This window comes from Gobius niger, assembly GCF_951799975.1.
Source record: "Gobius niger genome assembly, chromosome: 1".
Taxonomy (NCBI): domain Eukaryota; kingdom Metazoa; phylum Chordata; class Actinopteri; order Gobiiformes; family Gobiidae; genus Gobius; species Gobius niger.
This window is the reverse complement of record NC_136852.1, coordinates 9,405,350-9,458,220: the sequence shown is the minus strand read 5'-3', so window position 1 is coordinate 9,458,220 and position 52,871 is coordinate 9,405,350. Positions and strand designations below refer to the sequence as shown.

General features: G+C 41.4%; 2 protein-coding genes across 2 annotated transcripts; both read left to right on the top strand.

Moving 5' to 3' along the window:
• Positions 1–275: 275 nt before the first annotated feature.
• serpini1 (serpin peptidase inhibitor, clade I (neuroserpin), member 1) lies at positions 276–30,892 on the top strand. Its single transcript, XM_079574638.1, has 9 exons — positions 276–369; positions 14,786–15,078; positions 16,177–16,407; positions 18,289–18,483; positions 24,875–25,079; positions 25,918–26,015; positions 28,760–28,846; positions 28,927–29,016; positions 30,448–30,892. The coding sequence occupies exons 2-9, from the start codon at positions 14,799–14,801 to the stop codon at positions 30,519–30,521; spliced, it is 1,260 nt and encodes a 419-aa protein (XP_079430764.1). The 5' UTR covers positions 276–369; positions 14,786–14,798; the 3' UTR covers positions 30,522–30,892.
• Positions 30,893–39,277: 8,385 nt separating this feature from the next.
• LOC306969631 (acidic leucine-rich nuclear phosphoprotein 32 family member B) lies at positions 39,278–45,849 on the top strand (the record flags this gene model as incomplete). The annotated part of the gene is made up of 5 exons (XM_079565312.1): positions 39,278–39,284; positions 40,228–40,358; positions 41,948–42,090; positions 43,867–44,064; positions 45,692–45,849. The coding sequence occupies 5 exons, from the start codon at positions 39,278–39,280 to the stop codon at positions 45,807–45,809; spliced, it is 597 nt and encodes a 198-aa protein (XP_079421438.1). The 3' UTR covers positions 45,810–45,849.
• Between the last annotated feature and the right edge of the window lie 7,022 nt (positions 45,850–52,871).

The window sequence follows — 52,871 nt, the reverse complement described above, 5'->3', positions numbered from 1 at the left end:
GAGGGAATTGTACAGTATATATAATGCATTTTGATTCACAGAGGTTTTAATTTTACATAGTATGGCAATAATTTTAGAAATTTTAGTCTTTAATGTATTTATGTGCGCTTTCCAATTTAACTTATCATCAATATTGATTCCCAAAAAGTCAGTAATATAAGAATTCTTCGCTGACACCCCCACGGAACAAAGGCGGAAACACGAAGACCTCACATTTTCGTCGCGCGGACACTCTTTGGCAGGTGTATTGGACCAATGGCGCGGGGGTGGGCGGGGTCTGCGGCAAACGAGCTGCGGCGGTGGAGGAGAACGGCAGACACCGCACGCATCTCCTCCATCCATCTGTCCACACCTGACCTGCGATTATCGGTAAGACACGCTTCCATCTCACCCCCTTTTCCCCTCCCCACCTTGTAGCACCTCTGCTTCACCGCAAACGACGCTTTTCCCCTCTCACTTTAATGCTTAGTAAAAGACACACCTGGGTTAATTTATCCCATGCAATTTAAAGAAGCATGAACGTGTAGGCGCGGGAGGGAGGATGGAAACGCCAGGGCGCAATCAACATGTGTAGGATTGTTACAAGGAGAAGAGGGCGCGTGAGACGAAGAAGCACATTGCAACCACAACCAAAAAAAAAACAAACAAACACCCATTTCCCTAAAGCTGATCAGCGTCTGCACACCACCTCGGGCTATTTGGGATTTGTCTCGCTTTTTTTTCCCCCCTCCACGCGCTTGCTTGTCTTTTGCATTGAGAAGCGGCTTGGCCATTGCAGTGTATGGGTTTTGTCCTTGAAATGCACAGGCAAAGGCGCTGCGAGTGTGTGTGGATGAGAGCGTAAATGAACAAATACTGGAGTAGTAGCAGCCCCTGTGGTTCTACCCCCCACCCCCCCATCCACACCCCATTTGTACACACTCATTACTTATCCTTCACAGGTCTGCGTAATCTTTTTGAAGTAAGAAAATAGTTGCTGTAGGGTGTTTGAGTAAAGGGCTGTGTCTGTCATTGGAACCACACCAGCAATATAGTAAAGGCTTAAGATGAAATATGCTACTTTGAAATGCTCAATATATCGCAAAATTATTGTTATTGCAAATATTCTGTGATGCGATATCCTTATCAGTCCCCGTGGTCTTCCATCTGACTGCGATTTCCACTTTTTGTCTGCAAACAGAGCCTTAAATATGAACTTAAAAATACTCAGAAGTTCAGTTTGAGCCATAATTTTACAGATTTACCTCCATTTTAGCCATGTTGTTGCCGATCTTGAATTTTAGTCATAATACCATTTAAGTTTAAATGTAATTGTATGTACTCATTATCTCACGGCCCTATACTTCGAAAGGCAGGAGTCGTTCATGACCTTTTGACTCGCTATATGCATGTTATAGTAGGCTGCACATGACGTGAATGGCCATAATCTCAATATATTAATCCCAAAGCATTTGTTTGAGGTTAATCCCAGGGGTTATGGAACCAGCTGTTTTCTCACAGCGCTGTACAATGGCCAATTGCATTCATTGTTTTTGATTTTTATTATTCTTCATGCATAGGCAGAACATGTATATAGCTTAGACTTACCTTCAATAAGGTGGAAGCTGGTTTCTCTCAATAGACGTCCATTTTTGCTAGGGCTGCAACTAACGATTATTTTGGTAATTGATTAATCGACTGATTATTTTTACGATTAATCGATTAATCGCTTGGCTGTGAAAGGTGCATGGAAATTGTATTTTTTTTTCTATTTTTTTATCACATAAAGCTAAAGTGGCGCCGCTTGAGGACACGTGGATGGAACTTAAAGTAAACGTTTGTAGGAGGCTCTTTGTGCTAATTCTGCTTTGATTGGACGAGACAAAGACAGATATTTATGAAATTTACGATGTACAAAACACTGCACACCCTAACTTTAAAAAACAAAGTAGGTTTTCATCCAAAATACATAATTGTCATGTCTTTTTTTGCTCAATTTTAGTCTGTGTTTACTAGAAAACGATTAATCGATTACTGGAATAGTTGACAACTATTTTAGTCATCGATTAGTTGTCGATTAATCGATTAGTTGTTTCAGCCCGACCGTCCTGCTATATATTAACTTTCCATCTCACCACAGAATTACACAAGTTAAGTTCTAATTGAAATTGTCAAACGATATCTTAGTTTAAAGCCCCATTTTGTCCATAGTGGTACAGCAAAAACGCCAGGGATTGTGTGTGTGTGACCTTTTTGTGTTGCCAACTTTGTATTTTTACCTGGCAGTGTAGTACTGTATATAGTTTGTGTGATGAGTGATACTATGTAGTGACTAGTTAGTATCCGGATAGAAAGGATTGTCCTTGTGGTGAAGATACTGCCCGTTCCAGAGCAAACCTCTCAGTCGGACACAAGGGACATGACGCTGTCGTGTGAAATGTCAGCTCACGGAGAGAACAGATGTTTACTCGTTCATACATTTTTATGGATTTTTATCACATTGTGCACAGTTTTACTTGTACTTCAGCACTGTTTAATGACCAGTATGGTATCGGGAAATAAAGGTTTAGGCACTACTGGTATCGAAACATGAAAAGTATTGAAAGCAGGTACCAAAAAAAAGGGACAGCATTAAAGGAAGTGACTTGGTTGTTTCAGCTATAATTATTTTTTTCCCCCTATTTTAATTTTGTTTGCCCAATTTTTCCCCAAATATATTTTTTACGCATTTATTCCTTATTTTTTACCCAATTCTTTCAATATTTTTCCCATTTTTTAATTACTAATATATTAATTTTGTCTATATCTTCTCCCCATTTTCCCCCAATTTCTCTTCTATTTTTCGGAATTTGTGCCCAATGTTTTCCAGTTTCTTTTCTTTTTTTACACACATTTTTTGCTAATTTCTTTGCCACAATTTCTCCCAATTTTCCCCAAATTATTCAAAATTTTTCACTAATTTCTTGACATTGGACATGAACCCAATATTGTGAATTTTCTTTTTTTCTGCCACACATTATTATTGTTCTGTTTTCTGGTTCTGGTATCAAAAAAGTATCGTTCAGGTATCAGTATCATAAACCAAGTATCGTTAAAGTACCGGTATCGGGGAAAAAATGCAACCGTAACCAGTCCTATACACAGGCAACAAGGCCTGTTGCGATCGTAAATTTTAAGGCAGGACAGTATCGTGCTAAATAATGTTAATTGATTCTAAAGATATTAGATACCTTCAACACTAAAGCATCACTGTAAACCTTTGTTCTAAAAGTGCCTAAATATGTCCTAAAATACCATAGAAGCTGCAATAAATATGAAATACTTAAAAATACAGGGGGAAAATGCTAATAAATGCACAGGTGATAAAATTTTATTGTTTATCTGTTATTTCTCAAACAATGAGTTGATATAGTAATTATCATGACAGCCCTACAGGCAGCCTCAGCTTAACTTTATAATAAGGCTGTGAATAGGCATTTTCTACACGGCCAAGGCATTATTATGATACACATCGGACTATTCAATGCAATCCAAATGCTGCTCCAGTTCCAAGTGCTTAATGTCCCCCCGTTGTGGATTCCAGCTCTTGGCCACCGCAGTAAAGAGCGATATTTAGCATCTTTACTACTCTCCTCATACATCGCCTCATAGCGGGTCTCATCCGATCACCTGCTCCTCCCTCTGGCAGCGCCGGTTCATGCCCTTTTTGTGCCCCATTGTCCCTTCTCTCTTTATTCTTGTTTGGAGAAAGCCTCGGGCCCATTCACTTTTACCACTGACCCAAAACACGGGCCGATCCAATTATCGCTCGCAGCTCCCACTGCGCCGCCAGAGCTGTTAGCGATCCGTGTGTGTATGCGCGTCTTGAAATCTCCGAAAAGGAGATGGGATGCGCGAGGCCTGGCAAAGCGTTTGGCGGATTCAACCAGCGTGCCAAGGCGAGCAGGGGGGTCCCGAGATATGACTGGATTTCAGCCAAAAGCTTATACTAACCCCCCGGCTGTTTTCACATTCTCTCTTGAATGGTAATGGTACGGCCACACAATGTAATCGCCAAACTGTTGTTGTTATTTGGTGACACAATAGTCATATTGCGAGAAGCCACCATATAGGACCAGCTGATTGAGTTTTTTGCATGGAAACTTAAAAATGTGAAAAAGCGCAGTATTTGTCTTGATTTTTCTAATTCACTTCCATACTATAGCATTGTCTCGTTGCCCAAGCTCTTAAAGCAGTACTAACTAACTTGTTTACCTTTAATAAATCCTTTTCATAGTCCCTCGGCGGGTTAATACAAGTGTTAATAGGATGATCGGGGGGTCTTTCATGTCCCCTTGGTGTCTCTGGCCAGAAAACCACAATTGCAACTTTCCTGCCTTCAGGTCGGAGCCACCAATACACACTAATGGAATCGCGAAGAAGAAGCTAACAGGCTAACGAGCAAAGCTAACTGCGGGCTAGCGCCACTTAAACAGTATTTACAGCCAAGTTTGAGTGTAAAAAAATATCTCCATTGTTTAATTGGGTGTACAATATCCCTCTCTCCCTTCGTCTTTTCTGTCTGGCGTAGTATTTACTTAGCATTTAAATGGCATCACAAAGCATTAAATTGTTTTCTCAGTATGTTTGTGGTTGCTCGCTCTATGCGGGTGTCTGTTTGTGCTCGTCCCAGGGAAGGTCTCTCCGTTTGCATGGATTAATAAAGGCGGTTAACCTCTGCTTGCCCTCTGCACAGTGCACAATGAGCGTCCTGGGACTTAAGGTTTGAGTGCACACGATGTTGCTTTCATAACGGGGAGGGGAAGGATGGGAAAGCTGGGAATGGGGTGTTACCGGATGAGATATTATTATGTTGCTCTTAACGTGTTTCGAAGGTTGAAGGTAGAGCATATTGGATCAGGATTTCTGTGCTTTTTTCCTGATATTTGTGATTCGCTACAGCCTCAGAGATGGACAATTTCATAAATCAATCTTATTAAACCAAGATGGTGATGGCTAGGTGATTCTAAAACCATAAAAATAAAGTTCTATAAAGTCGTCTTCTGCCAGTTTTTCAAATAAACCGATACAAGACTTTTAGAATAAATGGGTCCATCTGAATTGCCTATAGGACAAGCCATATTTCCAAATGAAAAATCAAATCCAGATACGTTTTTTTTTTAACCATTGTTGTATAAACCATATAGTAAGAGTGACGTCCTTAACTTGGTTTTGGAGCAATTTCAAAGAAAAGACTTTAAGACTTACGGTATTGTTGTTGTTTAGCTGTTTGAATCCCGGAAACAGGTCTCTCAGTTTATATTTAGAGAATACTTTTCACCCCCTCTGTGTATTTTTGTTATGTGTGTAATGATGTTATGTGATATTGTGTGGCGAGCCTCTCTGTAGTCACTCTTTCTTTTTCCATTCATAGTGGTGAGCTATGAATGTAGCCACAGCTGCCTTCAACTAGACTGACAGACGCATGGCTGCCAATCTGCGACATTGCACTGGGAAAAGATTAATCGTTTTAAGGAAGAAATTACATAAATATTTGAATTAACCTCTTGACCCACGCCTTAACCGAGCGCATATTCTCTAGTTCAGCTTTACCCAAATCTGAAAGCTTCTCGACTGGAGCTTTCAGCCTATAGGACAGAGTGACGCCTCATTTGAAAGCTACGAAATTGATCATCACTTTTTTGTCACATTTTTGTTGCTTTCTTGTCACTCTTTTGTCACTTTACTGTTGTGTTTTTGTCACTTTTTCATTGCGGTTTTTGTTGGGTTTGCATCACGTTTTTGTCTCGTTTTTGTCTTTTCAAGAAGCTTTTAGATTTATGTCATGCTAAACTTCAGGTGGGAGTCTGGTCTTAGATAATATAAAACCTCTTTTCGTCGATGGAACAAGTACATTCTTTCTTAATTCAGATTTATTTTGGATCAGATCAAGTGAAAACTAAATCTTTGTGTAAGTGAATTTGTCAGATTTCTGCTTTTTCTGATATTAAATTAGTTCAAACCGACTCAACTTCAACATAAAGAACCTTTTATTCAAGCGATTTTAAGTCCTACGAGAGCCACTCAATAACACCACATTCATACTTATAGAGACTAGATGCAAGTTGGTCATTTTATACTCACTACTGCCACCTCAGGTCATAGGTGTAAGTGCATAACGGCACTTTGGACCTGAAGTAACAACTTTTTGAGTTTATAGGATTATAGAGGCAGTTGTGGTGAACAGGTCTGAGCCCATTCTACACATTTGGACATGGCTGGAACATGAAGGGGGAAGAAAATGCTTACTAAAACTCCGTATTGCTGGGTTGCAGGTTCTAGAATGTGATGATGTCATCGGACCCAGCGGGGGGCAAGAGCCAGTTTTTCCTATTAATAACATTACACTTTCACAAGTCTTAGCTAAAAAGAAAATATATGAATTTAAAAAATGATCTTTAATATCAGTCACTGGGTCCAAGATCTCTCTGTACAAGACCAAAAATTTCCTCAAAAACAAAATAATTTTTCCTCTATATAATAGTATAGGCCTTTAGAACGCTGTGATGTCACCTGCAACCCAGCAATAGGTGGGTAAAGTGCTTTGGCCATGGACACAACAGCAGCATGACCTATTCAGAGCAGGGAACCACCAAAATAGACACTAAGCTAAACATAAAATCAGATTCAATTTCCTATAATAATTGTTGGTAGTTGTTAGGGATGGGCCAAGATCAAATGCCACAAGATTTTTCATCCGTGAGTTAATAAATTATGTCATATTCTTGTCTTGTTTTCATGGAATTTGTGTCTCGTCCCACTCCCGGTCTTTGGATTGAAGAGACATTTACACTTTTACAACTTGTTCCAGTTGGATTTCTAAAATATGCCGACGTTACCTTGAAGTTTACAGAAGCAGTGAGGTTAGCAGAAATGTAGCGCAGTGGTGATTCACTTCTCCACAGCTTTATTTATATATTTTGCTACAGGTCAAGATCTATGCAGTTTGCCCCGAGCAGCTTTTACAGTAAAATCTTGTTAAGACGACCATACGAGACCGTCCCAGGCCTTTACAAATAGACGTGCAGGGGTGCGATCTGTCGCCAAATCGCCCCCAGGGCCAGTCATAATCACAGACATCACTTGTTCTAATATTTTCCCAGAGAGATGAGCCTGGCCTTGGTTAAAAAGCACGACGGCGCTTCTGCACAATTGATCAAAGAGCGCGCGGCCCTCAGCAGTTTGGGAGCGTGGAGGCTAAGTGAAATGGCTGCGATTTAGCTCGTGCAGAGCCGGAGACCCGGGTCGAGCGGAGCCGTAAGTGACTTTGGCCGCTCACAAGGCGTCACAGAGCAGAGAAATGATGACGTATGACTTTGCAGAGGCTGACATAGCATTGCCGGGCGAGCAGAAATGACTTGGGGGAAGAAAAAAACATTTGGTTATTTTTGGAGGTAGAATGTTTATACGGTTTTTCTCAACTATTTCAACACAATAGACCCATTTCATGTGACGCATGCATACTAAATTAGGTGCATGTGTGTGATCGACATGCTTTTGTTTGTGGAGAAAAACACCTGACACACAAAAAGACCATAGTAAACTTTGTTGGGAGGGACGTGAGGAGCAGCCAATGGCCGCTGGCTGCCCTGCTTTTTGACCACAAACGTGGGGGCCGCCATTGCTCCGCCGTTGCTGCAGTACCTCCATATCGCCGCTAGGCCCCCATTGAAAAGCATTGGACTTTAGACACGTTAAAAACTACTTTAAAGCCTGGTTTCAATTGTTTCAACACTAGACTAGGCTAGATATTCCTCCTGAGATAACGCTGGGTTAATAACAATATATGAAACCAGGCTGGTTTTCGTAATATGAATTTTTGAAATCTCGTACTTAATGAGGCTCGGACTGTTAGCATTGGAGCAGCGCGAGCTACACGTCACGCAAGGGCCGAGTCTACGGTGAAAATCCCGCCCGTATGTCCTTTTTAGGAACATGCTTCGTCAGAGCTGGGGAGGGGGAGCCTGTAAATCCGCCATGAATTGCCCCACGGCCGTGGTCAATCTGGTAAACGGGGAGGAGTGAGCATAAGACGTCCATTTTTTTTTACAGTCTATGGGAGCAGCTGATAAAAAGAAACTTCAGGATCCTGCTTCAGTCTGAGCAGGGAAACTCCGGTCTGTCGCCAACACACTAATATTAACATGCAATAAATGAGCCACATTTTCCCTCTCTCTTGCAACAATGACCTACGTGGATTTATGATTAATGGATAAATCACATGTTTAAAGCACGGATTCAGACCTGAACTTAAGCAGCCACCTCAAAGTAATAACATCAGCAGATTTTTACCATCTGAAATACATCACTAAGATCAGAGGAATAGTGACGAAAACAGACTTAGAGAGACTTTTCTATGCATTTGTCTCCAGCAAGTTAGACTATTGTAACGGCTGCTCACTGTTAGAGCGGCAGTACATCCAGAACGCTGCTGCTCGAGTCCTAACAAGAACCAGGAAATACGACCATATTAGTCCAGTGCTTCGGTCTCTGCACTGGCTAGAATTTAAGTCTTTTCATGATTTAGCACCAAAGTACATCTCTGACATGTTACAGCCGTATGAACCATCTCGGGCCCTGAGAACTTCTGGGAGGGGTCTCCTGGTGGTTCCCAGAGTCAATAATGAACACGGTGAGGCTGCGTTTCAGTTTCATGCAGCTAAATTCAGTCTTCATGAGGATGTGAGACAGGCCTCAACTCTGACAATGTTCAAATCCAGGCTGAAAATAGGTCTTTTTACCTGTGCATATGACAACTGAAAGTATTTCATCTGCACTCTTGCCTTTTACTGCAATTCACACATTTTTATGTTGATATTTTATTGATTTGATCTGCTTTCCTGTAATTTTATGCAACTGTGAAGCACTTTGAATTGCCTTGTGTATGAATTAGGGCTGAAAGATATATTGTTATCGTATCAATATCGAGATATGAACATTCAAAACATTGAAATAAAAAAGAGCAAGATGTACACGATGGAGATTATCATCAATGAAACTGCACTCTTTATTGATATGTTTTTATTTTTCTGAGAAATACTTCTTTTCACCTAACCCTTTGTTCATATCGCTCAGCTCTAGTATGAATTGTGCTCTCCAAATAAACTTGCCACATGGACGCACGCCAAATAATGTGCACTGGCCTTTAGATTTATCTTGTAAAGTAGTGGTGAAGGTCCTACATGACTCTGCACCCCTCGAAACTCACATTAATTCCAGTAGTTAAGAAGTACTTTTACACAGCTAACGTTGGCCTGTCTCGAGTCTCATGTTTGTCAGCTTTGAAATCCATCAATACTTCCCATTCAACTTAAAGAAATATCATTCCCAGCAAATTGAGTCAGTTGTAAAGTAAATCAGGAGAATAATGACTAAAACTGAATACTTTAAAGATTCTACAGCTCTTTGTGGCTTCTTGTGATATATGGATGTTGCAATAGTTTGGCGTAGATGTGCAACGCTATATGAGACCCAAGGAGATACAGCAGCTTTTATAGTGAAAACCATCATAGCAACATTTCATCAGAGCAACGTCCCAAGCAAAAGCCCCGCAGATTCACTCGCCGTGTGACGCAGTGAAACCGCCCTTGCGCCCGTGTTCATTTTGGGGGCTTCACAACTATAACTTTTTCCACATGAATGAAGATGCCGCAGCCCTGCTCTCCGGAGCGCGTCGTCCGGAGGTGTCGGGTTAAAATGGCATGCCCGGATTAAGGCGCGTGACGTCACTTTTCCATTGTGTAAATGTCAATGGGCCCTAAATTCTGTATGAGAATTGGGATTACACGCAGAGATTAGAGGCCGCTTTTAAAGGCCAGTCAGTTTAATTGCATGGAATTAATCAAGTTGCCGTGGATTATCCCCGAGCGTATCAGGTTAGTCACGAGAGGGCATTTCTATCTGGGTTTCCCCTCTTGACTGGGAACACCAAGAGTTAATATTAGCCTCCATAGTCAACTTGAAACTTGATGAAACCTACACGGGGAAAGGGGGCGCGCCGCACACAATGATGCTGCACACACCCGCCTGTCTGGGTCTTTTTCCTCGACACAATCCCGCGGCTGTGCGAGCGGGAAAAGATCAGCTCCCACAGCGCAGAAGGTCAGGAACATTAGCGCGCTTTACCAGACCCGCCGCTCAGCCCGATCCACCGAGACCTCTGCACTGTCTGTCCACCTCCGCACACCTCACGCTGACTCACTGACATGAGAGGGAGAGCAGAGACATCGGAGAGGACGGGCAGCTTTTGTGCACGGATAAAGGAGAGGAGTGGGAAACGATATTATCGAGCGATTGGTTATGTAGGCAGTCACTGTACATGCATGCTCCCTTTATTGGTTTAACTATTGGAGGCCTGAATTAGTTTGAACTAGAGCAAAGATTCTCAAGTTATCTGGCTTTGGGATCCACCATTAACACAGGATGACAAGCCACGACCCATGTTAACGCCCACTTTAACCTAAATCTTAAGTGTAACTTCTCATTCGAACGCTAAGACCTACAAAACTCAGCTTTCCATCACTCTTTTGTGGCTTTTTCGTCACGTCACGTTTTGGTCACTCCTTTGTAGGGATTGGACGATAAACAATGATATCATTAATCGCGATAAAAAATGTGGTAATTAAATTGATCGCCACATTTTTTTGATTATCGGGATTAGAAGATGGACGCTAAATCCATCGGACAACCAGAGCCGGTGACTATACCGGGAGTGGGTGCGTCTCCATGGAGATGTGACTAAAGTCAGCAGTACCCTATGGTCATGAGATTTGGGTAATGACCGAAAGGACAAGATCGCGAATACAAGCGGCTGAAACGAGTTTCCTTCGCAGGGTGGCTGTGCGCACCCTTCGAGATCGGGTGAGGAGCTCAGTTACTCGGGAGGAGCTCAGAGCAGAGTCGCTGCTCCTTCACATCGAAAGGAGCCAGCTGAGGTGGCTTGGGCATCTGTTTCGGATGCCTCCTGGTCGCCTCCCGCGGGAGGTGCTCCAGGCATGTCCTAGTGGGACGAGGCCTCGTGGAAGACCCAGGACACGCTGGTGGGACTGTGTCTCCGAGCTGGCCTGGTGTCGCCTCGGGGTCCCCCCAGAACAGCTGGAGGAGGTGTGTGTGGATCAGGAAGTTTGGGCATCTCTGTTGAGACTGCTGCCCCCGCGACCCGGCCCCGGATAAAGCAGAAGAAAATGGATGGATGGATGGAGAAATGGCATTTTCTGTGTCGAGCTGCTCATTAGCTGCATGTTTTGTATTGATGACAACAGTATAGTCCAAAATGTTACACAGTGCGCCTTTAAATACTTCATGTCTCACTCAATATGACATTTACAGCAGACAATGAAGAGGAATATTTAATAATTGCCCAATCCACATAATTTCTGCACCTGTCAACATGGTAATAAATTCATTAATAAGTTCATTAATCAAAACAATATACAAAACTTCAATGACATATGCCATTATTTCTTCTCGGGACGGACAGTGTACTTCTAATGACTTTTCCGTTGATGAAATGACTGACATACAGTATATTCCACAGTGGTTGTTGTCAAATACAGACCTTTTAAAGCTCCGACCGCAGCAGCGCGTCACGTCTAAAGATGTGGCGGCACGTATCCGATTGTACAGGCGCCACACGTTTGCCTGAATGCTAAGCGGCTCGGTAGGTCACTGGTGTGCTGACTCAAGAAGATGTCGACACTCGGCTGAATGGGGGAGCAGACCACTTGAGATCGCGGCTGTCAGATCACATCGGCAGGCGGCAGTAACGCGTGCTTCTGATGTGGCTTTCAAAGAGTTGAAGGCACTAGGCAGCGGGCTTCAAAGACCAAGGACGCGCCGTGCCCTATGGAGTGTGTGCCGCATAGGCTGTCTTCAGTATTAACACGCATTGACATTGACGTCCATTTTTTAAAAGTTTGGTTTTGACCCGTGAAGGTGGAGAAAGTTTGGGAAGCCTGTGCAGTTTACGAAAGGGATGCATAAAATCAGCATTTAGTACAACATCCTGCCTCTGCTCTGTAGTTTAGATCGTTAACAACACATTCTGAAATGGATAAAGGGGAAGAAAATGGATGGATAGATGGTAAGTTTGCTGGGAGCAGGACAAAAAATGCAGCCTTATTGCAGCAGGAGAAGTGACAGACTTGACCTATTGTGCATGATAAGTCTGGCAGAAAGGCATCACTCAGAAAGGTTTCATTTATTGTATGCTATTCCTGATGCATTTTCTCTGCCAGAACAAACAGGTCCACACTGTGAGTCTGACGCCTTCAAATGAGTTGATCGGGAGTCATGATTATTTCTGCAATGCTGACTGCAATATAAACTTCTAAACAACATCTGTTCTGGCGACTTCTCGTGCTGGAGCTGTGTATGAACTTGGCCAGAAAGTCGGGGGTGGACTGGCTGACCATTTGAGCTGTGATTGTGTGAGTGGCACATGCCAGAGCGGAGCGTCACGTACAGTTCTCTGGCTGCTGCTCTTTGTTGTTAATGTTGTTGTTGGGACATTGTCATCAGTGTCACTGGCTCTGATGACAATGTTGCTGCCTGCCTGTACACAGCAGCCAGCAGGTTCTAGCGCCGCCTGATTCTGCAGCTTTAAAATCACGGGAAAGAAATCGCAGAGCACAGGGACATGGAAATGAATGTGTGATTAACGGGCACAAGGGACGCGCTGTGGAGCTATATCACTCAGTCTGTTCACTTCAGAACGGGAACAATGTTGCTTGGCAACCACCGTATCAGCGCCGTGGTGAGGTGTGTACATTTTATGATCTTTAAATAGACAGGTTTATTATGATACTGTGAGAACAGTAATGTGGTGGCACTGGGGGGAGAAGTGGCAACCCAACAGGAATCTAGAGAAGTGAGTGGTGTTATTTTGAAGGCAAATACACTGACAAAAAAAAGAGTCACCTCCTGGATTTAACTCATTGTTCTGATCTGGGGTTGCTGCAGTTGGTCAGGTCAAGGTTTAGCAAGTCTGCAGTATGAGCCAGAAGGATGGCATCAACTGAACTAGCTGAACATCTTAAAGGGACTAGATGCAAGTTGATCATTTTTATACTCACTACTGCCACCTCAGGTCTTAATGCACATTCTATATTAAGCTTGTGCATGACAGCAGCAGTGGTTCTCAACCTGGGGGTCCCGAGACAAATTTGGGGGGTCACCAGATCATTTAGATAAAATAAACATATTTCATTAGCATATAATCTAATGTTTGATTGTAGCATGTGTGTGCTATTTTACCAGAGTGCCATTATTTGTTTGTAGTTTGATGATTTTTTTTCAGCCATTTGTTTTTTTTCTTTGTTTTTTAAGAATTATGTAGACTAATGTTCCCATTTCTCACGGTGTGACCCGGGCGGGGGGTTTACGAACACCTTTACCTGTTATATTGGGGGTCGCGGCTCCAAAAGGTTGAGAACCACTGCGTTAGGACATGGCTGGAACATGTAGGGGGAAAATACTCAAATTTTGACATTTTTAAAGTCTAAAGTTTAGTCCCTTTAAATGACCAGTTTATTCAATCAATGATGGCACGGGCTTATTCCAAGATGGAAACCCCAGGATTCATCAGGCTCACATTGTGAAAGAGGATTGTCCAGAGTCCAGATCTTAACCAGCTGTGAACCTGTTCATAACAATAGCAATAAAACCTATTCTGATTCTGATTCTGAACCCCATTCGAGATTCTTTGGGATGTGCTGGAGAAGGCTTTGCGCGGTGGTCACACTCTCCCAGCTAGAGCTAAACGCGATCCAAACAAGTATTAGAGTGTGAGACTTTTTTTTTCTTTTTGGGTAAGGTATTTTCTGGTCTATGAGTCACACTTTTTTTCATAGTTTGGCTGGGTGTGCGACTTGTATCAAAATATATAATTTCACGTGTTATTTTCACACTGCCAGCCGCTAGAGGGCGCTCTAGGCTTGTGTACCAGTATCTGCTACTCCTGTACCACTAAAAATGTAGAAAGAAAGTTTGACGAAAAGCAGAGGCTACTCTCACTGCAATGTAGGAAACATAAAAAGCTAGATGGCCACAATTAAAGGAACAAGTTTGCAAATGAGCTGCCGGGAGAGGCTTGTCAACAGTGCAGTTACACCTCCATGCAGGAGTTTTCCAAGGCTGGTGTGACTTATACTCCAGAGTGACTTATCATCCGGAAAATACAGTATTTGTTGCAGAGCTAATACTCTTTCACATCTGAGGCAAATATGATTCAGCTAATATCAACTGGAAACAACATTTCCAGCAACCTTGATGTTGGCTTATCAAGAGAGAAAGTCATTTTGAATTTCCTTCCATAAATATTTGACTGTTTCGGTTTTCAATTATAAGTGTAGTTTTTCTTCCTGATTTTATTGTGGTCACTCTATATTGAAGGACGGATGGCATGTCCACTCTGAAATAGCGAAACAACCCTCCTCGCTCTGCAGTGGATTGCTTGACAGAACAATCTATTCTTCATTCACTAGTTTTTGGTCCAGTGCTCAACAATTAACTCGTGTTTTCTCTCCTCCACTCCCCATCCTTTTTATCCATCTGCCCATCTGTCTCTGTCCCTTTTGCGAAATCCTCTTGCCCTTCATCTCTTCTCTCTCTCTTTCCCTCCCTCCCGTAATAATCTTGCGTTGTGTGCGCCTTATCGCTCCATCCCGGTCCGCCCTCCCCTCCTCTGTCGCTGCCACTCCCAAATCTCTCTCTCCCTCCCGTCTGCGCCCCTGATTAATGTCCGTCTCCCTCCTCTGTTTCTCCTCAGTCAGCTCGGCGCGATGTCGATCATGGTGCCCCCGCCGCTGCTGCTCCTCCTCCCTCCGCTCCTCGCCGTCTTGTTGCCGGGCGACAGTTGCCGGGCGGCGGACATTCCCGAGGACATCACGGCGGAGTTCTCGGTCCGACTGTACCAGCGGCTCCAGGCCAGGGGGGGCCAGGACAACATCGTGTTCTCGCCCCTGAGCGTGGCGCTGGCCCTGGGCATGGTGGAGCTGGGGGCCCGGGGCGACTCGCGGGACCAGATCAGACGGGCTGTGGGCTTCAGTCAGCTGCTGCCGGGTGAGACTCGCTTCTTTTATATACTAAGCACGTTTTTAAGACGAGACACGGCAGGTGAAAACATAACATTTTCATGAAGCTTTTACACTTTTTAGATTTAAAAGATTTTACTCTAGGGCTGGGTGATATGGCCAAAAAATTCAATCTCGATGTATTTATTTTTTACTCAGTTTGGACAATTACGATTTCAATCGATTTTATTTGAAATAAACTTTAAAAAGTCTCCTGATCTTTTATATGAAGAAAACTGCACAGAGTCCTGCTCATTCATATTTCATAATGTAGCTACAATTAGGCCTATTTCAGAAAACATAACCCTTTATTTAAAAAGTGTTATTTCAGTTTTAGATATTCCCTCTCTGCTCTCAAAAGTAAAACCTCTTTATAAGCCATAGAGTTTTCACGTGTTTTAGTTTTATCGTCTTCATGCCTCTGCCGTGATTGACAACCGTCTCCATGATGACTCAAGGGAAAGGGGCGGAGTTAAATGGTCCGCTCAGAGCAGAGTGAGAGAAAGGCACAGGAGCAGACCGGAGGAAAGTGGGAAAGTTTTAGCGGAAGAAAACTCCACTGTATACTCGTACCTTTGTGAAGCAGCAGAGATTGTCAGAAAGTCACTGCTTCTCCGCTGGTGTCATTTTGCTACAGAGCGTCTAAAACGCTGATAAAATGGCCGCACGGGGGGACATGGAGCGGCGGACTTGATTTTACGATTTAGCCATTTTCCAAATTGTCTGTTTTTAAAAGCATGAATTAATCTGATATATTGCCCAGCCCTACTTTACTCTATTTATTGTATAATTCATGCCATGCAGAAGTCATATTATTCGAAAAGTTTTCATTTCTGTTGCCAGCTTTTGGTTGTGGTTTTCACACAAAAACAATGTAAAGAGCTGCCAAAATACAGTACAATGTCAAAAAGAATTCCCCCCTTAAACAAAGGAAAATGTGTTTTTAAAAAAGTATTAATGTTTTGCTGAATCTTAAAGGAACAGGCCACAGTTTTCCATACTGAGATATCTCTAAATTTGACTTGTAAACTTTGTATTAAAAATGGCATTACTGTTTTCATCTTTGGTCTCTCGTGTTCTTTCCCAGGCACAGAGTTCTCCCTGCTGCAGAACCTCACCTCAGCCCTCTCCGAAGACGAGGCTCGTTACGTGGTGAGGTTCGCCAACGGCCTGTACCTGCAGGAGGGCGTGTCCTTCAGCCCGGAGTTTGTGCACCTCATGAGGAAGTTCTTCAGAGCTCAGGTGGAGACGGTGGACTTCAACAAATCAGCCGCTGTCGCCGAACAGATCAACCACTGGGTCGAGAACCACACGGAGAGTAAGGAGGCATTTGTGTTCTGAGCTGTGTGAATGAGCTGGCTGATTATGATGATTAACATTCCTGGATGTGTCTTTGTTTCTGTGTTTCTCTACGGTGACTTTTTATACACTGCCCAACAAAAATAATGTCACACGCTCTAATATTTTCAAGGACCGCCTTAAGCTTTGATTACAGCACACATTCGCTGTGGCTTTTGCAATGTCAAAAGATCCAGTGTATTCAATTTTCACCAAGGTCTTGTATTGTCTCCTTGAACCACTCTTTCACAACGTGAGGCAGATAAACCCTGGCATTGTTACCCTTATATTTAAGCACATTTAACCTGTTATTTGCTGTCCCCCCGATCAGGAGGTTTGGGTCTGGGGTTAGGGACGGAAATTGCGAAGTAAGTTGTGTTTCACTTACACTGATCTAACACATATCTTTAGAAACTAGAAGGTCTTGGCTTTCAAATGATGCATCACACTGGCATATAGGCTGTAAGCTCAAATGACAACACGCTTTGAGATTTGCATGGTTGGAGAAAATAACTATAACCCTATGGCAGAAAACGGGGTCTCTCTGAATGTTACTTTTAAACATTTACTTGTAACTTCATCCAAATGTTAAATTATTGATTGAATATAGAATTTTTCGTTTTAAAAGAAAAGAATAAAATCTAAGGGAAACGATTATTTCTTTAGACCAGGGGTGTCCAAACTTTTTTTCACTGAGGGCCACATACAGAAAAATATAGAAACAACTGAGCCGCACTCAGTAGAGGTCAGATATAACTTTACCTCTATTGTATAAAGTTGGCAAATTCAATAAAATGTTAGCTATGCTTTTTAATTGAATATGCTTTCTATTAATAGATTTTAATTTATTATTTATATATATATATTCAATTAATGGCAAAAAAATAATAATAATAATAATTTGCAGCGGGTCAATTAAAAGTGGGCCGCAGTTGGCTCGTGGGCCGCAGTTTGGACACCCCTACTTTAGACCCATCCGTTAATGCCTTTGTGGCAACCTTTCAGGAGCAGTGAGTGACCACAGTGCAGAGTCCAGGGACCAATTTTAAGATATTGAGTTAGGTTTGGTTAGGACGACCTCGCTGGAGGATTGTTCCGGTTGATGAGGGAAGCCCAAGGACCCGATGGAAACACAGGGATGGACACAGGGGGCGCGATCTTGTATTTCTAAACGCAGGCTTTAGACGTTTGTGCTGACGTAACCCTCAGTTTCATACCTGAAGTGGGCGATGGCAAAGTTATGAACAACAGTGGCCCCTCCCCGAGCTTTTTCACGGCGTGTAAAGCCCAGAGCCCCGCGTGACACTCTTCAATACCAGAACCAGCTCTCTTCGCAGCTTTGTCTTCTTTCTCCTAGGACATGGCCGATGTTGAACTCGCAGTGGAATAACGTTTGTAGTATGTCCTGTGGGAGCTTGAAATGCTGAATGAAGTACAATGTAAAGATGAGGGGAGAGAAGGAAGCGCTCGTTGCAGTCAGCTCTACACCTCAGTCGAAATCCATCTTTCTAAGCCACACCCCCACGCTCTGACCTCGCATTCAGTTGCCACAATAGTCTGCGCTATTGCTGTTGTTGCGGCAGGTGGAAAATCTGGAAAAGAAATGAATGACCACATGATTTGTTAATCACTATACCACAGCACTGGCTACTTTGCAGATCAGTTCATTTGTCCAATACACTGCTGCAATGCAAACGATCCACCACCTTTCAAATGAGGCTTTCCAGTTAAGAAGTTTATAGATTTGAGTAATGCCGAACTGGAGAAAATTAACCCTAAGGTGGAGGAGAAGAGGTTAAAAAACACCAACCCCAAAGTTGTTTTGCTTAATTTTAATCTTTTAATCCCTTTCCCGCTCCAGGTAAGATCCACGACCTGCTCTCTGCCGACGACTTCAACAGCTTGACCCGGCTCACTCTGGTCAATGCCGTCTACTTCAGGGGCTCCTGGAAAAACCAGTTCCGACCAGAGAACACGCGCACCTTCTCCTTCAGCCGGGACGACGGCTCCGAAGTGCAGACGCTCATGATGTACCAGCAGGCGGACTTCTACTACGGTACAACAACACACGGGGCAGAAGTGGGACATCATTGAAATAAGGTGGTCACCCTAAAAACGAATCGCCCATTTCGTTTTGCTGCAATTTTCTCTTCAAATAATGTCTTTGAGTTCAGCCTCGAGCCCCTGGTGGTTTGTAGGGCCTTGTACATTTGCTTAGTTTGCTTATATTAAAAACAGCTCTGCCTCTTTAGTTTAGTGCGACTGTGTAGAAAGCATTTCCCAAGGCCCTTTTTATCTGAACTCCTTGAAATTTTCTGCCCATATTTCCCGAGGTTATTTAAAATCCTAATCCAAGATCTAAAATATTCATGCACTGAGGGAGGGCTCCTCGCTGTTCCAAAAATCCCCCCTCTTACACAAACTACTTTGCTATGCCTTTTTGAATTCACTGGTAAGCTTTGAAAGCCACTTTGTTAATGTCATACAATATTAGTGGAGCTGAGAGTGACTTTTTTTCCCCACTTGACGGCGAGATTCGATATTGGCAAACGTTTTGTGACTTTAGAAGAAGCAACAAACAGGGTAAATTTCCCCTGAGATGGTATTTAAATCTGGATTTATTTATTTATTGTCAGTTGTTTTCCGGAAACAGTGATTGGGTATATAAAACATTTTCTTTAGGACTGAAGGACTTTGCATTTTTCTTTGGATTGATTCTTTTTTTCTTTCAAAGAGTTTAAACTAAAGCTAGAATGGTATTTCAGAGCCAGTATCCAAACTAACATCATAAAGCCACGTTTTTAATGTTTTGCACCTTCAATTATTTTAATGCTAATTATATTTTACAGAAGTGGGTCCCGAGTTGTTTGTTGAGTGATTTTAGGGGTACTAGATTAATAATCTGTTTAATTAATTGATTGCATACTTTGCATTTATTTTAGAGTCAGTACCAGTGGGAGACTTGTGTAGCAATTTTCAGACTTACTTGGTCATTGCTCCACAAACTTGACTTTGACTTTGACTTTGACTTTGACTTTGACTTGCCTATTTGTGACTTGAGTCTTACTTTAAAGGGGCTAGATGCAAGTTGGCCATTTTATACTCACTACTGCCACCTCAGGTCACATGTGTAGCTGCAGCTTCTATATTAAGCTCATGCATGACGGCACTTCGAACCCGAAATAAAGCTTTTTGAGTGACAGTGCAGGATTTTAGAGGCAGTTGTGGTGAACAGGTCTGGGCTCATTCTACACATTAGGACATGTTTAAACTCTGTATAGTCCCTGTAACTTGCACTTAAGCATTTTAAAAAGAAGAATTATTAGTCCAAAAGAGACAATTACGCTTAACGTTTGTGACTTGAGGTGATTTGCCAGTTTGATGTGTAATGGCAAATACTGTAAAGCCATGGCCAAACTGCCTTTGCTCTGCCTGATCCCGTCAGACCTTGGAAGCTAAGCAGGGAAGGACCTGGTTTGTACTTGGATGGGAGACCGTTTGGGAACACCAGGAAGTGAGTTGGTTGCCAGACTGACTGGTTGCCTCGCTTCCGTCAGTCTACCCCAGGGCAGCTGTGGCTACAACAGTAGCTTGCCACCACTGAGTATGGAGTGAACGAATAATTCATTCATTCATTCATCTTTTTTATTTGAGCATCTGAGCTCCACAAAGTTCTTCATAGGAACAGAGTTCAGCAGAGTAATTCAGCAAAAGAAAGATACATGCATAGGTGAATCGCCAAATAGATAAATAAATAACGTGGATATGATGCTCAAAAGGATAATGACGACAGTGTGGCGCTTTGAGAGACTTGGTAATACAGGGTTGTAAAGCGCAATACAAGTGCAAGGCATTATTATTATTATTATTATTATATAAAGCACCTTTACCTTTAGTTAAAGAGGGGGTATTATGCTTTTTTCAGCCACATAGCACCAGTCTATAGCACACTACAATGATGACGAAACCTTCTGTTGGTCTGTCAATGCAGTAAATTAGAATAACTGCCTTGTATAAAATTGCTCTTTCAAAATGGCGGTTGCAAATGACTTGAAATAGGCCTCTGTCTCTTTAAGAACCTCTGACCCTTTCCGACACGCCCCCTCCACACGCTGTCTGTGGCATCACAACAACACTGCGCTCGTCTCAACAGTATTGAAACTACGATCGGTGCATTTTAATTTTTATTGTTGGAAAGGAGCTACTGTTTATCACTTTGGGAACAATGGCCACACAGGATATTATTTGGAAACGAACCTTCCACACCGGACGCTTGGAAGGGGCTCTTGCATGAAAAATAACTGCTGTTTGGAGGCTTCTCTTTGCATCTGCCATGCCCTATGGATCTCTAACTATACCCCCATGGACGACACCAGGATCTGCAGGAGCCCATACGATTCAAAGACGGACATTATCTGTGCAGGTGGACAATGGTTTTTCGAGGTTACCCGTTAGCTTGTTATAATCGACTACAGCTCATTGTTGATGAAAAGTCTGCAATAAACCACAAATGTGTAAAGCCAGGCTCATTGTGTGATCATCGTAAAGGCTGCTTCGAGTAGTTGCTGCTTTATTGACGTTATTTGTGCATAATATGCTGCCTGTTTTCAATGAATGTTGTGAAGGTGAAGGTTGTTAGCTTGTCGCGGCTAATAGTGCCTTAGCTCCGGAAGAAAACCTCTCGGCTACGACTCACTGTAGATGAACTACGAAATCAAAAAGCCAGGCTCCGTGTGTCATCATCATAAAGGCGGCTTCAAGCAGTTGCCTGTTTTAGTGACGTTTTCAATGCATAATATGCTGCTTGTATTCAGTGAATTTTCCCGTTAGCTTATCGCGTCTAGCTTGTTAGCTCCGGGAGAAAACCACTCGGCTACGACTCACTGTAGATAAAATGTGAGCAATAAACTACGAAATCAACAAGCCCGGCTCAGTGTGTGATCATCATAAAGGCTGCTTCAAGCAGTTGCCTGTTTTAGTGACGTTTTCAATGCATAATATGCTTGTTTTCAGTGAATTTTCCCGTTAGCTTGTCGCGGCTAGCTTGTTAGCTCCGGGAGAAAGCCACTCGGCTATGACCCATTGTAGATGAAATGTGAGCAATAAACTTCCAAATCAACAAGCCAGGCTCCGTGTGTGATCATTGTTAAACGGTTCTTTATGTGTGTGGTGGTTTTATTGACTTTATGTGTGCATATTTCTCGTTTTCACGTGATGACTCGAGGTTTAGCTTAGCATTAGCTTTCTCCGGAGGCTCTGTGCATCATCAAGGCCCAGCGCAGAACCAGACACTGAAATAAGTGTTCTTGTCACCGGTTTTAATCCTGGGTGTTTCGGTAACAGAAACACTGATGTGTGTCTTTGTAAAAGTCTGCTGTGGCTCCGGTTCACAACACATGAAGCTAATCCTCCATGATGACTCTGTTTACATCTTAGGGCTAGACACTGCGGGGAGGGGGTTCTGCTGAGGGGCAGTGGTTGGTTACTCGGCTGGTGACGAAAGGTCGGAGGCGTATCCTGGAGGTCGAGGGCGTTTCCTGAAGGAATCAGGCGTTTTATCCCTAAAATGGCCGCCATCAGAGTTTTTACAGATTACTCGAAAATACGTGAATGTGCCAAGGCAACACTTCAGGCATGGTTTTAATGAGGGAATGACTTAATAACATGATGTAAAGCTTGAAAAAGTCGATTTTGCATAATAGGCCCCCTTTAAAGCTTGAGTTGACTTGACAAAAGCTACTGTGACTTGACCCCATGACCAATTGACTTGGACTTGGGACTTCACAACATAGACCACCTCTGGATTAGATTGGGTGTGGGCACATTGATTTCCTCATTGTCATAGGTTCTAGTCCTAGCTCTGACAATTGCTTTCCCTGATAGATTTCTCTTGATTTTGATTAGGTTTATGCTCATCTTGAAAATAAGCCAATGGAGCAAGGCATTACTTCACTTAAAGGCACTATACCTGTTTTTTCTAGTATAGACATTTGCTTTGTAAACTGAGACATTTGTGGAAGAAACACTGTACCTGTAAGCATTTGGAACAATTGTATGAACTCTCAGGCTAGTTTTTTAGCATTTCTGTGAAAAGTGACCCTTATGAAATGTGCTGATAAACCTGTTCTTATGAAGACTTGGGACCACAACTAACATTTTAATACTGATGCAAAGTATCAGTATCAAAATCAGGTAAAATCTTCATCAATTCAATTACAAATAAGCTGCTGATTTCATGGGCAATCTCAGTTCAAGAGAAGTTCGAACCTACTCAAATTCAAGAAAAATTCAAGCAATGTAAACCTATTTTACTCAGGTATTGTGCAAGATCTATATGTTCAAATCAAATATTGTTTTTGCTAATAACAATTATATAGATTTATTCACACAAGTCATACAGAGGCTCTAATCTAATGTGGCTCTACTTCCACATTAGATTAGCTAATTAAGAGTAGTTTGGCTTGTGATTAATGACAACAAGTGACATATCTTGAATGATTCAGTTTCACTCAAACGACTTCCCCCGCGTGCCCGAAAAACCCAAAGCAACAGCAGCCATAATGATCTCCCGCCGCTTCGTGTTTAGATATGAAGTTATTTTTGTATTTGTTGCACGCCTCCACCTCCCCGCTCTCCGCAGCCTGACGTGAGTGGTGCTGCGAGCTTCAGTGAGCGCGGCAGAACAGGGACAGCTCCTCCGGGATCGGCCTGCGCGTTAGCATTCGTCTTTTGAAGCAGAAACTCATCGGGTTCAGTCAAATGTTTGGAGGAGCTGCGGCTGTTCTCCCCCGGTTACCCACAGCGCATAATAATGTAATGACTTGCAAAGAGAATTTAGCCTTTTCTGATGTTTTGGTGAGTTTTTTTGTTGTGCTGAGGGAGTTCTCATTAATTTTAAAAGACCGCTGCTTTGTTGGCTATTAATCACAGACAAAAATACCAAGGCGTCTTTTATTTGGGGGGATGTCGTCAGGATTCGGTGATTTTTATTTTTAGTTAACGTCTATGCAAAAATACAGACACTTTCCCCACTTACTGCTCCTGAGGCTCGGTCTCATCAAGCCCTGAGTGTGTGGTGGGGATTTAGGCTATAATAGTGACTTTCAGACCAAGTATTACAGGGTATCTACAGCCTCATGTGAAAGCTAAGGCCGACAAAACTAATCCACGCTTCTTCCTCGTTATGGTTGTCACGGTTTCGTGCTTTTTGGTTTGTGCTTTCATCAGGTTTTTGTTGCTTTTTTTCCACATGTTTTGGTCACATTTTCGAGGCTTGATCACAGCTACATCACACACAAAACAAATGAAATGTGGCCAAGACACAGCAAAAAAAATGTGACAAAAAAGCAACGAAAATGTGATTAAAAACAAGGAGGAAGCTTTACTCAGTTTTGTAGGTCTTAGCTTTCAAATGAGGCGTTACACTGGCCTATAGGGTGTGAGCTAGAGTCGAGAAGCTTTTACATTTGGGTCAAATTGAGGAAAATGTGTCAGTTTAAGGTGGGTTCTTGCCATATAACCCACCCCTACTAAAATGTTGATTTCTAGTGGTGGTACCGTTGGTTGCGTTCAGGAATCAGCATTGAAAGTGCTTTACTACACAATGTTGTGAACGCACCCTGATGGCCTTGAGGTGAATCCATTTTTCCTCCAATTGACACACAATTGAAATTTGAGAGCTTTTCACCTAAGAAAGAACATTTCGATTAATTAAAGCAGTACTAAGTAACTTGTTTACCTTAATAAATCCTTTCCGTAGTCCCTCTGGGGGTAGTACAAGTGTTGATGGGATGATTGGGGGGTCTTTCATGTCCCCTTGGAGTCTCTGGCCAGAAAACCACACTTAAAGCTTTTCTGCACCGGGTCGGAGGCCCCAATACACAATAATGGACCTAAACAGAATTTACAGCCAAGTTTGAGTGAAAAAAATTATCTCCATTGTAATTGCATGTGTGCAATATCCCTCTCTAACTTTGTATTTTCTGTCAGCGTAGTATTTATTCTCACGGACAATTAATGATTAAAAAAAACTTAACATGCTACGACACCTGCAGTGGCGCTTATGGCCTCTAGGGGCATGAGTTACTTAGTTCTGCTTTAAGAGAACATGACTTTGAATAGGATTTTTGCTTTTGTTTTGTTTTTAGTCTTCATAATCCAATAATTCTGTAACCCACTGGTGCTGAGCAGGGGAGACCCCCATATGCCAATTAAACTGTTAAAAATCAACAGGTGTTGATTGATCCAAAACTGGAACCGATCAATCAAAAAAAAACATTTGTATTTCAGTATTTTCAATAAAAAATAGACAATCTTTACTCAGACCCTGCTAAATCTCTATTATTGACAAGTGCTGAAATCCCCCATCATTCATTGCCTTTATGTGTCTATGAGTTGTTTGTATATTTTTAATGAGCTGCTTTAATGTGGCCCTTTCTGTGCCTTAGGTGAGTTCAGTGACGGCTCGCAGGAGGCAGGTGGCGTGTACCAGGTTTTGGAGATGCCGTACGAGGGCGAGGACATGTCTATGATGATCATCCTGCCGCGGCAGGAGGTGCCTCTGGCTTCTCTGGAGCCCATCATCAAAGCCCCGCTGCTGGAGGAGTGGGCCAACAACGTCAAGCGCCAGAAGGTGGAAGTCTACCTCCCCAAGTGAGACGCAGCCACTCACAGCCTGTAATAAGACGGTTTGAGGTTGTAAAATATCAAAATAATCATCGGATGTGTCGTAAAATTAGATAATTGCTTAAACTCAGTGATGAAGACAGAGCTGTGCAATGGGTTACTACTATATTGCGTAGTTTCTGCAGAGTTTAAATTGATAATCCACACAACTCCTTTTTAGCTCTGATTTCTAGCTTCAAACCCTCCGACACATTCCTGTTGTGCATTCATTATTTGCACTAATTTATGGCACAGACTCTTTTGTCATGCTGTAGTTACCTACTGTATGATAATCTTGCTTAATTTGTTATTATGTAACACGAACACCACGCGTAGGTCTGAAGTTCTGTTATTTTCACAAATTACTGCATTCTCAAAATGCTAAAGAAATTTACCACAAGAAAAACATTAGGTACAGATGAATGTTGACTGCAGTAATTTTATCATTATGGACGTGGGCATTGTTGCGCCATGTTTTTATCAAGTCTCTACACTCAATTTTCAAGCTCTATTTTGAAGGAAATATTGATAACTTTTAACATTGGACACATTGATGTAGTAGTCCTATACAGTGTCAGTGTTGATATTTGTTTTATATGTATTGAGTTTATTTCTTTCCCTCTGATAAATTTCCTAAAAGACCCTTCTAAAAGTTTGCATAAAAAGTCTAATTCTGTACAACAACAAAAAAAAGAGTCCTAATTTGCCAGCCTTTCCAGTCGGAACAAAAAAGTTAATACGTTTTGTATTTGATTTGACGACCATAATTCTCACACCAATTAGGGCTGTGTTTGAATCCAACATTACTGGGCCTGTGTTATTTCAGGTTCAAAGTGGAGCAGAGGGTCGAGCTGAAGGAGGTGCTGCAGGAGCTGGGAGTCAGGAACATCTTCACCAACAACGCAGATCTGTCTGGGATGACGGGTACTTCCACACGATCATAACATTCATGCAAAACACAACCGTAACAAGGCTAGAATAATGGCTAAAGGGAAGTCTGCAAAGCTCTGCTGTAATGTTCCTGTTGTAACCACGGTAACAGGCTCTTGAGTCAGATCAGGATCGTCACATAACTACAAAATAGGTTGATGTGCATCTACAGAACTGTCCAAAAGGCACAATAGTGATCCTGCAGTCTTTTTACAAACAAAAAATATTCACTGATTAACTCCCTGAATATTACAGGTTATAGAAAAACAAAGGGGGGAAAAGAACTACTCTTTCACCTTCTACTATAGAGTTCGGGAATGTCCACAGTTACCATGGAGATCCGCCATCTTTGCAGCTGTTAGCATACATTTCCATAGACTAACATTAGCTAAAAACAGTATAAAAAGTGGAGAAAAAAACAGTGGAACGACTCCGTTAGCTGCTGAGATACTGCTGGTAAATACATCTAACACACTGTGGTCTCCAAGTGTTTTAATGTGAACAATAACTCCAGTATTTTAACTTTTAAAATCTCCATTAGTTTACAATGGCTGCTAATCCCATAATGCTTAGCGATATGACGTCACATTCCCGAGCTCTATAGAACAACTTTAACAAATGCTGAATTAAGGCGAGACACGGCAGGTGAAAACAATGATTTTTGTGTGGACATTTTTGCTAGTTCATTCCCTTCTTAGTTTTCATGTCTGAGTATAAAAAAGCCATAGCGAGTCCAGGAAGTGTCTTGGAAGTAACTCCGACATCGCGCCACAAAAGCCGGTTTCACATCCGTATTCACTCACAAATATTGACATTATATCGCCGTGTTCTGCGGAAGGTGCTCGAGATTAAGCTATAATCCTAATATGGTAATTTCCTTTCTGGGAGACACTTGAAGGTCCAGTCTGCACACATGCGCACACATCACAAAGCTTTAGGGCCGTTTTTTTCAGAATTAGGTTTTCGTTTCACCAGTGTTTTCGTCAACGAGGCCGATAACGCACCTTTTATTTTATGACGATAACGTAACGGTGACGAGCTGGGACTAAAACATGGGAGAAAGTGGTTCATCAGACCCTTCACAAACAGAGCTTGTGGGCGGAGCAGGAGAGCACACTTGGTACATGTGCCAGAGCATCTCTCGCCTCCTACTACTATCAGCGTACATCCTCCATGGAGCGTGTCTGACAGCAATGTCACAGGGACTGTGCAGACGGCACTGTTTGTAAATAAAATCTCCAAGCGATGATCAAAGGACGAGGAGAGCAGGCGCTTTTGGGAAAAGTCATGTTCACAATGACTCTTCTGCCAGTTCCTAGTGTGGTGTAATCTGTTGTGTCAAAAGCTTATAAAACATGTGGGGGCAGCTGTCTGAGTTGCCCAAATCACACTGCACCAGCCCCCTATGGCCAGCCCCCTCATGCAGGTGGTGGGTCCGCAGAAGTACGGCCTCATGGTTCTAACCTGGTTCTAGCCTCGGAGCGTCTGACATCCATGTCACAGGGACTTTATTTTTTCTCAGGACAGTTTTCAATACCGTGGCGTATGAACGCAGAGAGCACGTTGAGGTAGGCTACGTATGTGCAGACGGCGCAGTTGGTAAAAAAATAATTAAATCTAGAAGCGATGATCAGAGGACGAGGAGAGCGGGCGCTTTTAGGAAAAGTACTGTTCACAGTAGGCCTACCACTGCCAGTGCCTATCGTGGTGTTATCCGTTTGTCAAAAGCTATAGAAAGCCAATAGATAGCTATTATTTATCTCAATTTCCAAGACTTATCGAAATTAATTCTAACTCCTTATAATGAAACAGACGAAAACTTGACAAAAATCTTTATATTTTTCGTCTGACTAAAACGTGACTAAAACTATCACATTTTGAAATGACTAAAATGTGACTAAACCTAAAAGCATTTTCGTCCAAAAGACTAAGACTAAAACTAAAAGGGCTGCCAAAAACAACACTGGCTCACAGGAACATTCAGGCGCTCAAACCCCTCCACCATGTTAAGGTTCCAGGAGGGGAGAGATTATTATTATTTATCCAAATTGCCAATACTTATCGAAGTTAATTATTATTTTTTTTATAATGACACTGACTAAAACTTGACTAAAACTATCACATTTAGAAATGACTAAAAATGTGACTAAAACTAAAAGGCCTAAAATCAACAAAATAAAACCATTAATTTAAACCTGGGTCTAACCATTATTTAGAGTTTGTTGCTCAAAATATGGGCAATCCTTATATGAAAACCTTAAATGGTAGAACACTCACAGTACATTTTTTATTTCTCATATTTATATCTATAATGTTCCGCAAACGTTTCAAATAGATATCTCTAAATTGATTTCTTTTACCCTCACTGACCTATAGTGTCTTGCCTTTGTATCTTTTTGTGGTAGAAAATAGGTCAGTGAGACATGGAGACGTACAAGGCAGTTCTCCTAGCCATGATGCTAATGTTAGCTTCATGCTAACCGCTAGCTTCGAGTGTTGTGTTTTGTTTTTTTCCATTTCCGCTGGAAAATCTGCTTAATTTTCTAATGTAAGAGTGAGACAAAACATTTCATTAATACGGACCCGATTTTAACTCAACTGTATTTGTATGAGCTAAATATGCTTATAGCTTACAGAAAATAACTAGAAAGAGTGAAAAAACAAACTCAGTATAACAGCATTTGTATTCTATTCATTCTTCATTGTATTGTGTCTTCACCTTTTGTATCTCACTTCAGATGAGAAGGACCTGTTTGTGAGCAAGGCGGTGCAGAAAGCCTACTTGGAGGTGACTGAGGAAGGCGCAGAGGGAGCGGCGGGCTCAGGTGGGGCTTACATTCACCGCGCTGAAGTGGCCTGACCTCCTTCTGTCAGCGTAACACCTTCATTTGTTCCTTTGTTGCAGGAATGATCGCCCTGACCCGGACCCTGGTGCTGTATCCACAAGTGATGGCGGATCATCCCTTCTTCTTTGTCATCAGGAACCAGCGGACAGGTAGGCCGTGTTTATAAGCCGAGATGTGCGAGATGTGCCCAGGAAGCGACGAGACCAAGAACACGCTGCTCCTTTTCTCACTTTTAAATTTATGCTTTCAAAGGTGTTGAGCGTGTGCTGTGGCTTATTGGCTTTTGTCGACGGAATATTGAGCATTCAAACTATTTTTAACCATGCTGTGTTTTTATGACTTGAGAAAAATTCAACTTCAATAAGTAAAAGTTCCTTAGTTAAAATAACTTACTCAAGTGCTCAAAACAGAAAAGCATAAATCAGTTTGATTAAATGTTGTGAATAATAACTTTGACATAGTGCTTTAAAATGAGACTAAACATGCAGCCACCTTAATACTTTTGGAGCCTTTTATTGAAATAGAAATAGTAGTACAGTAGAAAGAGTTAGTCACAAATGTAGTAAAACTCAAGAGGACATATTATGCAAAATCAACATTATTAAAGCCATAATCCAGAATTATATTGGCACTGAGTCATTCTGCGCTGTTTCAATTTCAATCTTTCAATAAGTTGATCTGGCAGCTGCCTGCAGGATGAGCTTCAGTCAAAATCTTCACCATCTTCAGGTCTGTATTTCATGACTATATAATTGTTACAGAGACGTTTCAAATTATAAAATGTAAATGTCAACGCTATGGCATCAAAATAATGTTAAGTCTATCTTCAAGCCCCATATGCATGATGCGTATGTCCACTTTAAAGTAATGTTCTCCATAAAAACAGTACCTAAGTGCAGATCCTTAAAGCAGCACTAAGTAACGTGTTTACCTCAATAAATCCGTCCCTGTGGGGGTAATACAAGTGTTAATGGGATGATCGGAGGGTCTTTCATCTCCCCCTGGTGTCTCTGGCCAGAAAACCATGTTTGCAACTTGACTGCCACCGGACCGGAGCAACCAATACACACTAATAGAATCACTAAGATGAAACAGGCTAACGGGTAAAGCTAACTGCGGGCTAGCGCCACTTTAGCAGTGTTTACAGCCAAGTTTGAGGGAAAAAAAAAAATCTCCATTGTGTAATTGGATGTACAACATCTCTCTCTCCCTTTGTCTTTTCTGGCAGTGTTGTATTTACTCTCACGGACAATTAATGAGCAAAAAAAAACGCAACATGCTACGACACCTGCAGTGGTGCTTTTGGCCTCTAGGGGTATGAGTTATTTAGTTCTGCTTTAATTAATGAAAATATGCAAAAAATTCTCCAAATTCCCCTTTGCAGCTGTGTCTACAACATGTCGCTTCCCACCAAATATGGTGTAAATATAGTGACTCTAATGACTGAGAAAAGCTCCATATAAGATCCATACTTTATTACTGTAGAACTGCCTCCCTCATCTGTCTATAAAAATGTGACAGCGTGTACAGCAAAGTAAACCAATTTTTAATAATCTGTCTCTCTCACTTGTCTTCTCCAGGCTCCATCCTGTTTATGGGCAGAGTCATGACCCCGGAGGTGGTCGACCCCATCGACGACTTCGATTCAATATAATGACAGCAACGATGAACGCGCAGCCGCTAAGTCTCAGTCAATACGATTCTGACATCATAAACGCTACCTATCCTCTCTCACAATCTTCAGCTGTGTTTTATACTCTTTCACAGATATTCTATGGTAAATTCTATATTGAAATAACTATGTGAAGTTTTGATACTGGAAGCTTTAAACACAGACGTGCGGGAAGTGTACATAGTCTCTCGTTAAAAGCAGTGTTTGTACATAAGAAACAAGTATGTAAACCAGGGTATCTCCACGGTGATGAATGTGCTTTAAAAAGTATTCGCAAACTATAGCTGAGGTCCACTGCATTCAAGTGAAGAGCTTTTGTAGTCGAGGTTTGCAAATATCGTCGACTGGACTTGGTTGATTTAGTGAAAACTTGTTTACACTAAGAACAGTGTTGCTAATTGAAATAGTCTTTGCAGAAAGATGAAATAAAATCCATGCAAAACACTGAAGCTGAAGATCCAAGGCACTTCTGACAATGTAAAAGTCCTTTATTGAGAAAAATGGGACTTTTTTGACTGTCTGCCCTGATGAAGACCTAGAATAGATCGAAGCCCATCGGTAATGTCCCATTTGTCTCAATTAAGGACTTTTAACTCGTCACAAGTGCCTCGGATCTTCAGTTTCTTCTTTTAAAATAGTCTTTATTTTGGGCTGGAGGAAACTCGGCATTAACAAAACCCTCCCGCTGCTCCTGTGATCTGTTCTTTTGAAATAAATAAAATGAAACATTATCCAGATCAAACAAGATCTGTGGTTGTCAACTTCTGGGTCAGGATTTTAAGGTGCCGTTACACGTATGACCTGAGGTGGCAGTAGTGAGTATAAAATGGCCAACTTGCATCTAGCCCCTTTAAAAAGTACTTGAAATATTGGGATTAGTGCTGATTTTGAGTAGATTTGGACTGTCGCAAATGGAGCCAGCATGTTTTTTTTTTACCTTTGCCTTTTTTGTCTTATTTTAAGTGCACAAGTTAATTTCTCTCGTTTTAAGCGAAATAATGCTTGTTCCATTGGCAATCGTATTTCAAGGCAGTCCAAACCTACTCAAAATCAGCATGAATTGTCTTAATTCAAGCACTTTTTAAACAATGAATCTAAGACAGGGATGTCAACGTCGTTTGGGTCGAGGACCGAAATTCACCCCCCACGACGGGTCGCCGGCCGCATATATTGTAAAGGACTGTGGCCTCATAAATAACAACAGCTTACACTTATTGTGCTTCATCAGCCTGTGTCACATGTTTCTCAAAGTGCTAAATGAAGGCATTATTCATTAACTCCACATTCGATGGCAGTAAGTTTCTATTGTAGCCACAGCCGCCCTGGGGCAGACTGACCATTTACCACGTGGTTATAATATGCTGTTTATATCCTGATCTTTTATTATATCAGTGCGCGCTGCTGGACACATGTGGAATTCTGTCCTTTTTTTTAATTTAAGCTGCCCCCAGTGGCTAGAGTGAGCAAACGGGTTATTTATTTAAATATCCATAACTCCGCACAGGAATGGGCTTTACCTGCTCAGAAATTCATGCTCCTCAAAGGGCCACATTAAATCATCTGTTGGAATAAATACATTTATTGCAGCTTGTCTTTGGTGAAAGGTTGATCCACTGACCCAGATCCAGCTTGTTCATAGTCTGACAATTGACTACAAGAACGAAAAGAAGCTTTTGAAGATCGAAGTGAAAAAACGTCTACTCAATCAGTCCAGTCCAGTTGACCATAATTGATAATCTCTACTTAGGTGGAATAATTCTGGACGACTGAGAGCGTATTATGGCCTATATGCACAGAAGCGAGACGCGGCTTACGACGGGACTAGAGGGAACTTAGGTGTTGAAGCTAATGGCTCACAAGATTTGAACAAGCCTTGCATAAAAAATAATTGCCCTGTCTTTATATAATAATTTCATCAAATAGTCCAGATTTTTTTGGTGGGTTTTTAATTATTAGTCATGGTCTAAACTTTCCTGTTTTAGGAAGCGAACAACAACAACTAGCCTGAAAATTCACCATCGATGGAAAGGCTTTGTTCGATGTGCATCAATTATAAAGTTCTTTTTCCTGCTTTTACAGCATACTGCAGGACAAAACAACACATAAACAAACATTACACTACTAGAACAAAGTCAGGGATAGGTTTGGCTTTTGATAAACATTAGCCATTAACTGGGAGATAAAAAGTGGGGACGTTTTTGCTCGCCGTCTGGAAGTCACGTGTCACTCCTCTGCATCTGGAGCCTCTGATTCGCCGTTGAATCCAGAAGCGGCGTCCGAACTGTCTTGAATGTAATCTCAAAACCCATGGAGGTACTCTGTAGTCCATGCGCAGCCCCTTTAAGTTGAGCAGCTTGTTAGTTACCCCCATTAAAGATGCACAAGCTCTACTTCTTAACAGTATTTAATCTTTTTACCTAAGATCTACTACGTGCACACTGTAACTTTTAACCTATTTTATTATTCATGTACATTTGGCAGTGTGTTATATATATTATGCTCAGTATTTATTGCCGAATAAACATTTTTGTCCTTATACGCTGAGTCTTTGTGATGTTTGTGCACTCTAGGCTCAAGGACGGCACGTTTTTTTTGAGGGGGGTAAAAGCAAATACCTTTTTTCGATTAGATTCGTAACCAATGTTTTTAAATTGAAGATTGAGCCCACTGAGTTCAAGATTGAATCAACATTCAAGAGAAGACTCAAATATGAACCACTAAACTAAAACTAATGCATTTCAGAGAGTCTGTAGAAGTCCAAACCATCACAGCATAAACCCTAGATAGGACTTTGCCATAGTTATCCACTGGATTTAATGTCCAGCTCTGGCGGCCAGATTGTAACTGTCCATTCTCTTCAAAAACAAATGGAAACTAATTGGAGAAGCTACTTATTTTTGTTATTTTATTGTCATTTGACTTTGATCATCAACGTGTCATCCATGTTTGACGAAACTAATGTGAAAAATGATTTTCTCGTCAAAGTTTTCTTTAACTCTTTAATGTTACCCTCACAACCATAAAAAAAAAGGATTTTATAACCATTTGGGAGACAACATTATTATTATTTTTTTAAACCGGTCCAAACCTGATCTAAATCAGTCTAAAACTGGTCTAAACCAGTAGAAACCAGTCAATGCTTGGTCTAAATCAGTCTAAACTCGATCTAAACCAATCTAAATCAGTCCAAACCAGCACAAACCAGTCCAAACCAATCCAACCCTTATCTAAACTGGATATTTTGAGTATTACACACTTGGTAGAGAATGGTAGAGCTAGGCAGAACACATGATTCAATAAAGTGTGCTCTACCAAATGGTTGAGCAAACCTTTAAAGGGTAAATAAATAAATATATTTGTTTATTATGGATGGGACTAGAGTGTATTGAAATGCAAATATATTGTCTGTATAAAACCAAAAAAATGTCCACCTACCATAATTACCACAGTAAAATATATCTTTTTTACACTTCTTTACATTAGAATTTGGCTGATAGGACAATTGCAAGATGGCCGCCACATTTGCCCCCCGGCAGCAGTTGGAATGTCCCCTCTAGAGTTTTAATGGCTGTGGTCTAAATCACAGTTTGTAAAGAATATTGTAATAGCAGCGTATAACTCTGTTGCAGTTGAACTTTTGCCTCATCACGTTACGTGGTGTTGCCTGGGCCCCAGCTGGGCCTCACAGGTGAGCAGAGCGGACTGCGTAACTAAGGCCGGTTGCTAAGCACGATGCAGGAAAATGGATGTGCTGCACCGTTCCTGGATGTCGATGTATACAGGGAGAAACCTATGGGCCATACCAGCAGTGATTATACACATGGATTTTTCTCCTTAATGAAAATCCTGCCTATGAAATCTGCTTTACAAACTATCGGCTATGAATTAATTTGTGAGGATAATCATATCACATGTCAAAGAGTTCAGTAACTCGGTTAACTTCAGTTACTTCTGGTCCTACACCTGGATTTTATAGAGATCAGGTGCTGGGATGCCAAAGTAAAAAAGAGTCCCAAAGAGAACAACTTTCACATGATGCCAATAAATTTGATTTCTTTATATCTGGGCACAAAAAGGTAATGTTTATACAATTACAAAATATAAATCGGTAACGGTTTATATTCAGGTGTGCTCGTTAAGAATTAACAAGCACTAATACTTGTAAAGTTTTAACACACTGCTTATACTTTTATCTGTTAACATCCTAATCATGCTAATAATACACTTATTCATAGCCAAAACCCTAAACCTAACCTTAACCGTTAAATGATTACTAATGCTTAATGAGAACACCTTCATTCAAAGCGATACCTATAAATCTTGCGTACCTGACCTTTTATAGTTTTGATATTGTGAATGTTATATATCAGACCCTGTGCCGGGGTTGCTCCCTCGCTCCTCCCTGTAAACAGGAGATGCCTGTGCGTTGCCAGGCAACAGTGATCGGGCCGATAGCTGGAGCTCGAGGAGCGTCGCTGTGACCCTGGTCTCATGGAGCAGCGGCCCGCGAGCCACAGGAGCTCAGCACTTTGTAACCGCTCCACACAATAACGCTGTAAAACTGGACTATCGGGCTCCATGGGTCACTCTTACAGAAGCACAGGGCCGGACCGAGCCGTTTACTATGACCTAACCACCAGGAAAAACTACCTGCACAATACTGGGACATGTCCGAAAGGTAAGGCACTGCACCCATATCATGTTATCAGGACGTTTGCTGTTTCAGCCTGGATCCTTCGCCAAAATGTTGTTCATTTTCTCTAATCTAGTGTAATTTCATGTCTTTTCACTTCCACATTAATCTGTTATAATTTGACCTGGCCAGCTCCTGTAACCTATTCTAACCACTGCCTCCTAATTGAATTATGGAGTCCCGGGCGGCCGCTGTCTCTGTCCCATGAACTGGGCCAAATCTAAACTAATAGTGCCTGCTCAGGTGTCGACTGCTGCCATGACAACGGGGGCTAATCAGCTCCGACAGGCCCAGCTGACCGTAACTCAAACCAGTGAGCCGGCGTTCAGCGTTTCTCACAGCCGGGCTTTTGTTTCACCCAAACCCGTTCATACGAGGGGCAGGACGGGTGCAACCGTTCATACGAGGGGCGCAGACGGGTGACCTGCCAGTTCCACGGCTGTGGGGCTCCGGCTTTGAGGAAGGAGTGGGTGCATGTTGTTGTTAGGACCCTTAAAACGTACTCGCCCAGTGATTCTCAAACTGTGGTAGCTTCATGTGGCACTCAGGGTCATGTCCATTTTACTTAAAAACTATTCTATTTATGCATCTATCATTGCAAAAAAAAAAAGCCATCTTTATGCATTAAGAACAGAATCAGATTAAGGATGTTTCACTTAATTTAAGCCATTTTAACTTCCAAAGTAAAAAAACAAAAACAAAATTGAAGTACATGAACACTTCTTCCACTATATACCAACGCAAACCAACTCAAATAAGAACATTGTGCTTATGTGGTTCAACTGTGGCCTGTTTTAGAGACTTTTTGGACCCAGATTAGGCCTGATTTGATCTAGACCTGATAATGCTTGGATGATGCTATATTATTATCATGTGTTGAGGCAGCATTTCTGCTCGAATGCCATCAAAATAGCATTAAATATGATTCCAACACATAGTAATTCAAAATAATGAACTTGAGCAACAGTTTTTCCTGATAAGTTCATGACAAAAAGCTACATTAATGGAGCAATACACGTTATATTGCAGACATTTTGTTCAGAAGTTACCCATTATATCCCAAATTGTCTTTTATTTTAACAGTTTCCTTCTTTTCACTGTTTAATGCAATGTTTGGAAATCTTAAAGGGGGGGTATTATGCAAAATCGACTTTTTCCAGCTTTACATCATGTTATTATGTCATTCCCTCATTAAAAATATGCCTGAAGTGTTGCCTTGGCACATTCACGTATTTTTGAGTAATCTGTAAAAACTCTGATGGCGGCCATTTTAGGGATAGGTTTGCCTGAGTCCTCCTAGGAACGCCCCCACTTCCTGGAGACGCCTCAGAGCTTTCGTCACCAGCCGAGTAACCAACCACTGCTCCTCAACAGAACCCCCTCCCCACTGATGCCACAGACAGCGTGTGGAGGGGGCGTGTCGGAAAGGGTCAGAGGTTCTTAAAGAGACAGAGGCCTATTTCAAGACATTCACTACAGCCATTTTGAGAGAGCAATTTTATACAAGGCAGTTGTTCTAATTTGCTGCATTTACAGACCAACAGAAGGTTTGGTCATCATTGTAGTGTGCTATAGACTGGTGCTATGTGATTGGAAAAAGCACAATACCCCCTCCTTAAGAAGTTATAAATGCATAGATTTGGCTGAGAATATTGCATCTGGACTTTAAATGGCATTAAAAGTCTTTAAATGTGACTTTCTGCTACATGTATAATTCCTAGTTGAGGGATTTTAAACCATTCACACACCAATCCTTTGCTGTAACCTGTTCCTACACGTTTCAGAAAGTGAGGTTCTTATTACTGAAAGTGTTAAAGTTAAAGTGTATTTTCCGCTTGTCAGTTCGTCGGGAGTGAACACTCAGAGCAGCAGTTTGCCCAAGTCCCACTCGTCCCAGTGCTCGGAGCTCGCTGGCACTTTCACCCCTCTGTCTGTGGAGCGCAGCCCGGACTCCGGCCTCTTAGCCACACCGGTGAGAACCACACACGCTCAAGAGTACTTTGCCTTCTTTTTACTACTGCTTGACCAATATTGTTATTATAAATATTCTTACTTGCTTAGAAAGAGAAACCAAAGTAAGTAAATCATTAAGTGTAAAATGCTTCATGTTAACATGAAAATTAATCAAAGTTTAAAAGGGCTAGATCCAAGTTGACCATTTTATACTCACTACTGCCACCTCAGGTCATATGTGTAACTGCACCGTCTACATTAAGCTCCTGCGTGACGGTATTTAAACATTTTTAAACTCTGTATAGTCCCTTTAAAGACCCATTTCATCCCATAAATAGAATAAAATACAAGCACTTACTTTATCACAGATGTTAATTTTGTTGAAAAATCCCAAACATTTGTCTTTACACTTAACTTTCCTGGGGGCGGGACATCTCCAGCTCGTCTCCATGGAGATATCGAGTAAAGGCAGCCAAACATGAGATTTAAAAAAGGTTAAGTCCTCATCCCAATCAATTCTTTGATCACCCACTGCAAAAATAGCGTCTCCTGTGTTTGTTAGGACATTGGTTGCAACAGTGGCGAGGCAAATTTATTCATACAGCATATTTCATGCACAAGGCAACTCAGTGTGCCTCACAGCAACACCAAAAGCACACAAACACAATAAAAACACAATAAAACAAATCGACACAACTCATAAAAATATATAAAAATAAAAAAATGTACTGTATATACTGTATATTTAAATTATATATTAAAATGTGTTAAAATACATTCAATTGCCATAGTCAGCCGTAAATAACAGTGTAATCCAAAATGTTGCACAGCATGCCTTTGAAAACTTGAATTATTTTTCTTTTGTTTTATCTAATTTCAGGTTGAATATTATTTTGGTCAGACAAACATTAAAACTCAGTATCTTGTAGTATTTTCAAAGTGCTTTTTTACTTATACTCGGGTAATTATTTGGCTCACTACTTTTTACTTCTATGTATGCAAATTCTTTTGAAGTAACGTTAGTATTTTGCTTCTCTTCCTCCTCTACACATGCTGCTCTTTGGCAATTTCTTAAACTGTAGGGCTTCCTTACTTATAAAATGTATTCAGCAAAAGTTACTCAAATACATAATCCTCATTGATGATGCTTTGGTGCAACATGGCCGCTGTAAAGGACGGTAAAGCTTTGTGCGCTGAGCGAGGGTCAGGTGAAGTGGGGACAGACCGATGTCCACTCTCACAAAGGGCGGGATAAAGTTACAGAGTAAAGGTGAAGCATGTTCTGGGTCAAAGGGGTCATGTTTGGAAAATGTTTTCTAGCTCCATGTCTCTCTAGGTCAGTTTTATTGACTCACGCAAAACACATTTTCAAATTAATGTGTTTTGATTTGGCAAAACTATGACAACTGTTCAAATCTGGGCTGAAAACAGGCCTATGTAAAGAGATACGATTAAAAAAAAGCCTTTCGTCCAACATTAGAGGAAATTTGCATGACGTATAACTAGCTGAACGCAAAAGTATTCTCTCAACTAATTGTTCCCCTCTTTGTGTATCAGCTTCCGTCCAGCCGCTTCCAGTTCGTGTCGTGGCATCGCCTGGAGCAGTGTGACGTGACCGGGGACCAGCTGACCTGCCCCAGAGTCAGAGAAGGTGTCAATGGATTCTCTCAAACCCCAAAAACACTCAGTGGTTTTTAAACTTTATTTATTTATTTATTTATTAAGTGACAGGTAATACACAGGTATAAAGTAATAGGTATATACGATATAAAGTGCATATTTACACAAGTGAGAAGGACACAGGACACAATAGAAGAGACAAATGGGAAACATATGGGGAGGGAGGATTACGTGATTGGATGGATAAGTAAAACATTACATTGACACAGCATTTTTTGGAGATGTTTGTAGGATCAGCTCTTAATAGTTTGAAAAAGTACAAAGTAATACCTGCATCATGTTATAAAAAGAACATAATTAAACCAGATTTTAAATGTTTTGCACCTTAATCTCTTAAAGGGGCGAGATGCAGAAATATGTGTGATATTGATGCATTCACTGTTACTGTATACACTGCTTTCTCTATACAGTGATGTACAGTTGGTGCCTCAATCCTTCCTCTTGATCTCCTGAATATTGCTCTGTTTTAAAGTTTTTCTCCATGCTTTGGGAAGTAACATTGTAAATATTTGTAAATAATTATTATTTTGGTCATGTGACTTCCGATCACATGTTCTCTTATTTTAAAAGGGACACACCTGGGGCTAATTCTTATGCCCTGACGAAGACAGGAAGGACTTTTAATCTTTCATACAACAGATATGGGATATATCTGCTTATAAAATCGACATGCTACATTTCTGTGTAAATATACTTCGCATGAAAACACTTCACGTAACTTTATTTAAATAGGGAACACGTGGAAGAGCTTGGTAGCTTCTATCGTGAGCTTTTTTGGAGCTATATGACATGTGGGCTCCGTTTGCGTGACAGAGCGCACGTACAAAGACCAGACGGGGATATATTAACTCGCCTAAGGTTAGGTAAGAACATATCTCAGTATGTAAAAACGGTGGCCTATTCCTTTAATCAAGTCAAATTATTCCTGATCATTGCAACGCTGGCCCAGTCTTGGAAGAGCACCTCAGAAGCACTCATGTTTCTTGTTTTGAGAAAATCTGTTATGTTTATGAAAGATTTACAAAAAATACTAACCCTACCTGTTAGATCATGTATTATTTGTTTTCTCCACATACAAGCCTAAATGATTCAAGTGTGAACTACATGCTACAGTTCATTTTGATAAATAAAAAACCTGATATTTCATTGGATGTGAGCTGCATTCACAGGCGATACCGATCACCCAAAGCCAGTAAACATTTGTCTCAGGCTGCATAAACCTGCAATATAACACTAGTATATTGCTTCTATTACATGCACTTGTAAGGAATACTCCACTTTGGCAGCTCTATTTACTGTCAGGCATGTTGAAAAATTAAAACAAATATTACATTATTGACGACACGGTGCTGTCTTTCGCAGGTCCATCTGATGAGGAGCTGTTGGAGCGAGTGGGTCATGAGGTGCATGTGGAGAGGGGAACCCGGAGGAGCAAAGAGGGAGAGGGTCAGAGCTGGGAGGAGAGACTGCAGGAGAACTGGGAAAACTGTGCGGTGCGTACTGAGCCTGACGCTGTTCCTGACACAGATCACACGTTTCCCTTAATACTGCAAACCTTTTTCTTTACAAGGAGCACTTTGCACAGCAGATATAATGCCCTTTTTAAATGAAACTGCAATGCAAACGATTGTGATGTAATTTGCAGCACAAAAACAGCTTGGTAATTGGATGATAAAACGCAGTAGTTGCCATTATGGTCATGCAAACAGGTTACACTGGGAAAAGAATAATAATTTAAAGGTAGAAATTACATATATTTACTTCAATTAGGAGATTAGATCTAAGGTTTTCTGGTCTGGTCTAAGATCAGATTAAACCTTTTATTGCCAATGGAATAAGTTTTTTTTATTCTTAAAGAGACTAGATGAGAGTTGATCATTGTATACTCACTACTGTCACCTCAGGTCATGCGTGTAACTGCACCTTCTATATAAAGCTCATGCATGACAGCTTTTTGAGTGACAGTGCAGGATTTTAGAGGCAGTTGTGGTGAACAGGTCTGGGCTCATTGGGGGGATGTGACTAAAGGCAGAAGAATTTGAGATTTGAATAGGTCAGGTCCTCATCCAGATCCATTCTTTGATTACCCACAGCAGTAAAAGCATTTTCTTTGTCGAGCTGCTCATTAGGAGCATGTTTTGTATTGATGGCAACAGTATGGTCCAAAATGTTACACGGCGTGCCTTTAAGTAATTTTTTTTTATTTTTTTTTGCCCCTTAAAGAGACTATACAGAGTTTAAAAATGGTAAAATTATGTATTTTCCTCCCCCTACATGTTCCAGCCATGTCCTAATGTGTAGAATAAGCCCAGACCTGTTCACTACAACTGCCTCTAAAATCCACTGTCACTCAAAAAGGTGTTACTTCGGGTGCGCATGCATGAGCTTAATATAGAAGGTGCAGTTACACGTATGACCTGAGGTGGCAGTAGTGAGTATAAAATGACCAACTTGCATCTAGCCCCTGTAACAGCACATTTTCTCCAAATATGAAAGCTTCTTGCCTGGAGAGCTTACAGGCTAAAGGCCAGTGTAACGCCTCATTTGAATGCGAAGTCCTGGAAAACTAAGCTTCTTTTAGTAGTTTTTGTTGCAGGTTTTTTATCACACTTTCATTACTTTTTTTGTCACATTTTTGTCACATTTTTAATCACATTTTCATTGCATTTTCATTGCTGCGTCGGGGCCACACTGGTGTGTAATGTAACTGTGATAAAGACACAAAAATTTGACCAAAACATGTCAAAAAAGCAACAAAAATGTGATCAAAACAGAAACAAAAAGGATGAAAACATGACAGTCATAACGAGGAAGAAGCTTAGAGTTTTGTCGGTCTTAGCTTTCAAATGAGGTGAGCTCCAGTCGAGAAACCTTTAGATTTGGGTAAAGCCGAACAGGAGAAAATCCACTCCCATGTGATCAAGCGTATCTTTTTTGCCTTCAACATTCAACAAACCATAGATAGTATTTCAAGTTTTGTTTTGGACAAGTTAGTTCAATATCAGCTGGTGGTGCATTTAATGTCACATCAATCGAGAATAACTGCAAAAACTCTTCTGAAGTGATTCTCTTTCCGCGTTAGGAGCTGAACCTGTCCTACCAGGATTTAGGCGATCCATACCAAAGGGAGAACTTCATCCGCATCCTTCGCCGGCTCATCCGTGTGGAGAAACTGCAGCTGGTCGACAATTCCCTGACGGATCTGAGCTCTGTTCGACTGCCAAGGTAATCATCGCGCCTCCCACGAACTCTATCGAATGGATGAACTTAGACTTTCTCGGACACTGATGAGGAAGAGACAGAAGTGCGGAAAAAGATACAGTAGGTTAAAGGGGCTAATGGTTTCGCTGCTGCAGTGAAGATGAGGCAGTGGAGGGAGTGCATTTATATGGATGATTTGAGCTTTTCCATAATAAGCTAATGGAGACTTTAAAAGGTAAAATACTGGAGTCATTTAAAACAGTTAGCAACCCAGATAGCTCCAGTATCTATCTGGGAGACTTTTCAGAGTCCGTTAGCATGCTCAATGTATTTTTCTTATAGCCGTTAGCATTAGCCATCATCACAACTTTAAATGATCAAGATGTTTTCAGCTGTTGTCAAACCCATCGACCACAGTCAGGTGAAGTCAAAGCCTAGTTAGAAATCATTAATGAATGCAGAGACCTTTTGAGATTTTACTTTAGACACAAAATAGAGTCTAAAAGTGTCCTCTAGGCTAAATGCTAACTTAATTTCAGTCATGTTTCTAGTTTTTGTTGGTCTGATACACATCTGGCGGCCACTAAACTTCATCTGATAGGATGTTGAAGTGCATATTGACACATTAGACACAATTTTTGCTAGAACATAGTTAGCCCAATTACCTATTTAAGATTTTGATAAAGATTGTACCCAGCTTTTTTTTAGTTTAGCCATTTTTGTCATGTTTATCGTTTCACTTCCTTATTGGACACTGACAGGAAGTGATACAGATGATGGCAAACAATTGAAACTGTTGCCGTGCCAACCAAGTCAATAGATACAGATGGTTTCACGTCATAATAGAAGGTGGCGTGACTTCGCCGAGGGGGAAAATAGAATCTTTTGGGAAACACAAATTTCCACTCTTTTCAGCCATTTTCTGGTGGAATAACGTATTTACCACACATAAGTAAAGTCAAGTGTAAATCGGGCCCATATGGATATTTCCATATGATTTCTTACAGCAGATTGATCAGTAGAAGTGGAAAAAAACGGCAGCCTTAGCCAGTCTAGCTATCCATTAGCATTAGCATGATGCTAACATGATGCATCCATCCTTAAAAATAGGTAAATGTGAAGTCATACTGAAAATCTCCATACTAATGGAGATTTTAAGGTGAAATACTGGAGTTATTGTTATACACATTAAAACACTTGGACTTACAAGAAGTAGTTCAACAGCTAATGAGTTTTTCCACTGCTTTTTTCTCCACTTTTTATACTGTTTTTAGTCTGGAATATGTATGCTAACGGCGGATCTCCATGGTTACAGTGGAATTTCCCGAACTCTATTTCCCCTATTTTTGGCGGCGAAAGCTGAATAATTGATTGAGCCAGGTTTAAATTCATAGTTTTATTTTGTTGACATATTAGTTACAATTTTACATTTTGGTTGGTCGTTTTAGTTTGTTAGTGTAAAATCTGTAAATAAAAAACAAATTCAAAACTCAATAAATCAGGCTGGGAATTAGATATATTAAAAAAATCCCTCTGGAAAAAACCTTAAAGATATTGTTCAGTCATTGAATTTACAATTTCCCAAATAAATCAATACTGAATAGTTAAACATGTTATAGTGAAGACTGGGTATTTTCTTGTTAAGAGACCAAGAGTTTTGCTAGTTCTCCTCTTAAATCCAATAAAAACGGTTCTTCTGACTGTCTAATTTGACAAACATCACTTCAGACAGTGCTCCTGATGATTTTGTCACCTGAAAACTATATAAATAATAAACTACATGCCTGTTTTAACGCACAGGTGCAGGATCCTGAACCTGCACCGGAACCACCTGGTGTGCCTCCGCCTGCTGCCAAAGCTCCCGGCCGTGGAGCACCTCTGTCTGTCGGACAACGCCGTGGCCTCTCTGTCTGGGCTGGGGGCTCTGGGGAACAGCCCCCTGCGCTCCCTCAACCTCAGCCGCAACCCGGTCACCTTCACCCCACACTACCGCGCCCGGTGAGTCACCACGCTACAGTTAGCATTTAGCCTTACGCTAATATTTTAATCAGTGGTGTCTAAACCTTTTTCATCATGGGCCAAATAAGTCAAAGTAGGCAGTTCTCTTTGCTGTAGGGGTTCATCATTATGTTTGTTTTTGAGTTTTGTAAAAATGGGAAAAAAGAATAGAAGATCTGGACTACTGTAGTGTAATAAGACATTTTCAGTTGTCAGTATATTAAAGAAGATTAGACTAGCTCCCGTCGATCACATGAAAGCAAAAAATAAGCACCAATAAAGTCACTAAAACCACCAGCTACACATAAAGTGGCCTTTTAAGCTGTGCCAATGGAACACAATTCTCTTCCACAAAGAGCCGCAGCGTATCGTTGCATAGTGTCATATAACATTAGCCGGTAGCACCCAAGTGCTAATCAGCCTCTTTATTAGCGTTTTAAGTGGATTAGAGCTTAATCACTGGGGGAAACCCTAGCGTAAACTGTGGGTGTTTAGTTAAAGCAGTACTAAGTAGCTTGTTTACCTTAATAAATCCTTTTCGTAGTCCCTCTGGGAGTAATACAAGTGTTAATGGGCTGATTGGGGTGTCTTTCATCTCCCCCTGGTGTCTCTGGCTGGAAAACCACAAAAAAAACGACCGGGTAGGAGTCACCAATACACACTAATGGAATCACGAAGAAGAAGCTAACATGCTAACGGGCAAAGCTAACTGTGGGCTAGCGCCACTTAAACAGTATTTACAGCCAAATTTGAGTGAAAAAAACTATCTCCATTGTTTAATCTACATTATCCCTCTCTCCGTTTGTCTTTTCTGTCGTAGTATTTACTGTCACGGAAAATTAATAAGCAAACAAAACGCAACATGCTACGACACTGGCAGTGCTTATGGCCTCTAGGGGCATTGAGTTACTTCGTACTGCTTTAAAGATCCACAGGACATCACAGTCAACCCCAAAACAGCAGTTGTCTGGGCTACGCGGGGCTAACTTCTTCTTTTTGTTGCTTTATGGTGAGCAGCTCTCACCGTTAGGGTGCATAACCTCCACCTACAATGCTGGAGTGTGGGCCAGAGTATATTCTGTATCTATCCCTTTTATTTAATTTATCTACAATATATCAAATAATCCTCTTTCTTTTTTTAAATAACAAGGCTAAATGGGCTAGTTCTTTGTTTTAAACAACATAGCAGCCAAAGGTGAACCGGAAACAGTGTGCATTGCCATCAACCCCCTGCCCCCTGCTGGCTGGGAGTTGCACTGCTCCCCTGCTGCTTTCAAAGGGCATTCGGATCGGTGGTGGTCATGCAGACTGGGACAAGACTGGTTTGACAGTATCATTAGTTGGATTAGACTTCACATGTAAACGTCATGACTGGCAACACTGATTTTACATATATGTTGATGTAAGATTGCCAGAAGCATTAATACAAGCTGCCAAGAAAGAGGAAGCAGGATGGTCAGAGATGTAGGTAAAACTAATCTGTCTCCATTTGGATGTGTCATGTATGAAACCTTGTTGAAATGCATATGAGTCCACTATATATATCGAACAGTTCTGGTGATAAAAAATCCTGATTGTGCAGCCTGTTGCTTGTATTTTTCTTAATTTGCTTATGTTTTTGTTGCAGGGTTTTCTCCTGTTTGCCAAAGTTGGAGGCGCTGGACGGGATTCCTAAACTGCCAGAAGACTGTGTGCCAACAGCCCAGCAGACCTCAGAGACCACCACCATGTGCAATATTTTATAAGTTTTCTGCCACACACATGGACACGATGGTTTGTTATTTTTATTTTTGCTCATCGTCTGGTGCTTAAGTATTTGCACTACTTTTGAGAAACGTGACACCGTTGCTATACCTTGCAGTTTTAATACGACAAATGATCAATTGTTTTACATAATTTTGTAAAATAAATGGTTAAAATGTTCTCATTGCATTTCTTGACCAATATTGTTTTGGATATTGATTTTTAAAGGATTTTTTTGCGTAAATGGATTCCTGGCCATGCACAAATTAGCCTCTCCTGCTGCATGACCGCGGAGTGTGAGGCGTGTGAGGCGTGAGAGGCGTGAGAGGGCAGAGCGCGCGGATGTCTGCGCTCGGGCCTTATCAAACATTTAGTGCTCAGACTCCCATGGATAATGGCTTCTTGTGTCCTCCCACTAACAGGGTAATGACCCATGAGCCACATTCAGCAGTACACATGCTCGGATCATGGAGCTATCCAGGATCGACAACTCGGAAATGACGGAACTAGTCACAACTTCGGCTAAATCATAATTATAAAAGCAACAAGGACATGCTCCTTCAAAGCCCTGTTTCTCAGACTTGAGCCATAAGTGTGACCCCGGTTCTTTTGCAGCTCTTTTCATTTTAACCTCTTAACCCCCACCTGAATCGAGGGAATTTTCTCCAAGGCTTCAAAATAGCAACGAGAATAAGACGAAAATGAGAATGAAAATGCAACAAAGGAGCCACAGAAAAGTGACGAAAAAGCAACAGAAAAATTGTGAAAAAGTGACCAAAATGAGTGCAACAAAAAAGCTACAAAAGAGTGATAGAAAAGTCACAGAAACGCAACAAAAAGCTGATAAATCGATGAAAATGTGACAAAAAAAGATACATTTAGATGAGTCTTGTACAGCTTTCAAATGAGTTTTTACACTGGCCTAATGAAGCCTAGGCGTTGATTCAACCTGGTAGACTAATTTCAGCATCTCCTGCCTCCAGCCAATGACCACTTCCTCCACCTCAGCCCATCAGCGTAAGAGCCGCACCACCGTATCAGCCCTCAGTCCCACTTTTCAGCCCCAGCAATCATGGTTCATTCGCTTACTGGCTGTGCTGTGACCCACCTCCGCCCCGTCTCCGCCTCTTCTCCCTGCTGCATCTTCACAAGTCTTCCATACCACCACCAGTGTCCAGGCTCTGGGGGAAGACATCCCTAACTCCAAGCTGTTCATCCATACTGACTTTCATGCATACATCGATGTCTACCGCCGGGGTTTGATCCCCAAAACTAATATACATGTCAATAAATCTTCCAAATTAGTGCTTTTGTCTGTTTGAGTCTATCCAGGTTGAATAAGAAGATCTGAGAAAAGGTGCTTGGTGAAGGCGGGGTTAAAGGTCCTATATCATGCAAAATCGACTTTTTGGAGCTTTTAGCCATGTTTACGGCCTGATTTTAATTTGTAAAACAGCGTTTTCATTATTTCTGTCGTAAGAGAGAAACAAAGAGGAAAAAAAAAGAAAAAAAAAAATTTAAAAGAGAAAAAAGGATGTGCCCGAGGTGCTTCCAGGTCAGCTGTGGCCAAAACAAACACCCCTGAGCGTCTGAACAGATCAGTCATGTTTGCGCTGCAGCTGTGACGATGGAGCTCGTTGTCATCTATTCTGGACACACCTGTTCTTTATTATTAACGATAATGTCACGGAGAAAAAGAAAAAGAAGCGCGTTTGGCTACGAGGACGGGAGTTTATTCAACCTTTCTCAGGAAGAGGCCACTCAGTTGTTTTTTCTCTCCGGGATTCAGCGACTATCACCAAAATATTGTTTTTCTGTGACTGTCACTGATGGATGTTTGGTGAACCTTCGCCAGAACCAAAGTGGATTAACTTTTATAACCAACGCGAGTCCCATAATGTAAACAGCGATGGACCAGAGTGGTGAGTCAATCCAAACGCGGGTTAGCATGTGTGTTAGCATATTAGCTTGTGTGTTAGCCATTTATGAAGCTGTGTTGCAGATGTCAACTCCTTGTAACTGCATCGTGAAGTAACTTCACTTATTGCTGTTTATTTATATTTAACGGTAAAGTTGTATGTGCGGAGAGAGGGGGCGGAGTTAAATGAATCGAAGCGTTGTGTCTTCCGGGTTCAAAAAATACCTCCAGAAAACACTTATATTTATCACAAAAATGAGTGCTCAATAGTGGTAGAGGTACAATATATCATATAAATGCCTATACTTAACTTTGGAATGGCTAAAATAGCATGATATAGCTCCTTTAAGAGGTTAACATAGAAACAATTTTATTCACTGTTTTTTGTCCTCCATTGGGTTCGTCCTTATTTATAACATGTATGATTTTGCACTTTTAGCGATGATTTGAGTTAGGCTCAGGTTCGTTTTAATATTTTGTCCCATTTTAGCTCGGCTAGCCTTGTGTTGGTTTAGTCCAGTTATACACGGCCTGACCAAAAAGAAAAGAAAAATCACCACCTGGATTTAACTGTTATGATCTGGGGTTGCTGCAGTTGGTCAGGTCTAGGTTCAACAACACTATGAGCCCAAAGAATGACCGGGTTATTCCATCAATGGATTTCTTCTTCCCTGATGGTGCAGGCATATACCAGGATGACAATGCTAGGATTCATCGGGCTCACATTGTGAAAGAGTGGTTCAGGGAGACATTCACACATGGATTGTCCGTCACAGAGTCCAGATCTTAACCCCATTGAGAATCTTTGGGCTGTGCTGGAGAAGGCCTAGCGTTGTGGTCACACTCTCCCATCATCAATACAAGATCTTGGTGAGAAATGAATTCAACATGGTGTCTTTTGACATTGAAGAAGCTCCTTTAAAAAAAAGCGAATGTGTGCAGTAATTTACCTCAAACTGCAATAGTGAAGGTGGGCAAAACCCTTAACAGAGTGGCTGTTGGTGCAGAATGGCAACCTGGTCTCCAGCAATCTACCCCAGGGCAAGTGTGGCTCCAGAACTGACATGACCTTGGGTAGATTAATGGAAGCACCACTTATGAACTCACGTTATCCACACATATTTTTAGTCTAGTTACTGGAGCACGATACACACATATTTGTAATTCCATACTGATTTGCCAGTGGTTTTATTTTACCACACATTGTTATCTAATATCCCAGGGCCATATGAATAATACCACAAGCTCGACAAGCGTAGCTATAGCGTATAATATTTCCCCGTACATGTGCGTAATGCTCATAGTCAGGCAGTACAGCTCCCTTTAGACCAGTGCAGTAAACGGAGCCAGTCTCTCTCTCTCTAACAAGCACACTGCCTTCCATGCACAAACTCGCACTTACACGGCTCATTGGGATTCATTAAAGTGTGAAGGATTGTTTGTGCGACTGTGTGCTGGGGCTGTGTGCAGACGGAGATAGGACCCCACCCTGATGAACGGGGGCCCATTACTCCGGCAGATAAACATTGTAATAGAGACATTGTATTTTTATAGACTGCAAACAGGCACAGGGGAAGAGAGATAGATCTGTAGGATGTTATCGAGCAGCGCCATTTCTACTCGATTTGTTTGCGTCACTACAAGTTCAGATACAGGAGCAACGAAGTTAAAGTAAGAGTATCAGAAGATTGTTCTGAAATGTACTTAAAGGCACACTGTGGAGCACAAAAAGCATGCTCCTAATGACGAGACACAGGGGATGCTATTTTTGCAGTAAATACTGGATTTGGATCAACGGGCGAGGAAAGCGCTTCTCTTTGGTCCTAATGGCGGGGAGCTGACATTGCCGCAGTACCACCCTCCAAAATAAACTTTGTAAAATGGTTTCCAATGGAGACTTTACACCTATCTAATACTGCTGGTTCCAAAGACTTTCTTTTTTTTTTTCTATAAATTGCTGTTGTGACTCATGTGACAATGCTGGGTGAAGTTTCATATTTTTAACCACGCAGGTTTTTGTGCTGTAAAATTAAAAAGTTTAAAGGGACTAGATGCAAGTGGTCATTTTTAAACTCACTACTGCCACCTCAGGTTTTATGCGTAACTGCAGCTCATGCATGACGGCACTTCGGACCTGAATTAACACCATTTTGAGTGACAGTGCAGGATTTTAGAGGCAGTTGTGGTGAACAGGTCTGAGCTCATTCTACACATTAAGACATTGCTGGAACATGTAGGGGAAGGAAAATACATAATTTTAATATTTTTAAACCGTGGATAGCCCCTTTAAGCCTGAGGTTTTGATTGACAGGCTCCGGAGCACAGTGGAGGCTCAGCCCGCCTCACGGGGGAGATGTTTCCCGTCTTTTTTTCCTTTTTGTAACATGCTCTGTTGGAGGAAACGGACCGCCATCATGGATTCTCTTTCGAATAGAGAAATTCATGTAAATGGGGAGGAGTGAGCAATGACAGTCTTTTAATATTAAGTCTATGATTTGGATGGATTTGGATCTGGATGAGGGCCTAACCTTTATATATCTCGTATTTGGCTGCCTTTAGTCAACGTCTCCATGGAGATGAGCTGGAGACGGATTTTTCAACAGGGACTATACGGAGTTTAAAAATATTAAAATTAAGTATTTTCCTCCCCCCACATGTTCCAGCCATGTCCTAATGTGTAGAATGAGCTCAGACCTGTTCACCACAACTGCCTCTAAAATCCTGCACTGTCACTCAAAACGTTGTTACTTCGGGTCTGAAGTGCCGTCATGCACGAGCTTAATATAGAACCTGCAGTTACGCGTATGACCTGAGGTGGCAGTAGTGAGTATAAAAATGACAACTTCCATCTAGTCCCTTTAAGATATAATTTAGTAAAAGAAATGCTTGTAATTCACAATGTGGCAAACATACACTGCCTATTCCAAATATATAAGTTCATATGCTCAAAATATTTGGTTGGCCCGCCTTAAGCCTCGATTACAGCACGCATTCACCGTGGCATTTTTTCAATAAGCTACAGCAAAGTATAAAGATCCAGTGTTGCATTCATGGGAGAGTGTGACCACTGCGCAAAGACCTCTCCAGCACATCCCAAACATTCTCAATGGGGTTCAGATCTGGACTGTGTGGCCGACAATCCACGGGTGAGAGTGATGTCTCGCGCTCCCTGAACCACTCTTTCACAATGTGAGCCTGATTATTGAAATAAAGGTGAAAGCACTGGCCAGCACAGAAGAAAGAAGGCACTAAAGCAGAGCGTTGCGCTAAATGGAGGAGCGTGTGGGACAAAATCCATTACAAGGCCGGGGTGAAACTGCAATTACCATTACGCCACTAATTGCTTTTCCTCCCACACTTTATCTTTCCCCTATATCCACTCTTTTGAGCACGAACCAGCTCCTCCGCCGTCCATCCTGAAATTTCTCATGAGCTAAACTTCCGCAAGCCTCCCTGCGCAGATTTCTGATAATGCGTTTGTTTTCATCGTCAAAACGAACTTGACAGAGGAGGGGATTACAGTTAATGGAAGGTGCAGCAGGAGCGTTTTGCATTCTGTGTACGCTGCGAGGAGAAACATGGCAGCTTCAGCCCCAATGCATGCAAATACCTCCTGCAATGAGAGGGTTTCGCCTCCTCAGCGGTTCTCAGAGGCGGAGAGGAGCCACGGCTTAAATATTTATTAGAAACCTGTCAAGTTAAAAAAAAACGTCACCCTCATGTATCCCATAATGTGAGGACACTCGAACTGCAGCGAGAGATGAGGCTCGAAAGTGTCCTCTTTACCCGTATTACCAGACAAGATAAACATCTCAGATTGTGCCCAGTCTTTATGAATGTTCCTCTCAGTTTGGACAACCTCACTCGACATTTTCCCGCAATTTTAATGCACCAATACGATATTTTGGAAGCCACAAGCGCTAAAAAGGGAAGATTCCAATTTAAGGCCTTGATTTTGGCACAATTCCTTTAATGACTTAATGCTTTTTAATGCCAGTGGAAACCTTGCTTTGTCTTTTTGAAGAAGAACCTTTACCAAGAAATCTAGATTTGAAGGCAGAGTGAATCTAGCGTAATGCTTTATGAGGCCTTGATTTTGACCTGATTCATTCACATAGTCACATATTATTGATCCTGGGCCCACTATGTACAATATATCAAATTTTGTCGCATTTCTGATACTTTATAAGCAAAAAGATATTGCTAATTTCCATTTCGATCAATGAGTAGTACAAACTTTACAACTAGACAGAGCCTTGTAGCTCTAAGGAGACGAAAAATCAACACAGGGAAACTCAGTCATTAAATATAACAGTTAATCTCTTAATCCACGCCTGAAATGAGCGAAAAATGAGGATGGAAACCTAACAAAAAGCGACATAAGAGCGACAAAAATGTGCCGGAAAAACAACATAATTATAAAAGCGACAAAAAAGTGACAAAAAATGACAAAAAGTGACAAAAAAGTAACACAAAAATGACCAAAAAGCAACAAAAAAATTACTAAAAAATGTCAAAAAGAGCAATAAGAAATATTTTAAAAAGTGACAAAAAGCAACAAAAAGTGACAAAAAGGAACAAAAAAAAATACAAAAAAATGTCAAAAAAGCAACAAAAAATATTTCAAAAAGTGACAAAAAGATCAAGAACAATAACACTATTATAATTGCAACAAAAAAATGAACAAAAAGTGACGAAAACACACAAAAAGCAACAAAAACACGACAAAACAGCGCCAAAAAGAAATGCACACACAACAAAAACGCTTCAAAAATGTGACAACAAAAGGCCGACAATGCAACAAAAAAGTTGCGATCAGTTTTGTCAGTCTTAAGGTTGGATTACACTTGACGCCTCCGAGCGGCTCTATTTTCCACATCGGCGTCCTGAAAAAATGTCTAACTACGCGGACAGTCCACACGACAATACCTACTTAAACGATAATACCTACTTAAACGACAATACCTACTTAAACGACAATACCTACTTAAACGACAATACCTACTTACACCGTGCGGACAGTCCCAAGTGCCAAACAGAGAAAGGCCACTAGCGTCCGTCGTGGGAAATATAATGAGACCTTTCGCTTTCAAATGAGACGTCACACTGGCCTATAGGCTGAAAGCTCTCTGGTCATGAAGCTTTT

Bases quoted from the DNA above. Each gene is read 5' to 3' on its own strand.
- serpini1 (XM_079574638.1), top strand. From the start codon at position 14,799: ATGTCGATCATGGTGCCCCCGCCGCTGCTGCTCCTCCTCCCTCCGCTC. The intron at 16,408-18,288 runs GTAAGGAGGCAT...TTCCCGCTCCAG, and splicing joins GGTCGAGAACCACACGGAGA to GTAAGATCCACGACCTGCTC. The intron at 18,484-24,874 runs GTACAACAACAC...TCTGTGCCTTAG, and splicing joins GCAGGCGGACTTCTACTACG to GTGAGTTCAGTGACGGCTCG.